This window comes from Trichomycterus rosablanca, chromosome 1, assembly GCF_030014385.1.
Source record: "Trichomycterus rosablanca isolate fTriRos1 chromosome 1, fTriRos1.hap1, whole genome shotgun sequence".
In the NCBI taxonomy this organism is placed as follows: domain Eukaryota; kingdom Metazoa; phylum Chordata; class Actinopteri; order Siluriformes; family Trichomycteridae; genus Trichomycterus; species Trichomycterus rosablanca.
In genome coordinates, this window is record NC_085988.1 from 10,700,101 (window position 1) to 10,772,189 (window position 72,089).

Consider the following 72,089-nt stretch of genomic DNA (forward strand, 5'->3'; position numbering starts at 1 on the left):
CCTATAGTTTATAATAATATACAGAGCTATTGAGATGTGCTACCTATAATTTATAATTATATATAGACCTATTGAGATGTGCTACCTATAGTTTATAATAAGATATAGATCTATTGAGATGTGCTACCTATAGTTTATAATAAGATATAGATCTATTGAGATGTGCTACCTATAGTTTATAATAAGATACAGACCTATTGAGATGTGCTACCTATAGTTTATAATAATATACAGAGCTATTGAGATGTGCTACCTATAGTTTATAATAATATATAGATCTATTGAGATGTGCTACCTATAGTTTATAATAAGATATAGATCTATTGAGATGTGCTACCTATAGTTTATAATAAGATACAGACCTATTGAGATGTGCTACCTATAGTTTATAATAAGATACAGACCTATTGAGATGTGCTACCTATAGTTTATAATAATATACAGACCTATTGAGATGTGCTACCTATAGTTTGTAATAAGATACAGACCCATTGAGATGTGCTACCTATAGTTTATAATAAGATACAGACCTACCGAGATGTGCTACCTATAGTTTATAATAAGATACAGACCTACCGAGATGTGCTACCTATAGTTTATAATAAGATACAGACCCATTGAGATGTGCTACCTATAGTTTATAATAAGATACAGACCTATTGAGATGTGCTACCTATAGTTTATAATAAGATACAGACCTATTGAGATGTGCTACCTATAGTTTATAATAAGATACAGACCTATTGAGATGTGCTACCTATAGTTTATAATAAGATACAGACCTATTGAGATGTGCTACCTATAGTTTATAATAAGATACAGACCCATTGAGATGTGCTACCTATAGTTTATAATAAGATACAGACCTACCGAGATGTGCTACCTATAGTTTATAATAATATATAGACCTATTGAGATGTGCTACCTATAGTTTATAATAATATACAGACCTATTGAGATGTGCTACCTATAGTTTATAATAGGATACAGACCTATTGAGATGTGCTACCTATAGTTTATAATAAGATATAGACCTATTGAGATGTGCTACCTATAGTTTATAATAAGATACAGACCTATTGAGATGTGCTACCTATAGTTTATAATAAGATATAGATCTATTGAGATGTGCTACCTATAGTTTATAATAAGATATAGATCTATTGAGATGTGCTACCTATAGTTTATAATAATATACAGACCTATTGAGATGTGCTACCTATAGTTTATAATAAGATATAGCCCTATTGAGATGTGCTACCACTAATTATAATAATATATAGACATAATTTTAATAAGAATATATCGACAAAACTTAAATATTTACTACAAGAATACATTTCGATAGGGTAGGACAAATCGACAGCGCATTAAGGACGTATACCGAGGTACCGCTGTATTATTATTATTATTATTATTATTATTATTATTATTATTATTATTATTATTATTAACCACTTGGGGGTAGTGTTGGTTAAGGAGTGTCATTTCAACCCAAGTATGTATCCCTGCATACCCGCCATTAACCTAAAACAAGAAGAAGACGAAGTTAGAGGCGGACGCCATTTTAGGGTAAGTGAAACTTAAAATTTTGTAGTTTGGCTTTTTATAAATGAATCATTATATTATGTTGTACCATTTACCCATGACATTCATATTTTAACCAATAGTAAGTGAAAAATTAGGTAGCTAGGTAGCCAGATCGCTAACTGCAGTGAACTGCATGTAGGAGGAACCGCAGTCTGTGAAACAGGGAACTATAAATACAATAGTTCAGACTCACTTCTGCTTCGTCATGTAGTGTTTACACCCAAATATTCTGACGCTCTTACCAGGAAAATACACTCAAAATGCAGTACAAGTGTGTTTGGTCTGGAGAGGAAATCATCATATTGTACTTCTGGATATTAAACAGTTGCATTGTTTTCATGATCACTTATCTCTCACATCAAGCGATCTAATCTACATAAATAAATCTACCAACAGTACTTTTACTGCACCAGCAAAACCTTAAAACATTAAAAATAAATAACTTATGACAAAATGTCTATAGGACAGCGTAACTAATAACAAAGTTAAAACATTGTGGATGCTTACATTTTGAATGCTACTTAAACTCAAATATTTCTAGCTGATGTGGTTTTGCTGCAATAAACAATAAAACGTTTGAAAACAAAGAGCCAGTACACTGTCTTAATATTTCACACCATGCAGAGTATCAACAACGTCTTGTGTTCATGTCGTTGCAGTGTTTGTTGCAGATTTTTCTGAGAGATTCATTTTAAGGCAGTGGTTCCCAAACTTTTTCTGTCACGCCTCCCTCTGGAAGATGAAAATCTGTCATGCCCCCCAACAAAATGCTGACAAAAATAGGCCAAGTTTAACTTTGTTGATATTAAAACCTTAATATCAGTCATTTCTGTTGTACTTGACTTTATCAAATCACTTTTTGACATCACTGAACTGCTCCCTCAGTTAGTCTGCTATTCCAAAAATAAAAGTTCAGTCTGTGCCAGTTTGTGAGGGTTCAGGTCTTATCAGTGTATTAGTGGCTGTTTTTCTTTTTTTTATCCCTGTCAAATACCTCTCCATTCTGTACATCTAGACCAGGTGTTTACACACTTTCATGGTTTGAGATCTACTGCTTCAGTCTACAGGTCATCACCATCTACAGGGGTTGGACAATGAAACTGAAACACATGTCATTTTAGTGTGGGAGGTTTCATGGCTAAATTGGACCAGTCTGGTGGCCAATCTTCATTAATTGCACATTGCACCAGTAAGAGCAGAGTGTGAAGGTTCAATTAGCAGGGTAAGAGCACAGTTTTGCTCAAAATATTGCAATGCACACAACATTATGGGTGACATACCAGAGTTCAAAAGAGGACAAATTGTTGGTGCACGTCTTGCTGGCGCATCTGTGACCAAGACAGCAAGTCTTTGTGATGTATCAAGAGCCATGGTATCCAGGGTAATGTCAGCATACCACCAAGAAGGACAAACCACATCCAACAGGATTAACTGTGGACGCAAGAGGAAGCTGTCTGAAAGGGATGTTCGGGTGCTAACCCGGATTGTATCCAAAAAACATAAAACCACGGCTGCCCAAATCACGGCAGAATTAAATGTGCACCTCAACTCTCCTGTTTCCACCAGAACTGTCCGTCGGGAGCTCCACAGGGTCAATATACACGGCCGGGCTGCTATAGCCAAACCTTTGGTCACTCGTGCCGATGCCAAACGTCGGTTTCAATGGTGCAAGGAGCGCAAATCTTGGGCTGTGGACAATGTGAAACATGTATTGTTCTCTGATGAGTCCACCTTTACTGTTTTCCCCACATCCGGGAGAGTTACGGTGTGGAGAAGCCCCAAAGAAGCGTACCACCCAGACTGTTGCATGCCCAGAGTGAAGCATGGGGGTGGATCAGTGATGGTTTGGGCTGCCATATCATGGCATTCCCTTGGCCCAATACTTGTGCTAGATGGGCGCGTCACTGCCAAGGACTACCGAACCATTCTGGAGGACCATGTGCATCCAATGGTGGTGCCGTGTATCAGGGTGACAATGCACCAATACACACAGCAAGACTGGTGAAAGATTGGTTTGATGAACATGAAAGTGAAGTTGAACATCTCCCATGGCCTGCACAGTCACCAGATCTAAATATTATTGAGCCACTTTGGGGTGTTTTGGAGAAGCAAGTCAGGAAACGTTTTCCTCCACCAGCATCACGTAGTGACCTGGCCACTATCCTGCAAGAAGAATGGCTTAAAATCCCTCTGACCACTGTGCAGGACTTGTATATGTCATTTCCAAGACGAATTGACGCTGTATTGGCCGCAAAAGGAGGCCCTACACCATACTAATAAATTATTGTGGTCTAAAACCAGGTGTTTCAGTTTCATTGTCCAACCCCTGTACTTTTTAACGTCCCCTCATCATTTTTCAAAAGAGCTTTGAAGCTTTTTTAAATGCGCTTCAGTTCCTGTATTGATATTCAGATTTACGGGGCAAGTGACTGATAAATCACACTGACTTTATTCTGATGATTTGCTCTAAATGGTATCAGTCAGGTTTATCTGGACAGGAGCTGCTGATGCTCAATCAGTTTTTCAGGTGTTTATCAGTAAGGATGGACCCATATTTACACTTCATTATTTTCATGTGGGAAAAGAAAGTTCCAGCAGAGGCCCTCGACTTCATATAAATGTCAGATTGTAGGTTACAATTTCTCCCTCAGAAAACTTTATAAATTAGCGCTGCTTTATGCGGGATGAGGCGTAGTTATGGTAACAAACCGTAAATTAAACACACAGTGGCCACATTTCATGTCAGTCATGCTGATCTGTTTGAATGAGGAACGATGTACCAGCGTGTACTGTATGATAGATGTATTGGGCTCCCCTGTGTGTGTGTGTGTTTGTGTGCGCGTGTGTGTGTGTGTGTGTGTGCGCCTTTAATTAAGAGAGACGCTTTGTTCAGAACACCTGCTTGCAGAAATGCTTCCGCAAAAAAAGTTGCCGGCTAGGCGGTGGTGGGGGTGGCGGTGGGGGGATGTAGGTAGCGTAATGCAGAGCGGTAGAGAGGACAGAGGGGCGACACTCCCATAGGGAACCGTTGTAACGGGGCGGGACATTTTTCTGCGCAGCTTCTGGGTTGTGGAGCTCTGAATAGTTCCAAACATCCCATAGAGCCCCATTCATTTTCACTACTTATCAAGCATTTTTAGCTTTATGTTGCTTTGTTTTAAAAAAATTATGAATTTAATGTCATTAATATACGTAATACTGTTATTGTTTAGTATTTGCTCAGCACTAAATGTTACATGTTTATCTTAATTAATAGGTATAACTGAATTTAGCTTAGTCAGTTTAGCTTAATTAATGACACACGAGTCTTTTCACCTAAAATGAGTTTATTAATCAAGAGTCTTGTTACAGAAATGATCATAAAACATTAGAACCACAATAAATCATTATACTTTTACTTTCATACTTAAGTACATTTGAAGGTAAATACTTTAGTTAATAAGAACGACCTATTAAGTCATTATAAACATCAATCTTCCACTTTATATACCAAACTGACATTAAAGCAGATGCAGTAAATGTAAACGCAGGTGAAAATACCCAGAAATTGTACAAATGTTTATTATTTAGTGTTTAATATTTCATTCACTGCTGCCGGTCCCATATGAGAACATGACGGCGCCGGGTTTGTTTGGAACTATTGGAGGGTTACATGAACCACGTGACCGCGAGATCAAGGAGTGTCACAACTCACTCTCTCTCTCTCTCTCTCTTTCTTTCTCTCTCTCTCTACGGCTCTGGCATAGTGTAATCAGAGCGGTAACGCTGAGCACTGGCTTCGTGCCTGTGGCGTACGTCATCACGCACTGACGTCATGTATATCGATCGAAATTGTTCCAAAATCATATCACCGTTATTAAAACATTTTCTATCGCAACATATATTGATATTGAATTATTGTCCAGCACTACATGTAGTAATACAAAATAAAATCATCTCACAATATTGATGTAGTCATAAACCACACACTATACAGCCAAGAGTGTTTAAACAACCTTAAGCTTGTGTAACATTTCATACCAACTATAGAACTATTAATCTGGAGTTAAAATGTCCATTGATACGTATTTGTCTGTAGGACTTTTACCCATTTCAACAAAACAAAAAAACAATGTGCCATCAAGCTTCAAACTATAAATCTTTTCACCTGTTAAAATTTTCCACACACAATTAGCTTAAATAACCACAAGATGAGCCACGAAATGAAATAGTACGATAATAAACTATAAGATTTAAATATAAATAACTTATCTCTAATGTATTTTATAATGAACACGACTTGAAGCTTGTAGGAAAAAATGTTCAGATGTTCAGAAAGTCAAGGTCCATAACTGCGGTCAGTACACTGACTGGTAAAGAGATAAATGGATCGTCCATAATTGTCAAAGATCGGGCGGTGGTCATACACAGCAAGAAATCAAACACTGATCTCATAAAACAAACAGGACGGGACAATACCACAGAAACACAAAAACATTAACAATAAGTGAACACAAAAGGGAATGCTGGGAAAGGAGGGACAAACAAAAGACTCAGGATTCTATACATTACTGTTTAACACTAAACCAACAGCCCTAGCATTCACGACCCTAAGTAAAAAAAAGGAAAAGAGGGAAATCTCAGAACCAGTCAGGACTGGCAACACACAAGTGTCACTTCAACCACATATGTGGATTTACATGCAGGGTCCTTTCTACCAGGGCAGATCCTTCATGAGGTCCAAAACACTGTGACAACGTGGGAGCTCTCAGTAATAGCTAGATGTTCCGGCAACACACTCCAGTGAAAAAGCGGAGTGGAACAAACTGCTCTGTAAGAGGAACTGGTCATTGACCACAGTGTATTAGCAGAATCAGCAGATCAGCCAATTATGACTGAAGCTGAGAAGTTATAATAGTCCTAGAGGGTTACGATCGTCCTGATTGTTTTAAACATTTAGAACCTGTTGTGATTTAAAGCTACAGCTGATAAAAGCAGGGAGCAGAACTGGATAAATACATTTATTAATGAGCAAAATAAAAACAGGGTGAAGTGATGATACACAATATCTTCTGGTACTGGTGTGGAAAATGATGGCACAGTCATTTGTTTTACAAACAGGTGGTTTGCTATTGCTTCAGTGCCGGGTGTGGCCTGCTGCTCCATGTTAGAGGAGGTTGTTAGTAATATGTTTATATTATGGGACAGAAAGTCGAATCATGGCAGGGCCTCACACACTCATTATTTTATTTATACTGAGCAGTAATGTAGATCGGACAATCTACCTATCAGCATGTTTTTAAAGAGGATAAAAAAGATGTTTTGTTAAACACACCATGTGCTACACTAGTGTTCAATAATATAAATGCAGTTTTCTTCCCCTCACATCTAAATGCCAACAAGTGAGCAGTATTTGGTAGCTACTGCAGTTAGGGGTGGGTTTATAAAATCGATTTTTCGATTCGAATCGATCTTTATTTGAACGATCCGATATCGATTCATATAAACGCGAGATCGATCTTTTAAATACGCCCCGTTTTACGGTGCACATTGTAAATCTGTTACCCCCTTTAATTTCGTGTGACCAGCCAGTGTTTTTTCATACAACGAGATCTGACCTGCACATCAGTTCAGCATGGCAGAAGCTCAAGTTATGACCACTACACAACTTTTTGCAATGATTTTCGCTAGGCGACGGGTCGGTGCTGTATCCGGGAGGAACTCGGTGTTCGCTCTGCGATCAAAACTCGGCTCTCAATCAATGTGTGAAACAGTGAGGGGAAACACAGGGGAGAGGTTATAAACAGGTAATGGAGCGCAATATAGTTTCTATCAGAATACATCAGCACACACAAGTTTTACAGTATTTCTGACCTGATCGTTCTCTACAAAACAAAATATTTATTAACCTCCAACTCACTATAGAACAAGCCATGCTGCTCGTGTTGCCAAATCCACTCAGATTCATTTATTTCATCAGCGCACAAACTTTGATCGCTCGCTACTTGTTGATGTGCACGTTTGGACGTGGTATCATTAAACCTTTCATCACTTCTCACGTGTGTTTTCGTGACAAAACGTAGTTTTGGAGACCAGAGAAGCTCGCCTGTGATTCCCCCTGGTGATAGATGGTGTAGTGTAAAACCCCCCATCACCTGTGAGTCGTGCAGTGTGAACTGTACAGCAACCCGGCAAATCAGAAAGTCATGTAGTGTAAACTTGGCATAAGCTGTTCAACAGCCAGGTGTATGTTTACATAAAAAATGAATGTTACTGTTTTCTGTTTTGGATTAATTATTTATGTAAACAAAATACACAAATATTTTTAATAATGAGTGTTCTTTGTACAATTATCACATTCGTTCTCTGAACATCTGTACATATTTAAACAAAACCTGTTAATGTAACTCAAATATGCCTAAATGTGTTGAATCGGAATTGAATCGAAGATCGAATCGAATCGGGACCTTGTGAATTGGAATCGAATCGATCCAGGAAATTAGTGGCGATACCCAGCCCTAACTGCAGTGCATGTTGTTTTTGAATAATTTTAAATAATTTTACACACAGTGGAACAATTCTAGTACATTGTTCTTATTTACACAGTTCTGTCAGTCATTTTATAAGCAGCAGATAAACGCTTGATTAGCTTAAGATCTGGACTCAAACTGGGCTACTCATGGATATTAATTCTCTTCATCTTAAACAAATTTAAGGTTATTTATTTATTTATTTATTTAGTTAAGTTAGATAGTTAGGGGGTATCAGATGTAAGAAAGTTTAAACTTTCTGGCACAGTGAAGGTACAGCTGAACAGTGTTTTTTCTTCCATAAATGAAATTTTCATTACAAAAATTAGTAAAGTCTTTACTTGAGTCTTGATATTAAAATTTGTTTGATGATCTGAAATATATGTGTGTTAAATATCCAAATATTGAGAGACATTTTTCACAGCACTGTAGCTGAATTTAAGCAGTTCTGTTCGGCGCTCTGTACTAGCCACAATGTTCCTCCACACCAACCTCATAAACTCGTTTCTGTCACATGGGAAGAAAGGACGCAAATGCAGAAGTAAAATAATAACAAAATATTTTATTTATTTATTAAAGATAACAGAAAAATAAACAGCTAACAAAAAACAGAACACAAAAACCCGATCGGAAACTCCGACGGAGCTGCTGACGCAACTAAATGAAAAATTGCCAGAGGAAAACAAAAAATGAAGAAAGCGAGACGCGAACCCGGGTCAGCCGTGTGACAGCCGGGAGCGATACCACCACGCTGTAGTGGTGCTGGGAAGCGGGAGCGCGAGAGCCCCTAAGGTGCTGAAGAGCGAGGGGTGAGGAGGGGAACTCCGAGGAGCGCTAGTCCCAGCACCGCGATTAACTGAAGCAGTAAATGGTCGGCGCGCTCTGGGTCGCGGAGCTGAGAAACACCGATCTGAAAAAAAGAGAGAAACAAATAGGCACAGTTAGGCAGACGTAGACTGCGGATTCGAACCGGGGATTTTCGGCACGACAACCGCTTGCTCAACGGAGTCGCCACCCATCGGTTGGAGAATCCAATGTTCAGATTAACTAAAGGCACTGGGGCCAGAATTACCATCAGCGCTGAAGCAGCGCTGAGTGAAACCGCTAATGCTAAATGCTAGCGCAAATATGAACAGCAGTTCGAGGACTTGCGCGGCGTTGCACCACACTATATCTAAGAGACCGAAAGAAAATCCCGATTACCTCAAACCTTGCGGTTTTACATACCCGAATGGCATACGCCACCAGGGCTACCAGCTAAGGCTACAAACGTGTGGAAGAGCTGCCACAAAGGACCAAAAACAAACAAAGGTGCGACACCCGCTGCTGTGTGGAGCTGGCTTAAATAGTCAGCCCCACAGCTGCGGGTGATCAGCACTAATTGGGAGGCCTGGAATAAGAGGCCTTTGTTTTCTGAGCTCTGTAATGTCTGCTTCGCTGGGAACCCGGGGCACGTTCACCAGCTACCACAGACCTCGTTATAGAACCCCCTCCTCTAGGGACAGCTCCTGAGGTCCCAAGACCCGCAGCACGGTTCCGTCGGAACTCGCGGATCAGTTCAGGGTCCAGGATCTGACGAGCCGGTACCCATGAACGTTCCTCAGGGCCGTAACCTTCCCAATCCACCAAGTATTGGGTGCTACCCTGAACCTTCCTGCTGTCAAGCAACCGGCGGACGGTGAAGGCAGGGGCACCCTGGATGATACGAGGGGCGGGAGGTTGGGGAGGGGGTAAAACTCCCCCGCACATAAATGGTCGGAGATGGGAGACATGAAAGGTTGGATGCACTTTCATACGGGGAGGAAGCTCCAACCTATATGTCACCGGATTAATCCGCTTTACCACCTTGAACGGACCAATGTACTTGGGTGCCAACTTATGTGGGGCACCTCGAACGGGGAGATCCCTCGTTGAAACAAGTACTCGTTGGCCTGGCCGGAAGGTAAGAGCCGGCTGCCGCCTGCGGTCAGCTTTGCGCTTCACAGAGCGCTGGGTGGCCACAAGTGCCTGCCTAGCTTTGCGCCAGGCGGTGCGGCAGCGGCGGACATGAAGCTGTACAGACGGGACCGCTACCTGCTGCTCCTGCTCAGGAAAGAGCGGCGGAGGGTACCCGAACTGAGCTTCAAACGGTGACATTCCAATCACCGAATAATGCAGGGTGTTGTGAGCAAACTCTGCCCATATCAACTTATCCGACCACGTGGTCGGATTCCCTGCCGTCAGGCACCTGAGCATCTTGCTCAGATCCTGGATCAACCTCTCCGACTGCCCATTTGACTCCGGGTGGTAGCCGGAGGATAAGCTGGCCTTGGCGCCAATAAGTTGGCAAAAGGCCCGCCAGCACTGGCTCACAAACTGTGGGCCCCGATCAGACACAATGTCTGATGGGACCCCATGTGCTCTCACCACATGATTCAGAATGATCTGTGCAGTACCCATGGCGGATGGTAGCTTGGGCAGTGGGATAAAGAGGCAAGATTTGGTAAACCGGTCGACAATTACCAATACCGCCGTGAACCCTCTGGACTTTGGCAAGCCTGTCACAAAGTCCAGAGAAATGTGGGACCACGGCCTAGCAGGTATTGGCAACGGATGAAGAAGGCCCCTCGGGCGCTCTCTGGGGGTCTTGTTCAGAGCACACACCGAGCAGGCACGGACAAAGTCACGTACCTGGTTCTCCATCCCCGGCCACCAAAATCTTCGGCGCAGCAAGACCAGGGACTTAGTCACACCTGGGTGCGCCGCAAATTGGGAAGCATGGGCCCACTCAAAAACCTGACGCCGTACGGATGAAGGTACGTACAGTCTGTCAGGAGGTCCCCCACCGGGGTCGGGTTCAGCCCGTTGGGCATCCCGAATGACCTTCGATATGCCCCATGTGACTGGGGCCGCTATCTGGGTCGAGGGGATCACAGGATCAGGTCCGGTCTCCGGCCTGGTCGGTTCCCACTGTCTAGACAGAGCGTCCGGTTTGACGTTTTTGGACCCCGGTCTATAAGACAGTGTAAAATTGAACCTTCCAAAAAATAAGGACCACCGGGCCTGACGGGAGTTCATCCTCTTGACTTGCTGGATGAATGACAGATTTTTGTGATCCGTCCAGACAAGAAAAGGATGTTTTGCCCCCTCGAGCCAGTGTCGCCACTCCTCTAACGCCAACTTAATGGCCAAGAGTTCCCTGTCTCCAACCGGGTAGTTCCGCTCGGCTGGAGTCAGGCGGTGCGAGAAGAAGGCACATGGATGTAGCTTCTTCCCCGGCCCCACTCTTTGGGACAAAACTGCCCCAGCCCCGACCTCGGAGGCATCCACTTCGACAACGAAGGGTTCCTCTGGGTCGGGCAACTGCAAAACGGGAGCAGTTGTCAAGAGTGTTTTTAGCTTGTCAAAAGCTTGTTGGGCCTGCACCGTCCATCGGAACGGACCTTTTCCTGTGAGGTCCGTTAACGGAGAGGCGACTGAGCTAAAGTTCTTAATGAAGCGCCGAAAAAAGTTTGCAAAGCCCAAAAACCTTTGCAGTTGGCGTAAAGAACTTGGAGTTGGCCACTTCTCCACAGCAGATACCTTAGCCAAGTCCATGCGCAGGGTGCCCTCGGAAACTACAAACCCCAGGAACGAAACCGTGGGGGAGTGAAAGACTGACTTCTCCAGCTTGACAAACAGATGGTTGTCGAGCAAAAGCTGGAGAACTCGTCGGACATGCCCTATATGCTCGTCGATGGACCGACTAAAGATAAGAATATCGTCTAAGTAAACATAGACGAATTTACCAAGAGTCTCCCGCAAGACCTCATTGATAAATCTCTGGAAGACTGCGGGGGCATTCATTAACCCAAATGGCATCACCAGATACTCATAGTGGCCAGTGGGCGTAATGAACGCAGTCTTCCACTCATCCCCCTGCCTGATCCGGATCAAATTGTAAGCGCTGCGAAGATCGAGCTTGGAAAAAACAGAAGCTCGCTGAAGGGCTTCGAAAGCCATGGCCATCAGCGGCAGCGGGTACCGATCCTTGATCGTAACGGCATTCAGACCGCGATAATCGATACAGGGGCGCAGGGTGCCGTCCTTCTTGTTCACAAAAAAGAACCCTGCCCCAGCTGGGGAGGAGGAAGGACGGATGAACCCCTGTTTAAGCGCCTCACGCACATACTCCTCCATAGCAACCTTTTCTGGACCGGAGAGCGAAAAAAGGCGCCCCCTAGGAGGAGTAGTGCCGGGCAAAAGATTGATGGCGCAATCGAACGGTCTGTGGGGTGGCAAGTCCTGCGCCCGGGACTTGCTAAAAACCTCCCGTAAGTCATGGTACACAGGGGGAACAGCTGCCAAATCCGGGACCTCCATCTTGGGTTCCGTCGGAGCAGAACCCGTGCCAGCTTGCAGCAAGCACGAGTCGCGACACCGCGTTCCCCAGATGAAGATTGATCCGGTGGCCCAGTCGATCTGAGGATTGTGTCTTTGCAGCCACGAATACCCCAAAACCACCTGGAGGTGAGGAACGTGAGTTACAAGAAAGGTAATCCGTTCCTCGTGGTTTTGCAGACGCAACGTGAGAGGTTTTGTCTGTTGGGTTATCGGGCTGCCCGCTACAGGTCGGCCATCCACCGCATGAACCGACACTGGAGATGCTAGCGGTTGGACCTCAATCCCCAGCCTGTGTACCAGATCGCTGTCAATAAAATTCTCCACCGCACCTGAATCGACACAAACCTGAAGGTTTGTGTTCCCGAAGCCCCAGGACAACCGGGCCCGCAAAAGCAGACCTTGGGCAGGGATGGTAGGTTGGCTCGCTCCCGAGTCCCTGGCTCGAGAGCGGCCTAGATGTTTTCCGGCCGCCGGGGTCGGGAGAACGAGCCCGATGCCGAAGGGGCGTTGGCGCGCGCTGAGCCCAACTGCATGGGTTCGGGATCCAGGGCCGGTGGAGGAGACTTAGGGGGCGCCAGCGAGCGAGTAAACGGAGGACAGGTACCCCGCTCCCGGAATCGCTGGCGAAGACGGGTATCAATAGAAGTGGCCATCGTATAGAAGGCCTTAAGGGTCGTTGGGCGGTCCCTAGTGGCCAGCTCATCCTTTATCCTCTCAGATAAGCCACGATGAAAGATGGCGGTAAGAGACCCCTCGTCCCACCCACACTCCGCCGCTAGCGTCCTAAATTCAATTACATAATCTACGACTGACCGATTGCCTTGTGTTAGCTCAAGTAAGCGTGGGCCTGCCTCACGACCCCCCGAGGGGTGGAAGAAGGTCTCCTTTAAGGCCTCCTTAAAGGCGCTTTCGGAAGAGCATTCCGGGGCGTTTTGGTCCCAGAGGGCGGTAGCCCATTCCAAGGCTCGGCCAGTCAAGAGAGATACGATATAAGCAACCTTCGACCGCTCAGTGGGGTAGCGGGAGGGCTGCAACTCGAAGGCTAGGGCGCACTGGAGGAGGAAGCCACGGCACCTCTTGGCTTCTCCCGAATACCTTTCAGGAGGAGGGATGGGGGTGTCGCGACCTCCACACCCTCCGGAGTGGGTAGGAGAGTGGGCTGGGGAGTGTGAGCCGGCTCCTGAAGTTGGCGGCTGCTGGGTAAGCGCAGCTACCCGCTGCGCCAATTCATTAATGGCCACCTCGTGCCTGCCTAACGCCACACCCTGGTGACGTAGTACGTCAGTCAGGGGTGGCCCTTCTGCTGCATCCATGGTTGGTCGCACCTTTCTGTCACGTGGGAAGAAAGGACGCAAATGCAGAAGTAAAATAATAACAAAATATTTTATTTATTTATTAAAGATAACAGAAAAATAAACAGCTAACAAAAAACAGAACACAAAAACCCGATCGGAAACTCCGACGGAGCTGCTGACGCAACTAAATGAAAAATTGCCAGAGGAAAAAAAAAAATGAAGAAAGCGGGACGCGAACCCGGGTCAGCCGTGTGACAGCCGGGAGCGATACCACCGCGCTGTAGTGGTGCTGGGAAGCGGGAGCGCGAGAGCCCCTAAGGTGCTGAAGAGCGAGGGGTGAGGAGGGGAACTCCGAGGAGCGCTAGTCCCAGCACCGCGATTAACTGAAGCAGTAAACGGTCGGCGCGCTCTGGGTCGCGGAGCTGAGAAACACCGATCTGAAAAAAAGAGAGAAACAAATAGGCACAGTTAGGCAGACGTAGACTGCGGATTCGAACCGGGGATTTTTGGCACGACAACCGCTTGCTCAACGGAGTCGCCACCCATCGGTTGGAGAATCCAATGTTCAGATTAACTAAAGGCACTGGGGCCAGAATTACCATCAGCGCTGAAGCAGCGCTGAGTGAAACCGCTAATGCTAAATGCTAGCGCAAATATGAACAGCAGTTCGAGGACTTGCGCGGCGTTGCACCACACTATATCTAAGAGACCGAAAGAAAATCCCGATTACCTCAAACCTTGCGGTTTTACATACCCGAATGGCATACGCCACCAGGGCTACCAGCTAAGGCTACAAACGTGTGGACGAGCTGCCACAAAGGACCAAAAACAAACAAAGGTGCGACACCCGCTGCTGTGTGGAGCTGGCTTAAATAGTCAGCCCCACAGCTGCGGGTGATCAGCACTAATTGGGAGGCCTGGAATAAGAGGCCTTTGTTTTCTGAGCTCTGTAATGTCTGCTTCGCTGGGAACCCGGGGCACGTTCACCAGCTACCACAGACCTCGTTATAGTTTCTTTATTAACCTCACATTGTTCACAGAGGCACAGTCATGGACGAAAGGGCCTTCACCAAACTGATGTGCTGGAAGCATATTATTTGTTATATATACCTGTTAGTAATAGACATGACTAAAAAACCTAGTGTCAATAATTAGGACCAGGGGGTTCACATACTTTCAGCCATTTAGTCTGTGAGTGTGTATCGTGTGTGTACAGTCAGACTTATGTAACGTTTATAAAAAGTTTTATGTAAATAAGTGAAGATTGTCCTCTACAGGGAACAAACGTCTGCACATTTTAATACCCAGTTACTGTTTATTTACTAAATTTAACATTTTTACAGAATTTTAAATGTAGTAAATATTAAGCACTGAGCAAAAGTTTGTACCCCATACAGGAAGTGCTCAGTTATTTACAATATAAAATATCTTTGAACAGGGTGTATAAACTTTTGCAAAATATAAAATATTATCATCACTTTTATTAAAGCCTTTTATTGTTTCAGAAATCATCTGCTCTTCCTCCTCCCGACAGTTATAGACATCCAGATGTTTCTCCTGTACATCTTCATTGTGCAGTTTGTTAGCTGTGATGGTGAGTGAGCAGCTTCTATAAAATACATCAACCAGAATTCTTCTGATATGAGTTTTATTTAATATCATCTAGATTTTTTTATTTTCTTTCAGACATCTCAAAAGATCATCCAATAACCGTATCTGCCAGAGTGGGTTACACAACACTCCTGCCCTGTAACTTTACCACTGAACCTGGTAAAACTCCACGTGTTCAGTGGAAGAATAAAACTAAGACAGTGTTTGAGCGATGGGGTGGTAAGTCAGATCCTGGTGAGGGATATAAGGATCGTGTGGACGTTCCTGCGGACGAGCTGAATAAAGGAAACTGTTCTCTGGTGCTGAAGAATGTCAGTGTTAATGATGCTGGTGAATATAGATGCTACCAGCTGGTGAAACCTACAGAGAACTCTGCTCCTGATCAATATTTGATCAAGACTGTTCATCTCTCAGTTGTTGGTAAGTATTTTAAACTCTGTAGAATGAGAAACAAAATAATCAGTCATTAGAAACACTGATCACTGTTTTCTATCCAATAAATATTTACACTTCATTATAAAGATGTGATGAATAAAACATGATTATTTATGCAGTGCATATGCTCACTTCCCAATTCCCTCTATTATTTGTAAGAAACACCAAGTTGCCACTGCAGAGCCCCTGAGCAAACCTTGCTGTATTCAGTCACAATTTTAAGTCGCTTTGGATAAAAGCATCTGCTAAATGTCACAAATTTAAATGTAAACATAACATGCAGTTTTTTATTAAAAGAAATGTTATCCAACACCATTTGGCTTTGTGTGAATAAGTAATTGCCCCCTTAGTTACTCAGACAACCAGATAATTGAATGTAATTAATAAATGGACTTGACTGGATACACCAAGAATCTAAATGCTCTTGAACTCCAGTAAACCACAGTAAGAGCCACTGGTTTTAAAACAGAAAACCTGAAACAGTAGCAGATCATTTCAGTGGCCAAACTACCAAAATAAAAGTTTCAGTGAGTCCCAGATACATACAGACAAACACGTAAGAAAATGCAGACCTAAATTTTAATATTTAAAGTGAAGTTCATTTATTTTGTAACATGACCTCCTGATCAATTATTAAGGATTAATTTACCACAGCCAATGACTTCTCTGTGCCCAAATAAATAGAGCTTGCTTTACTGCACACAATAAAAAGGACACGAAAGGTTGTGAAGAAAACCTAAACTGCAAAAATCATGCTGAGAGGAAACTTTTCAAATGTTAAATAAAATAAAGAATAAAAAAACAGGTCTGTTCTGATTTAGAAGCTACTGAAAGATAAATGTAGCTCTTAACAGTCAAGCAAGCTTTACATTACCATGAGCTTAGTGTAAGAATGAATGTGTCCACATACTTTTTTCACATAATTTAGCATGGTTGAGTAATATTACTTACCATGTGATTTTCTACATGAAGCAGTTTGTATGATGCTGAACTGGAGGCCAGAACCCTCTCTTACTAATAAGCAGCATTAGCCTCGTAGCTTCAGTGTGGAACTAACCTCAACCATCTTTCAAGTAATTTATGTATTTATATAGTATAGAGAGCTATGATGATGCTAAAACTATAAAATTAATACATATTTCTCTTATTTAGCCAAAGAAACGTCAACACCGAGTTCAGACTCTGACTCTACCAGAGGTGAGTGAATATTACAGTGATTTTTTTTTGCTACAAGTTAAATGTTCTATAATCACTAATTACATCTTTCATTAACACTTAAATGAAGAACAATAACTTTATTTATTCATATCAGAAGCTTTAACACAAAGTTCACAATGATTCATTTTCTGGTATTAATATAAAGCTAAATTATTATAAAAAATGTTAACTACAACCACAAATCAGAAAAAGTGTTCCTTACATTGACTTTGACTTTTATTTGATGTCAGACAGGATGAAGCTGTGATATTTCATGTTTTATCTGCTCATCTTCATTTCATGTATTAACAAACATCCATTCCTGCATTTCATGTCTGCTACACATTCCAAAACAAGGTGGGACAGTAAATCATTTAGCACTTTGTAATGTTGTCGTTCCTTTTCACCACTTAAAAGAGGTTTTGGCACCGAGGAGACCAAGTGATTTAGTGTTTTAGATTTTATTTTGTCTCGTTCTTCCTGCAAACACGTCTTAAGATGTGCAGCAGTACGGGGGGGTCGTCATTGTTTCATTTTTCCTTTAAAAATTCTGTATTGGGGACAGGTCAGGACTGCAGGCAGGTCAGTCCAGTACTCGTACCCTCTTCTTCCACAGCCACGCCTTTGTAATGTGTGCAGCAGGTGGTTTTTCATCGTCTTGTTGAAAAATGCTGGACGTCCCTGGAAAAGACGACGTCTTGAAGGCAGCAGATGTTGCTCTAAGATCTCAACGTACTTTTCTGTATTAATTCAGCTTCACAGAGTGTAAATGACCTTTACCAAGGGTACTGATACACCCCCATACCATGACACACCCTGGCACTGACACACCTCTATACCATGACAGACCCTGGTACTGACACACCCCCATACCATGACAGACCCTGGTACTGACACACCCACATACCATGACAGACCCTGGTACTGACACACCCTCATACCATGACAGACCCTGGTACTGACACACCCCCATACCATGACAGACCCTGGTACTGACACACCCACATACCATGACAGACCCTGGTACTGACACACCCACATACCATGACAGACCCTGGTACTGACACACCCCATACCATGACAGACCCTGGTACTGACACACCCCCATACCATGACAGACCCTGGTACTGACACACCCCATACCATGACAGACCCTGGTACTGACACACCCCCATACCATGACAGACCCTGCTACTGACACCCCCCATACCATGACAGACCCTGGTACTGACACACCCCCATACCATGACAGACCCTGGTACTGACACGCCCCCATACCATGACAGACTCTGGTACTGACACACCCCCATACCATGACACACCCTGGCACTGACACACCTCTATACCATGACAGACCCTGGTACTGACACACCCTCATACCATGACAGACCCTGGTACTGACACACCCCCATACCATGACAGACCCTGGTACTGACACACCCACATACCATGACAGACCCTGGTACTGACACACCCACATACCATGACAGACCCTGGTACTGACACACCCCATACCATGACAGACCCTGGTACTGACACACCCCCATACCATGACAGACCCTGGTACTGACACACCCCATACCATGACAGACCCTGGTACTGACACACCCCCATACCATGACAGACCCTGCTACTGACACCCCCCATACCATGACAGACCCTGCTACTGACACCCCCCATACCATGACAGACCCTGGTACTGACACACCCCCATACCATGACAGACCCTGGTACTGACACACCCCCATACCATGACAGACCCTGCTACTGACACCCCCCATACCATGACAGACCCTGGTACTGACACACCCCCATACCATGACAGACCCTGGTACTGACACACCCCCATACCATGACAGACCCTGCTACTGACACCCCCCATACCATGACAGACCCTGCTACTGACACCCCCCATACCATGACAGACCCTGGTACTGACACACCCCCATACCATGACAGACCCTGGTACTGACACACCCCCATACCATGACAGACCCTGGTACTGACACACCCCATACCATGACAGATCCTGGTACTGACACACCCCCATACCATGACAGACCCTGGTACTGACACACCCCATACCATGACAGACCCTGGTTCTGACACACCCCCATACCATGATAGACCCTGGTACTGACACACCCCCATACCATGACAGACCCTGGTACTGACACACCCCCATACCATGACAGACCCTGCTACTGACACCCCCCCATACCATGACAGACCCTGGTACTGACACACCCTCATACCATGACAGACCCTGGTACTGACACACCCCATACCATGACAGACCCTGGTTCTGACACACCCCCATACCATGATAGACCCTGGTACTGACACACCCCCATACCATGACAGACCCTGGTACTGACACACCCCATACCATGACAGACCCTGGTTCTGACACACCCCCATACCATGATAGACCCTGATACTTACACACCCCATACCATGACAGACCCTGGTACTGACACACCCCCATACCATGACAGACCCTGGTACTGACACACCCCCATACCATGACAGACCCTGCTACTGACACCCCCCATACCATGACAGACACTGGTTCTGACACACCCCCATACCATGATAGACCCTGGTACTGACACACCCCATACCATGATAGACCCTGGTACTGACACACCCCATACCATGATAGACCCTACAAATGAAAACATGGCAGACTCTTTTTAAATAGAGTGTATTTGGTGGTGCTGTGCTTGTGGAGGGCAGCACCATGGCGACCCTGATTGGATAAGCGATTAAGAAAGTGAATGAGTGTTCTTGTGGAAGAGAAACTCTGCTGTAGTTCACTTTGTAACCACTAGAACCAGACTTCTTTAAATTGAGGGAGAATCTGCTAAATTCTTAATAAACATACTGTGTGTTAAATACATGATTGTTATTCTGTTACAGTACAGATGTGGTTAGCTTTGTGCTAATATAGGCTAAAATTACATAAGCCACTGGTTTCACACCAAACTTATCAAATATCTTTATTGAGCTGCAGCAGGAAAGAGCCTTCCCCAAACTGTTGCTACAAAGTTGGCACCTTGGCCTTTATTTGATATAATTTGATATAATTTGATAATTTGATGTTAGCAAGGGGTTTGTGTAAAAAACCTTGTCTAAAATAAAAAGAACATAATTCCCAAAAGTATATGGACACCTCTTCTAATTGTGAATGATGATTAAAAAGGAAAACAAATGTTATTTAAATCTTTGTAACAATATAGAAGATATCAAATCATGCTGGAATGTTTAATAGATTATTTAGTAGATTTACTACACACTCAGATCATGTTCAGTGTAATTAGTTTTTAGCACTGGGGTCGTGCTGCACCCTGAACATAATTAATCTAAAATAATAGTTTATTCTGCAGAATTACACATTTTCCTCAGCACTGTTTCACTTCCTGATTTTATATTTCAGATCAACCAAATCATGATAATGCAGTTCCTCGTTCACACTGGATTACAGCTGTACCAGTACTGTGTGTTTGGTTGCTGTACCCGTGATCACCATCTACTGTAAGAAACGAGGTAAGAATCTCCTGCATCATTCACACAGTTTTATTTAATAATGAAGTAAAATAGAATTCTGTTTAATCAGATGTATTGATTTGTATGGTGTAATGAAAAAAAAATAGAAATAAATGTATTAAACCTTATTAAAATCTTAAGAAATAACAGCTTTTAACAAATCTACATGTACCACCCTTATCAGCTTCCCTACATTTATTACTTTAATACAAGAAAACTGCACTTAATCTTCTCCTACAAACATCTTATTAGGTGTGAGAATACAGAGCAGAGAATTTGAGACTACAGAATCTCTTCAGATCGACCAGGGTCCAGGTTCTCTCTTGCTCTCTATCTACTCTTTATCTCATATGTTTTGAATAACTGGTCCTGCTGGAAGATCCAGTATGTGAAGTAATCAATAGTGTTTGTAGTATTAATACTGTGTAATATTAATAGAGTTTGTAGTATTACTAGAGTGTGTAGTATTAATAGGGTGTGTAGTATTAACAGCATGTGTTATATTAATAGATTCAGTGTGTGAAATAATTAATAGCGTGTGTAGTATTAATAGTGTGTGTAATAGTAACAGTGTGTAGAATTAAGTGTGTGTGGTATTAATAGTGTGTGGTATTAATAGAGTGTATCATGTTAATAGTGTGTATGTTAATAGTGTGTAGTATTAAGGGTGTGTAGTATTATTAGTCTGTAGTATTTAGTGTGTAGTATTAATAGTGTGTAATATTAAGTGTTATTAATAGAGTGCATAGTATTAATAGTGTGTAGTATTATTAGTATGTAGTATTGAGTGTGTAGTATTAAGTGTGTAGTATTATTAGAGTTTGTAGTATTAATAGTGTTATTAATAGAGTGCATAGTATTAATAGTGTGTAGTATTAATAGATTGCTTAGTATAAATAGTGTGAATATTGTGTTATTAGTTTGTACTAGTAATAGTGTGTAGTAGTAATAGAGTGTATAGTAATAGTGTTGATGTGTAGTGTTAATAGTGTAGTGTTAATAGATTTTGTAGTAATAATGTGTGTAGTATTAAGTGTGTGGTATTAATAGTGTGTAGTATTAATAAGGTGTGTCGTATTCATATTGTGTAGTATTAAGTGTGTAGTATTAATGTGTGTTGTGTTAATAGATTGTGCAGTATTCATAGTGTGTATTATTAATAGAGTTTGTAGTATTAGTAGTTTGCAGTATTAATAGTGTGTAGTGTTAATAGTGTACTATTATCAGTGTGTGTATTATTAATAATGTGTGTAGTATTAATAGTGTGTAGTGTTAGTAGTGTGTAGTTTTGATAGTGTGTGTAGTATTAATAGTGTGTAAAGTATTAGTGTGTAGTAATAATACTGTAGTGTCAAGAGTGTGTAGTATTACTAGTATGTAGTTTTTAAAAAAGTGTATAATGTTAGTATGTGTAGTCTTAATAGTGTAAAGTATTAATAGTGTGTAGTATTAATAATATGTGTAGTATTAATAGTGTATAATATTAGTGTGTGTAGTATTAATAGTGTGTAAATTATTAATAGTGTGTAGTATTACTAGTTTGTAGTATTGTGTGTAGTATTAATTTTGTGTTTTATTAATATTGTGTAGTAATAATAGTGTAGTTTTAAGACTGTGTAGTATTATTAATGTGTAGTATTAATAGAATTTGTATTCTTGATAGAGTGTAGTATTAATAGTGTGTAGCATTAATAGTGTGTGTAGTTTTAATATAGTGTGTGGTATTATTAGAGTGTGTAGTTTTAATAGAGTTTGTAGTTTTAATATAGTGTGTGGTATTAATAGAGTGTGTAGTTTTAATAGAGTGTGTGGTATTAATAGTGTGTAGTATTAACAGTGTGTAGTTTTAAGTGTGTAGTATTAATAGTGTGTGTAGTATTATTAGTGTGTAGTATTAACAGAGTGTGGTTTTAAGAGTGTGTGTAGTTTTAATAGTGTGTGGTATTATTAGTGTGTAGTTTTAATAGTGTGTGTGGTATTAATAGTGTGTGTAGTAATACTAGTGTATAGTATTAAGAGTGTAGTATTAATAGTGTGTGTAGTTTTAAGTGTGGTATTGTTAGTGTGTAGTATTAATAGTGCGTGTAGTATTATTTAGTGTGTAGTATTAAGTGTGTGTAGAATTATCAGTGTGTAGTATTAACAGTGTGTAGTATTAAATGTGTGTAGTTTTAAGTGTGTGTAGTATTATTAGTGTGTAGTATTAACAGTGTGTGTAGTATTAACAGTGTGTAGTGTTAATAGTGTGTGTAGTATTAATGGAGTGTAGTATTAATAATATGTGTAGTAGTATTAGTGTGTAGTAATAACAAAGTGTAGTGTTAATAGTGTGTGGTTTTACGTGTGTAGTATTAATAGTGTGTGTAGTATTAGTGTGTAGTATTAATAGTGTGTGTAGTTTTAATAGTGTGTGTAGTATTAGTGTGTAGTATTAATAGTGTGTGTAGTATTAATAGTGTGTAGTATTAATGGAGTGTAGTATTAATAGTGTGTGTAGTATTATTAGTGTGTAGTAATAACAGGGTGTAGTGTTAATAGTGTGTGTAGTATTATTAGTGTGTATTATTAACCGAGTGTAGTTTTATTAGTGTGTGTAGTATTAATAGTGTGTGTAGCATTGTTAGTGTGTAGTGTTAAGTGTGTGCTTTTTATAGTGTAGTATTAGTAGTGTGTGTAGTATTATTAGTGTGTAGTATTAACAATGTAGTATCAATAGTGTGTGTAGTTTTAATAGTGTGTAGTATTATTAGTGTGTAGTATCAACAGAGTGTAGTGTTAAGTGTGTGTAGTATTTTTAGTGTGTAGTATTAATAGTGTGTGTAGTATTAACAAAGTGTAGTATTAATAGTGTGTGTAGTTTTAATAGTGTGTGGTATTAATAGTGTGTGTAGAATTAATAGTGTGTGGTATTAATAGTGTGTGTAGAATTAATAGTGTGTAGTATTATTAGTGTGTAGTATTAACAGTGTGAAGTATTAATAGTATGTAGTATTATTTAGTGTGTAGTATTAACAGTGTGGTATTAATTGTGTGTAGTATTAATAATGTGTAGTATTATTAGTGTGCAGTTGTTACGCCCTGCCTTATTATTTTTGCGCACATGCGGGTTTGTTTATTCTGTGTGTGTGTGTGTGTTCTGAGTGTTTAGATCCGATTGGAGCACCGCCCTGATTTCCGGTGTTTGAGGTCGGATGAACCTGGCTGACTTCTGTTGATTCTGCCCTCCTCGTCTGTAATTGGTGGACTGCTCTTCTAATTGAAAGTTCGGAACACCTGGAACTCTTACTTAAGAGAGGAAAAGAGAAGAGAAGATGGGCGGTACGCGTGGGCAGGCGATTGCTTTATTAGACTGGCGCCTCGTTTGTTAGTATGGGCTGTGCTTTGTTTTTATAAGCGAACACATTATTAAATGCCTTGGCTTTTTGGTCTGTGTTGTCTGTATAGTGGGTTTAGTAGGGAGTCGGTGCCCTTTTATTTGTACTTCGTTCTTTCTTGTTTTTTGGTTAGCCAGGGAGCGAGGGAAGGAATTGTGTTTAATTTTCTCTTTTATTTTGGATTTAGGCAAGACAGAGTTTCGGGGAGTGGGAAATAATTTAGACGTGGGTTTTGTTTATTATTTTGGCACGTAACCGATTCCTGAAGTTAAATGCCCCTTTCCTTTTCTTTGTTGTTGTATTTCTTGTGGTCATTAAACAAAGACCCTAATTGCAACCTTGAGTGCTAAGCCTTTCTTTTTTTTTCTTTTTACCTTACCCCTTTAAGCTACTATTTAATCACGTTGCGCCCTGACCTAGACCTGGGGCGTAACAGAGTGGGGGCTCGTCCGAGATATAGGATCCTTTTTGTTGTTGTAGCTTTGTTTTTTGTTTGAGCATGGCTACACGTTTTGATTTAGAGGCATTTACGGTAGATCCTTCAGTGGAACAGCTTAATACAGGCCGTAAGGATGATTTGCTACTTATTGCGGACTTCTATCACATAGATGTTCCACGCAGTGCTAGTAAACGTGACATTAAACGGTTGCTTTATGCAGAATTAGTAAAGCAGCGAATTCTCGTAAGTGTTGGTACTGAAGGCGCAGCACAGTTAGAGAGTTCTGCTGACACGGCTGAAATAGAGGGCCAGGCTGAGCATAAAGATGTGACACAAGTAGAATCTGTGGAGGACCCGGTTGCACTGAAATTAAAACGGTTAGAGCTTGAATTAAGTCGTCAGCAGTATCAGACTCAATTATTACATTTTCAGACACGTGAACTTGACGCGCGTAAGGAGATTAAATTGAAGGAGTTGGAGTTGGAGTTGGAGTTGGCACTAAGAGAAAAGCCAGTGGTTGAGTCTCCTGTGCCTAGTTCTCCGGTTCGTGTCTCGTCACCTGGCCCTGCCCCTACAGTTGAAGCACCTGTGGCGAGTGATGTGACGTCACCTGCGTTGGAATTAAGAAATCACGCCTCTCACGTAAGTTCTGTGGTTTTTGATATTAGTAAACATATTGCTTTGGTTCCCATGTTTAGAGAGAGTGAAGTTGATACTTATTTCTCTGTGTTTGAGAGGATTGCAGTGACCTTACACTGGCCGCGAAATGTATGGTCTTTGTTATTGCAATGTAAATTTGTCGGCAAGGCTCAAGAAGTATGTTCTGCGTTGACGTTAGAACAGAGTGTAGATTATGAGACTGTGAAATCAGCTGTGTTAAGGGCATATGAACTTGTTCCTGAGGCGTATAGACAGAAATTCCGAAAGCATGTTAAAACCCCCCCACAAACATTTGTTGAATTTGCCCGAGAGAAGACTGCATTATTTGATAAGTGGTGTGCTGCGACTAAAGTTAATACGTTTGATCAGTTACGAGAGTTGGTTTTAATGGAGGAATTTAAAAACTGTGTGCCGGACCGAATTGTGGTATATTTAAATGAACAGAAAGTGACATATCTTGCTGATGCCGCTGTATCGGCGGATGAGTTTGCACTTACACACAAGATTGTATTTTCGTCCCCACGCCGAGATAAAGTAGAGCGTGTTTTTGAACGTAGTCAGAATAAAGTTTTGTCCAGTACAAGTAAAGATATTGATGAGTCCCGAAAATGTTTTTATTGTCATGAGCTTGGTCATTTGATTGGGACTTGCCCTGTATTACAGCGTAAAAATCGCCGAAAAGTACAAAATAGCCCAAAAACAGTATCACTGGTACAGGTGTCATCGGATCAATCACTTTTCCGATCTCCTGCGATTACGGACTTTGATCCTTTTATTGTGGAAGGTTTTGTTTCTATTTCGGATGGGGATGTAGAACCTAAACCCATCCGGATACTACGAGATACTGGAGCCGCCCAGTCTTTTATGTTAGAAACTGTCTTGCCTTTGTCTCAAGAGACCAGTTGTGGAGTTGATGTTCTTGTTCAGGGTATTGAACTTGGCGTGGTAAAAACTCCATTACATTTAGTTTATCTCCGTTCGGAGATTGTGTCGGGTTTTGTGAAAGTCGCAGTTCGACCACAATTACCGGTAAACGGTGTTTCGTTCATTTTAGGTAATGATCTGGCTGGCGGTAAAGTTTTTCCCTGTCCGATTGTGCGGGATACTCCAGACTGGAGTGGACGGGATGAGCTGGCCGAGGAATTTCCTTCAGTTTTTAGTGCTTGCGTGACTACGGGCGCACAAGCTCAGAAAATAAAGGAGTCGGAAGATCTTTCCGACTCATTCATGTGCCAGGACCATCCTGTGTTTAAAACGTTAGAGGCGAGACCTAAATCTGTGAAAAACTTTTATTCTGATTTTATGGAGGATGATGTGTATGTTAAAGTTGGGCTGGGGCGTGAGAAGTTAGCAGCAGCTCAGAAAAGCGATGCTTCGCTTTCTTATTGTTTTGCTGCTGCCGTTGATAAGCAACAGCTATCTCAATTTCCTACTGCATTTTTTAATGATGATGGCATTTTGATGCGTAAATGGGTTTCTTCGGTTTCTGAAGAATGGAAGACTGTTTTTCAGTTGGTACTTCCAAAGGCATATCGGACTCAGGTATTGGGCATTGCGCATGATCATGTGCTTTCAGGACATTTGGGTGTGAAAAAGACCTATGAACGCCTTTTGAAACATTTCTTTTGGCCATCTATGAAATCGGATGTGACTAAGTATTGTCGTTCCTGCCACGAGTGTCAACTAGTAGGCAAACCAAATCAAATAATTCCTCCTGCTCCATTGCACCCCATTCCTGTGGTGGGCGAACCGTTCGAACGAATTTTGATAGATTGTGTTGGTCCTCTCCCTCGTACAAAGTCAGGTAATGTTTATCTTCTGACTTTAATGTGTACTGCTACAAGATATCCAGAGGCAATACCATTGCGTACAATTAAAACTCGTGTAATTGTTAAGTCATTTATTAAGTTTTTTACTACGTTTGGTTTGCCAAAATATGTCCAGTCTGACCAGGGGACAAACTTTATGTCGTCATTGTTTAAAACCGTTTGTAAGCAATTAAAAATTCAACACCAAGTTTCAAGTGCGTATCATCCCGAGTCGCAAGGAGCGTTAGAAAGGTTCCATCAGACTTTAAAGACAATGCTTCGAATTTATTGTCTAGCCCACGGAAAAGACTGGGATGAGGGTGTTCCTTTTGTATTGTTTGCAATCCGGAACTCAGTTCAAGAATCCATAGGATTCAGTCCAGCTGAATTAGTTTTTGGGCATTCTGTCCGTGGTCCTTTACAGGTATTGCAGGAAGAATTGTTATCTCCAAAAACTAAAAGTACAACAGTAGCAGATGTTCAAACCTTTGTTGATTCGTTACGTAACCGATTACATACTTCCTGGGAATTGGCTAAACGTCATCTATCTTTTGTGCAGGTGAAAATGAAGAAACGTTTTGATAAAAATTCAGTCAAGCGTGCCTTTCACCCTGGTGATGAGGTTCTGATTTTGCTACCACTTCAAGGTTCTACTATGAAGGCTGGGTTTTCCGGACCTTATATGATTAAAACAAAAATAAGTGAAACTGATTATGTTGTGGAAACATTGGATCGTAAAAAAAAGTCTTGTGTGTGTCATGTAAATATGCTTAAACCTTATGTTTCCCGATCTACTTGTGGTGTGTCTCCTCATACCATTTCTACCGGTCTCACAGTAGTGAATGTGCCACCATCAGAGTATTCGCCAGAGGTGGATGGTCTCAGCTTAGGTAGGGCTTGTGTTTCTTCTGATCACTTACAAAATTCTGAGATTTTAGCCAATATTCAGGCTAAAATGGCTCACCTATCAGCTCAAGCTGAGTTAATTGCTATTATTGAGCGATATCCACTGCTTTTTTCTGATATACCCTCATGTACCACAGTTCTCAAACATGATATTGATATTGGAGATGCTCTTCCGGTTAAGCAGCATCCTTATCGCCTTAATCCTACCAAGCGTAGTATTATGAAAAAGGAAACGGATTATTTGGTTTCAAATGGCCTTGCGATACCCAGTTGTAGTCCTTGGTGTTCACCATGTTTACTAGTTCCAAAACCTGACCATAGTTATCGGTTTTGTACTGATTTCCGTAAAGTTAATGCTTTAACTAAGCCAGATTCATTTCCTCTTCCAAGGTTGGAAGATTGTGTGGGTCGTGTAGGAAATGCTCTGTTTGTAACTAAATTAGACTTATTAAAAGGTTACTGGCAGGTACCACTTACCCCTCGTGCATCAGAAATCTCGGCATTTGCAACTCCGGATAGATTTCTACAATATACGGTCATGGCATTTGGCTTAAGAAACGCACCTGCGACTTTTCAGCGCTTAATGACTCATGTGTTAGGTGAGGTGGAAAATTGTGAAGTATATTTAGATGATGTGGTGATATTTTCTGATACTTGGGAGAACCATCTTGCAACGCTTGATCAAGTATTTGCACGCCTTGGTGCCGCTAATCTCACTTTAAACCTTGCGAAATGTGAATTTGGCCATGCTACCATAACGTATTTAGGTAAGCAAGTAGGTCAAGGGGTCGTTCGTCCTGTCCAAGCTAAGGTTGAGGCAATTGCTGTTTTTCCAGTACCAAAAAGTAGGAGAGAACTCCGGCGTTTTTTGGGTATGGTTGGGTACTATCGGAGTTTTTGCAAGAATTTTTCAGATCTTGCATTACCTCTTACAAACCTTCTGCGCAGTTCAGTTCCTTTTGTGTGGTCTGAAAACTGTCAAGCTGCGTTTGAAGCTGTTAAGTCATTATTATGCTGTGCACCAGTTTTGTCCATTCCAGATTTTCAGAAGCCGTTCAAGCTGGAAGTAGACGCAAGTGGCACTGGTGCGGGAGCGGTGTTGTTGCAAGAAGATGCACACGGCATTAATCACCCTATTCGTTTTTTTTCTCACAAGTTTAATCGCCATCAAGTGAATTATAGTGTTATTGAAAAAGAAACACTTGCCATGTTACTTGCCCTGCAGCACTTTGAAGTATACCTTGGTTCTTGTTCTGAACCCATTAAGGTATTTACTGATCACAATCCCTTAGTGTTTTTACACCGTATGTCAAATAGTAATCAACGACTTATGCGCTGGTCACTGATGGTGCAAGGATTTCACTTACATATCCAGCATAAGAAGGGATCTGAAAATGTGATTGCAGATACCTTATCCCGCAGCTATGAAAGTGTTGCTAGAGAATAAGATATTCTCTCTTAACGGTGGGGGTGTTACGCCCTGCCTTATTATTTTTGCGCACATGCGGGTTTGTTTATTCTGTGTGTGTGTGTGTGTTCTGAGTGTTTATATCCGATTGGAGCACCGCCCTGATTTCCGGTGTTTGAGGTCGGATGAACCTGGCTGACTTCTGTTGATTCTGCCCTCCTCGTCTGTAATTGGTGGACTGCTCTTCTAATTGAAAGTTCGGAACACCTGGAACTCTTACTTAAGAGAGGAAAAGAGAAGAGAAGACGGGCGGTATGCGTGGGCAGGCGATTGCTAGTGGGTTTAGTAGGGAGTCGGTGCCCTTTTATTTGTACATCGTTCTTTCTTGTTTTTTGGTTAGCCAGGGAGCGAGGGAAGGAATTGTGTTTAATTTTCTCTTTTATTTTGGATTTAGGCAAGACAGAGTTTCGGGGAGTGGGAAATAATTTAGACGTGGGTTTTGTTTATTATTTTGGCACGTAACCGATTCCTGAAGTTAAATGCCCCTTTCCTTTTCTTTGTTGTTGTATTTCTTGTGGTCATTAAACAAAGACCCTAATTGCAACCTTGAGTGCTAAGCCTTTCTTTTTTTTTCTTTTTACCTTACCCCTTTAAGCTACTATTTAATCACGTTGCGCCCTGACCTAGACCTGGGGCGTAACAGCAGTATTATTAATGTGTAGTATTAAGTGTGGTATTAACAGTGTGTAGTGTTAATAGTGTGTGTAGTTGTAATAGTGTGTACTATTAATAGTGTGTAATATTAATAGTGTGTAGTATTAATAGTGTGTGTAGTTTTAATAGTGTGTACTGTTAAGAGTGTGTAGTATTAATAGTGTGTGTAGTGTTAATAGTGTGTGGTTTTAATAGTGTAGTATTAATAGTGTGTGTAGTATTATTAGTGTGTAGTATTAACAGTGTAGTATTAAGTGTGTGTAGTTTTAATAGTGTGTAGTATTAATAGTGTGTAGTATTATTAGTGTGTAGTATTAACAGAGTGTAGTGTTAATAGTGTGTGCAATATTATTAGTGTGTAGTATTAAAGTGTAGTGTTAATAGTGTGTGGTTTTAATAGAGTGTAGTATTAATAGTGTAGTATTAATAGTGTGTAGTATTATTAGTGTGTAGTATTAACAGTGTAGTAATAATAGTGTGTGTAGTATTATTGGTGTGTAGGATTAACAAAGTGTAGTGTTAATAGTGTAGTGTTAATAGTGTGTGTAGTATTAATAGTGTATAGTATTAACAGAGTGTAGTGTTAATAGTATGTGTAGTATTAGTGTGTGTAGTATCATTAGTGTGTAGTATTAACAGTGTAGTAATAATAGTGTGTGTAGTATTATTGGTGTGTAGGATTAACAAAGTGTAGTGTTAATAGTGTGTGGTTTTAATAGTGTGTAGTATTAATACTGTGTGTAGTATTAACAGTGTGTAGTATTAACAAAGTGTAGTGTTAATAGTGTGTGAAGTGTTAATAGTGTGTGAAGTATTAATAGTGTGTGTAGTATTAACAAAGTGTAGTGTTAATAGTGTGTGTAGTATTATTAGTTTGTAGTATTAACAAAGTGTAGTGTTAATAGTGTGTGGTTTTAATAAAGTGTGTAGTATTAATACTGTGTGTAGTATTAACAAAGTGTAGTGTTAATAGTGTGTGTAGTATTAATAGTGTGTGTAGCATTAACAAAGTGTAGTGTTAATAGTTTGTGTAGTATTAGTGTGTGTAGTATTAACAGTGTAGTATTAACAGTGTGTGTAGTATTAGTGTGTGTAGTATTAACCGTGTAGTATTAATAGTGTGTGTAGTATTATTGGTGAAAGAGTCCCAGACAGGTGTCATTTTTCCACTTCCTGTATTCCTCACTCCAAAATAAAAGCCCTCTGCTTTTGTAATTGTGGTTTCATGTAATTATATAGATTCTGATGGAGCGGCGGCAATAATTAAGCAGCGGCGGGTCGCCACCGTGAAGTACATGCAGCGGAAACACTGGTTTCTGTGAAGACCTGGAAGTGTCTTAGATCATCGTTTCTGAAAGATCCAATCTCTGTCCTGGCGTTAATCCCACAGTGCAGGGTCCGCTCTTGTGCACAGTCGTTTGGCGTGGTCTAGGATGTCTTCTGGGGCTGCTTTGACAATCTTTATGTCTACATTGATACGGTCCAGCCACCGCATCTTTGGTTGCCCTTTTGGCGACCCCCTTGTGTGGCGTGCCCTTGAGGGTTCAGTTTCAGGGCTGTTCGGGCCACTGAATGTGCCTTGCTCCGCATGACGTGTCCATACCAGCACAGCCTCGCCTCTCTCATCTTTTCTTGGATAGGGGCGATGCTCAGACGTTGCCGGACATCCTCGTTGGTGATGTGGTCCCACCTCGTCAGCCCCAGACTCCACCTGACCATCCGCATCTCCATGACACGGAGGACTTGCTCGTGTTTTACAGATGCCGGCCAGCACTTGGTGCCATAGAGGGCCACTGGGCGGACGGCGGTCTTGTATATTTTGGCCTTGAGATGGTCAAGCATATGGCGGTCGCAAAGCACCTGTGAAGACCTGTGACTTGGCGCCACCTCAGCCTTGCCGCATTGACTCGGGCATTGGGAAGGGTGTTGCCATCGCTACTGATGATGGAGCCAAGGTATTTAAATTTCATGGTCTTCTCCAGGTCTTCCCCACTGATGCTGATGGTGCCATAGGTCTGGGGGCCACATTCCATGTATTCTGTCTTCTTGGTGTTGAGGCGCATGCTGTAATCATCCAGACGAGTCTTCCATTGCTGGATTTGACATTGCACATCCCCACGGGTCTCACTCGCAAGGAAGATGTCATCAGCATAGAGGAGTGACCATGGGTGGGGTGCTTGCAGATCGGCGGTGACCATGTCATACAAAGGATGAACAGGAGTGGAGAGAGGGCAGAGCCTTGGTGAACACCGACAGTGGTGGGGAAGGGCGGTGAGGTTCCAGCAGGACAGCATACAGAGCTGGTGGTATCGGTATAGAGGAGCTTGATCCAAACCACATAGGCCTTGCGTATACCATGTGACCGGAGGGCATGCCAAATGAGGTTGTGGGGCACCCTGTTAAAGGCCTTCTCCAGGTCAAGGAACGCCATGTGCACTGGCTTGTTCTTCTCACGGTGCTTCTCCAAGAGAAGACAGGTGGCGTGGATTGTGTCCATGGTGCCACAGCCTTGCACAAAGCCACACTGGTTCGGTGGCAGAGGAGGCGGCTTGGGCGGTAGTTGGAGCAGTCGGCCAGGTCGCCCTTACCCTTCCAGGTGGGCACAGTGGTGCTTGTTAGCCAAGTGCGTGGGACCTCAATGTCGCTGGTGATACGGTTAAAGAGGTCCGTATGGATGGTGATGCTTCTGCTGTCAAGCAGCTTCCATACCTCAACTGGGATTTTGTCGGGGCCAGTCGCCTTCCCGTTCTTCATCTCTTTGATGGCTGCAGCTACATCGTTGGTGGTGATGGGTGGGATTGGTCCTTGCACAAGTTCTGCGCTTTGGATCGGTGGTTGAGGAAATTCATGGTTGAAGATCCCTGAGAAGTATTCACTCCAACGCCTAAGGATGGCAGGCGGGTGTCACAGGACCTGGTGGTTGAAAGATCCAATAAAGATCTATTTTAGTTTCTTGGCAAGGATGGACAGATTTAAAATGTCCAGGACTCCATGATGCCATGTTACCCTATGAGTATTTCAGGGCCATTTGAGGGAAAACAGCTCCATAACTTCCCAGACCCGCCACCATACTTCGCAGAGGGTTTTTTCATCCTGTTTACACCAAACCCACCTCAGACAGTGTGGTTGCAGTCAAGAAGTCCAAGAAGCATTTTGCAAACTCCAGGTTCTCACATTTGTATTAGATGACAGAACAGGCTTTTTACCAGCAAGCTTTCTGAATACAGTGCTCTGAAAAAGTAACACAAGACGGGTTAGAACAAGACAAGACAAACAACTAATTAACTAATCTAAACACACAAACAATGCGAACGCTAAACTCTAATACTAAACATGAACCCTAACAGTGGTACAGTGGTAGCCTAGTGGGTAGAGTGGGTAACCTACAGGGTAACCTACAGCCTAGTGGGTAACCTACAGGGACTGTACACCTGTATATGTATATATGACAAATAAAGTATATCTTCTTCTAAGCTAATCTAATCACATGGGACAAGACAGAATAACTAAAAAAACATAAATTAAACTTAAGACAGCGAAACGGGTTAACCAAGCTAAACAGAGCTACATGGGCTAAACTTACTATCAGACAGACAGGATCAGACAGACAGGAGCAGACAGACAGGAGCAAAGGCAAATGCAAAATCCAAAGTAAATCAAATCATAATTTACATTTTCAGCAGACACTTTTAAGTGACTTACACGATGAGCAATTGAGGGTTAAGGGCCTTGCTCAGGGACCCAACAGTGGCAACTTGGTTGTGGTGGGGCTTGAACCGGCAACCTTCTGTTTACTAGTCCAGTACCTTAACCACTGAGCTATCACTGGCCCGTGATCATAATCTAATAATCAAAATCCAAACCAACATGACAAAGTACAAGACAAAAGTAGATAAAAAGGCAAACCACACTGACCAAAACAAAAGAATCAAATCAAAATAGTCTCCACCAACTGTTCCCCAGCTCCCCTCTTAAATACCCTCAGATGAGGGGCAGCTGGGGCTAGTAAGGAGAGGGGACCAATCGTAATGAAGGGCATCAGCTTCAGACTGAGAGCTCTCCCGGAGAGAAGGGCGTGGCACATAAACAAACTCCACATGCTCTGGGAGCTCAGGGGCTTTAGGAGCACAGAGACGCGCTGGAATTGTGACAATATTTTGTAGAACAAATTCCATTTCTAGAAAAGTTGGGATGTTTTTTCTCTTCTTTTTAAGCTATTGAAAGTAAAAAGAAAAGATTTCCAATGTTTTCAGTGATCAGCTTCATTGTAGTTTGAAAATATGAACACATTTTGAGTTTAAGGCCTGCAACCCAGAGAGGCAAAATAAGAGTAAAAAGTTAATAAAATATTCAACTTAAAGCCTTCCACAATGAGCGGGTGAGTTGATAACATGTGAGGGAATAATGATTGGATATAAAAGGAGGATCTATTAGAGGAGTAGTCTTGAATTGTCATTCATTAAAAAAAGAACACTTCTCAATAATTACGCAAATCATTCACCATCTACCATACATAATGTTGTGAACGGGAAATCCAGAGAAATCTCAGTCTGTGGCACAGAGTGTGTGTGCTTGATTGATCTGATCTTTCTCCTATTGAAAATGTCTGGTGCATCATGAAGAGGCGAATCAGATGACGGCGAGCACGAAAAGTCGAGCAGCTTGAGTCTCGTATCGAGCAGAAACAGAGAAAAAATTCCACTTGCAAAACTGCAACAATTAGTGTCCTCAGTTCCCCACACATTAAAAAGTCTCATTAATAAAAACACTGAAGGAACACAGGCGGAAAGGAACACAGGCATTCAGTTCTAAATGTGTTTGTATTTACAAAATACTGTGAAGCTGGTTAGTGGAAACATTGGAAATCTATCTTTATACTGCATTTTACTAAAAAACGTACACTGGGTTTGTATTAATTGTGTGTGTAGTATTAATAATGACTCTGTATAGTGTATGTGTGTGATATTAATGGTGTGAGAAGAATTAATAATAATTGTGTATAGTGTTTCTGAAATGTAATTCTGTTTTTTTTTTCAGTATGAAACCTCCATCATGCAGCGGCTGCAGAACCAGAACAGATACAGAAACACCTGCAGTATAATTATAAACACATGATTGTAAAACTATGAAAATAAAAAATACACCCAGGATGCCCTAACCTCGGGACACATCAGCCTTTTCTTCAGTGAGAACAAAGATTAGCAGGGTCTGTACAAAATAACCCTTAAGGATTGACATGCCCTGCCGCTCATGGACTTCTCATCAGAGGCATTGCAGCAGGCTGGATTTGCGCAAAGCGTATAACCTAATATGAATTTGACAAGCACTCATCTACGCCTCTTCCAGTGATTGATTAACGGGGTACTTTTGGAGGTTTTGGGGCACTGCATGTTCATCTACTGCATGTTCATGTTAATGTCAGATCTGCTGCCGACAATTCACCGCCGCGTCTCCAGAGGTCGCTGTCCTCCGACTTTTAGTATTTTGGTGGAGTATAAAAACCCTGTGTACAAGCTGTATTTTGTGAAGTCTTGTATGATATATTCTACAATTCTAAGCGTTGTTATTTCTTGTTTTGGTCAGTTTGGTTTTTGTATGTGGTCACTTTTTGTATTAGACTACGATAACTGGATTTGTGTTTTGGCTTTGTTCGCTGCAGTATTTTTGGATGTATTTTTCTACAATGTTGTAAGACATTGTTTGTATTTGACTTAAGTTTTTGTTACAATAAACTTCCACTTGACTTAAGATACCTTTGCTCATAGACTAACATCATCTGAGAGAAACTACAAAGTTGGGAACAGAGAGCTGCTAGCCATTAAGCTGCCTTTGGAGGGCAAACGGCTTTCAAATATTTACTGAAAATGAACTGGACGCATACAATTATTTTGCATTATTAATTTGTACTAACAAAGAATCAGACACAAACATGAATAAGTATTAAAGCATACATTATTATTATTATTATTATTATTATTAATTATATACAGTAGGGGAGAACATTATTGGCACTCCTGAATAATGAGTACACTGTATCTCATAAATATCTCCTGAAACAAAGAATATAATAAAAATAACAAAATAAAAACTTTTAAAAAATAATATGACAAAATAAAAAAAAATGATGCCAGGACACAATTAATATCATAAACTTTACTCTAAAACTATTAGTTCTGCCCTGCATTGTGCACATGCACATTCCTCTCACATCTCTGTCAGACTGTGGTGTTAAAAGTAAGGTTCGTATTTAACATATTTTCATGAATTAGCATGATCATTGTATAATTTCATCTCATGTTGACCATATACTTATTTTGTACTTTGTATTGTGTATTTTTATTAACATTTTATGTAAATAGGTTGAATAGAACAAAATCGGATTTAAGTTTAAATGTGGCACTAGACCATCATGCTTGTGTTTGAAAAACATTTGAATTGTTCACTAAACTATGCAAAGTACAGAGAGGGTTTTTTATGCTTATTTTTTTAGACATGATTAATTTTACAATATAAATACTGAACCTGTGTAGGACAATATTTTTTAGGTAAAGCTAAACCTTTCTGAATAAGTAATGGCTAATTATTCATATAGACTAATTAATATATATAATTATTAAATAGGTTAATAAAACTAGAGTATTGAAATGTTTACTATGGAAGCACTTCTGTAAGTCGCTCTGGATAAGAGCATCTGCTAAATGCCAAAAATGTAAATGTAAAATGAAAAGGTCAATTTGTGTACAAATCTGTAAATCTAGTAATGCCAGTCCTGTGCAAACTGGGTGCATTTTAGCAGATATAAATAATTAATTACTTATAATTAAAAACTACTGGGGCTGGAAGGTAAGACGAGGTGCAGGAATGATCTTTTACAGTGCACCAGTTTAACTTTATCAGTTTATAGAATATCACTACCTATTGTACAGTACATTGACTGCCCAGTAACAGTAAAAACGGTTAGGAAATACCAGCTTCTCTGTTCCCTGTCACTACAGAAGGTTCTGGATTCATATAACTCTTCATATAACTGACATTAGGACAACTAAGTGGAAATAGGCTTTTATTTGAAAGAAACAAAAACATACACTTCCCTGTAAATAGAAAAAAAATACTTAGTAACAAAAAATAACATTTAATAATAAATAATATTTTAAACATTTATGATTTATGGTACATATAAAAGCAAATCATTAACATAATATCCACATATATACATTTCTCCATTTGCCATAGAGACTGGTTGTTGATTAGTTAACACAGATTTAATAGCCAACATAAACAGTCAGACTAAGAGAATACCCTTGTTTAGTACAGTCAGTACTGTCCACCCTATCAGATACCTTTTCTGTGTCTAGCAATAAAATGGCCTCAGCCTAATCAGGGGATGATGGTGAGTATATAACACTGAGTAGCTTAAAGTATAATTTTATCTCTTATTGCTTCTTTTAAGAGTTTTTTTTTTTTATACTGAATGAGAGATTTTATTTTACAAACTAAAGGTATCCACATCTTTATTATTTAAGAACACAAAGCACCATGATACAATAACTAATATTAGACTTGTAACAGTATTGTTGGATTACATATCATTGAAGGAAATGATTTTTTAAGAAGTGAATGTGATACTGTGTTTTAATGTGCAGCAGCTCTGGACACTCTCATGTGATGAACGTTGATATAAGTAAGCTCATTTTCCTGCAGACACAAAACCACATTTTAATTAAACAATTTTATTACTGCATAGCAGTAACGTGTTTTTCAGTTTGCGGTTGTGAGTTACAAATTACTGGAGCTGCTGCTGCTAAATATTGCAAAATTGTTTACACAATAATTTTGTTTTGAAAAAGCATTAGAAATCATCACTAGACAAAACTACAGTTATCTGATCAAAGTCATTTGACGTTAAAGCAATGCTTTTGTCTCGTCAGGTGTCTGCGCGCATGGATACACGTTACAGGTAAAATGAGCTCAGACATCTTTATTTAGGAGGAATTTGGATGGAAACCACATGAACTGAACACGTTGTGGGAACATTACCAACAATGTTGTTAAATGGATCACAATAGACCCGTTAACATCATTAACATGACGGGCCTACATGCCGTTATACGTGTTGCATCTGGAAATGGTTCGTTATAGAACCCTGTGAGCACCTGTTATCTGTGACAGGGTTTATAGTCGACAGGAAAAGATCCTCACTTTTACCAGATCATGTGAACAGACTTATCAGCAGTGTTGGGGGTAACGCGGTACAAAGTAATGCATTTTAGTAATGTGATTACTTTTTTCTGTAACACATTACAGTTAAATATTTTGTAATCACATTACAGTTACTAACTTTAAAAAAAAAACTACATAACTTGTGTTACTCACATTTTTATATAAAAAATATTTTTAAAACCCAAAGCATAATACAAAGCTGTTTTCAGCGTAATTTTTCTTAAACATACTTGAAATGTATTTCTGCTCACCGTTAGGTTCTGTAGAATTACCTCTACTGGTTAGTTAGTGGTTACTAGCTGGCAAAATAAATATTTCTCTTTAACACACGCTTATGTGCTACATCTTCTTAAATAAACTTATTTTTGATCTACATTGACTTATATACAAGATTTATATTTTAATTTATGAAGAGTCTTTTGTTTTGTTTGTTAATTCAGTTCATATATTTGCCCACATGCTTGAAATGTAGGTTTAGTTTTGTTGGACTACTGAAGATTTTATTGGACTTCCCATCCTCATTTTATTGGACCTTAGTTCTGCTTTTGATACTGTTGACCATGACATACTTATTGGTCACCTGGAAAGTGGGTGGGGTTACAGGGAGAGGCCCTGAATTGGTTCATATCTTATTTTAAGAATAGAACCTTTTCAGTGAATATTAGCAGCTATTTCTCTTCTTCTGCTGATGTCTCTTGTGGTGTTCTACAAGGGTCCATACAAGGGCCCCTCCTTTTTTCTCTCTCTATATGCTGCCATTAGGTCAAATGATTAGGAAGCACAATGTCAGCTTTCACCTGTATGCTGATGACATACAGCTTTATCTTCCCATTAGACCGAATGACAATGGCTCGTTAACATCTCTTAGCAGTTGTCTTGAGGACATAGAGAGGTGGATGGCTGACAATTCCCTTCAACTGAATGAAAGCAAGTCAGAGGTTATCGTTTTTAGGGGTCCTCATCACATCAATAGTGTCTCCAATAACCTCGGTCACTTGTCTACATGTGTCAAAACATCTGTGAGAAATCTTGGTGTTATCTTTGACTCTGGCCTTTGTGGTAAGGAATAGCTTCTTCCAGCTCAGAAATATTGTGAAGATTAAGCCTTTTCTCTGCTATTCTGACCTGGAAAAAGTTATTCATGCATTCATTTCTGCAAGAATTGACTACTGTAATTCTCTGTATATTGGGATTAATCAGTCTCTGTTGCAGCGCTTGCAGGTAGTCCAGAATGCAGCAGCAAGGTTACTGACTAATACCAAGAAAAGAAACCATATTACACCAGTCCTTGCCTCACTACATTGGCTGCCTGTTCAGCACAGGATTCAGTTTAAAGTGCTTTTATTTGTTTTTAAAGCGCTTAATGATCGAGCCCCGGCTTATCTCAGTGGTATGCTTTCTCCCGCAACCGCACAGCGATCTTTAAGATCAGCCATTCAGAACTTGTTGACTGTTCCTAGGGCTCGTTTGAAGCTAAAAGGTGAACATGCATTTGCGGTTCATGCTCCGAGGCTATGGAACGCTCTACCTCCTACTATTCCACAAGCACCTTCGGCCGCTGTTTTTCAATCACTCCTGAAAACACACCTTTATAAGCTGGCATTTGAACAGTGAGGAGCCGTGGTAATTATAATTGTTTAGTCTATTTGTATCTGTTTTATTTTGTCTCTTACTCTGTATTTTTATTTGGTTCTTACTTTTTTTTTTTTTATTAGAAATACGCAAAAATAAGAACCCAGACCTAGATAAGACACAACAAATCACAACAAACCAAACAGATTTCCTTTATTGACTTACTGACCAAAATAACTTTTTAATGAAATGAAATGGGGTTAAAAACTGAATGGGATTAATACAACACACTGTTTTCTCTGTCCATCAGAGGGCGGTAATGTCCAATTGTTCAGGAGGCTTCATGAAGTGAACCTTTTTTCGGGACGATTGGATGGAAAGCTTCAGTGCTTCAGAAAGCTTCGGATTCCCATCACTAGAAAATATGCTACGTATATATTTATTTATCTTCATGTTAAGAGTTGTAGAAGGGCGGCACGGTGGCTTAGTGGGTAGCACTTTCGCCTCACAACAAGAAGGTCCTGGGTTCGATCCCCAGGTGGGGCGGTCCGGGTCCTTTCTGTGCGGAGTTTGCATGTTCTCCCCGTGTCTGCGTGGGTTTCCCCCGGGTACTCCGGTTTCCTCCCACAGTCCAAAAACATGCCACCAGGTTAATTGGAAACACTGAATTGTCCTATAGATACCTAGCCGCTAGATGCACTAGTGCATTGTAGTGCCGGTCCCAAGCCCGGATAAATTAGGGAGGGTCGTGTCAGGAAGGGCATCCGACGTAAAAACTGTGCCAAATCAATGAGCGATCATGAGGATGACTCGCTGTGGCGACCCCTGAAAAAGGGAAAAAGCCGAAAGAAGAAGAAGAAGAAGTTAAGAGTTGTAGAACTCAGTTTCCCAGAGTCCTTTTCTGTTTTGGCGCCATTTACCGGTTGGTTTCCTGTTCCTCTTTACAGATTTTGACCATTCAGGTGATTGCCGCAAACGTTAGCCAATCAGCATTGAGGATGGGCGGGCTGAAAGAAAAAGCGGGTGAATTCGGAGACAGTTAGAGAGGCGTGAGTTGCGAGCCGTTTTTCGCTCTCGTAATATTTTCTTTTCTTGGAGTTAATAGTGTTTTGGTGACTGGATATATGAATTATTGACTTTTGGTTTGGTTTTCGGTCACGGGACAGTGCATGAGTAAAGGTGCACATGAGTTTAGTACTGTTACCGAGGAAACCGACTCGAGCTTCGGGAATCGTTTGAACACGTGACTCGCTAACTGCGGATGGTAAAGCGAGTTACTAACTGTTTTGGACGAGCAGCTCCGAGTGAACTGAGTGCTTGTGCAACGTGTGAATGATCAGTGAGAACTCCTCATCTGCTGCTGTGGATGGTCATCTGTTTTCCGTGTGAGCTTCGTGGAGCTGTAAGTATCGATTCATTTGAATCATTCTGATTCACCTACACCAGCGAAATGGGTCCCACCGTTTTCTAAATCACAAGCGCTTGTAACTCTGATACTAGCACAACCCTAACACAATCTAAAGGCTTATTTTGGGTTATTTGGATAAACGTTCTTTAAAAAGGACATTTGTGTATCTGCTTAAACTGTTTTGTTTAATAACTTTGTTTTCATCCTCTATTGTCTGCTTTTAAAAGAGAAGTATTGAGAATTATTTTATTGGCGTTTATGCCTATGTTTATTTCTTTATGTGTACAAAATAAACAGCTTCAGTAATAATAATGCATTTATTTTCTGTTTAATAAAGTATTTGGATACATTTTTGGAGGCACCGCGCTATATTGTTTGCATTGTTTAGTCCATTTAGGAAGTGACAATATTTAATTTGCAGTAGTGGTGTGCGATACTGCAAAATTTGGTATCGATCCGATACCAAGTAAATACAGGGCCAGTATCGCCGATATCGATCCGATACCGATACTTTTTACTTATAAAGCGGTTTATTTACTTTCATGTAGGGAACAACAGTGTCATGATTTATGAGGTGAATGCATCATCAATATGCTTTGACTAATAAATGATTTTGTGTTCATTAGTTAATCGTGAATAAAAAGTAATTTTATTAATGTAATAAACTTTAATAAAAGTCTGGGATTTTTGTTCAGAAACAATTATATAATAAGAAAACATAATCCCTACTCTCACTGCACTCTCTGGCTTCTTGTAAAATAAAGTACCGAAAATAGTAAATAAACAATAATATAATAAAACTAAATTAATTACTTTCAATGCACTTCTTATCTGGCTTAAAACAAAGTACAGTACAACATTATAACTTAGGAAAAAAATCTTTTAAAACTTACAATTATTTTTAATTTACTGATGAAGTACCCACTGTTTCTCTCTGTATGTATTTTCTCAGTGGCGCTTAGTCACGTGACCACACGACAGTAAAACAGGAGGAGGAGCAAAGAGTACACACACACACACACACACACACACACACGTCTACTTTTGGATAAAACGGGAGGAACATACTGAATGTAGCGGAGAAAAAACTTCAACTAAACAGCAAGTCGGTTTGAGCGGCCTGAGGCTAACTGTGTTAGCTTAGTAAGCTAAAACTGCGGTGACGTAATCAATGTCTAAGTAGTGCGTCTAAATAATCTGACCTATGAGCTGCTTGTCACATTAGAATCCTCTCTACAATCTGCAGCCGCTTCTTATCACCTCTCAGTGTTGGGTTCCCACACAGAGTATTGAGTACAGAGAGCCACACCAAGTACCCACACCCCCACCAAACCAAGTGTCCATTGATACGTATTTGTCTGTGGGAATTTTACACATTTTATCAAAAAAAAAAAAAAAGCTCAACCAAGCTTTAAACATTTTACCTGTTTATATTTTTCCCCCACACACAATTAGCTTAAATAACCACAAGATGAGCCACAAAAATAAATAGTATGATATTAAACTATGAGATTTAAATATAAATAACTTACTTCTGATGTATTTTATAATAAACATGACTTAAAACTTGTAGGAAAAAAATGAGATGAATCAAGATGCAGTGATGTGTGAATGTTCAGAGAGATTTTTATTGGGACAAATCCAAGAGTCCAAGAAGTAGTCAAGGTCCATAACTGGGGTCAGTGATGGATCATCCATAACTGTCAAAGATCAGACGATGGTCATACACAGCAAGAAATCAAACACTGATCTCAGAACACAAACACAACTTGGAAAAACATGGAAATAAGAGTGCTGTGTCACACACACACACACACACACACAGGCATAAACAACAGGTGAACACATTAGGGAATGCACCAATGAGTGGACAGACCTTAGTTTAGTTTGAATATTTATTTGAATGCTGGTGGCTAGTATTATCATACTCGTCAGCTTCCTCTTACCACGTCCCTTCATGACATTTCTGTTCCAATTGAACTGCTATAAGCTCCACAAGCCCATGTTTAAAAGATGAACAAAAATAATGCTTCATTTACCCTAAATATTTGGTGTAAACTCACAGGCATCAGTATGTACAGGGGTTGGACAAAATAACTGAAACACCTGTCATTTTAGTGTGGTAGGTTTCATGGCTAAATTGGACCAGTCTGGTGGCCAATCTTCATTAATTGCACATTGCACCAGTAAGAGCAGAGTGTGAAGGTTCAATTAGCAGGGTAAGAGCACAGTTTTGCTCAAAATATTGCAATGCACACAACATTATGGGTGGCATACCAGAGTTCAAAAGAGGACAAATTGTTGGTGCACGTCTTGCTGGCGCATCTGTGACCAAGACAGCAAGTCTTTGTGATGTATCAAGAGCCACGGTATCCAGGGTAATGTCAGCATACCACCAAGAAGGACAAACCACATCCAACAGGATTAACTGTGGACGCAAGAGGAAGCTGTCTGAAAGGGATGTTCGGGTGCTAACCCGGATTGTATCCAAAAAACATAAAACCACGGCTGCCCAAATCACGGCAGAATTAAATGTGCACCTCAACTCTCCTGTTTCCACCAGAACTGTCCGTCGGGAGCTCCACAGGGTCAATATACACGGCCGGGCTGCTATAGCCAAACCTTTGGTCACTCGTGCCAATGCCAAACGTCGGTTTCAATGGTGCAAGGAGCGCAAATCTTGGGCTGTGGACAATGTGAAACATGTATTGTTCTCTGATGAGTCCACCTTTACTGTTTTCCCCACATCCGGGAGAGTTACGGTGTGGAGAAGCCCCAAAGAAGCGTACCACCCAGACTGTTGCATGCCCAGAGTGAAGCATGGGGGTGGATCAGTGATGGTTTGGGCTGCCATATCATGGCATTCCCTTGGCCCAATACTTGTGCTAGATGGGCGCGTCACTGCCAAGGACTACCCAACCATTCTGGAGGACCATGTGCATCCAATGGCGGTGCCGTGTATCAGGATGACAATGCACCAATACACACAGCAAGACTGGTGAAAGATTGGTTTGATGAACATGAAAGTGAAGTTGAACATCTCCCATGGCCTGCACAGTCACCAGATCTAAATATTATTGAGCCACTTTGGGGTGTTTTGGAGAAGCGAGTCAGGAAACGTTTTCCTCCACCAGCATCACGTAGTGACCTGGCCACTATCCTGCAAGAAGAATGGCTTAAAATCACTCTGACCACTGTGCAGGACTTGTATATGTCATTTCCAAGACGAATTGACGCTGTATTGGCCGCAAAAGGAGGCCCTACACCATACTAATAAATTATTGTGGTCTAAAAGCAGGTGTTTCAGTTATTTTGTCCAACCCCTGTAGGTTCCTTTACTGCGATACAAGACTTCACTTTGCTACAAAGCATTTTACATTTTACAGTTCATATTATAAGACAGAAAGCAGAAATGTAGATCAGACAGTCTACCTATCAGCATGTTTTTAAAGAGTATAAAGAAGATAAACTATGTTTTGTTAAACACCCCATGTGCTACATTAGTGTTCAATAATATAGCAAATGTCGTTTTCTTCCTCTCACATTTAAATGCCAACGAGTGAGCAGTACTTAGTAGCTACTGCAGTGCATGTTGTTTTTGAATAGTTTTAAATACTTTTACACACCGTGGAGCAATTCTAGTACATTGTTCTTATTTACACAGTTATTTTAGAAGCAGCAGATAAACTCTTGATTAGCTTAAGATCTGGACTCAAACTGGGCTCATGGATGTTAATTCTCTTCATCTTAAACAACTTTAAGGTTATTTATTTATTTATTTATTTATTTATTTAGTTAAGTTAGATAGTTAGGGGGTGTCATGTAAGAAAGCTTAAACAGTATTTTTTCTTCCATAAATGAAATTTTCATTAAAAAAATGTTTTACTTGGGTCTTAATATTAATATTAGTTTGATGATCTGAAATAAATATATATATATGTGTGACAAATATACAAAAATTGAGCTTTTTTTCACAGCACCGTGGCTGAATTAAAGCAGTTCTGTTCAGCGCTCTGTACTAGCCACAATATTTCTACACACCCAACTTATAAACTCGTCTCTTTAAGGACCTCACATTGTTCATTGTTTCTCTTTTATGCTGGAAGATAAAAAGGACCTTCCCCAAACTGATGCGCTAGAAGCATATAATTTATTATATATACCTATTAGTAATAGAAATGACTAAAACACCTAGGCTTAATATTTAGGACAGGGGGTTCACAAACTTTCAGCCATATAGTCTGTATCATGTGTACAGTCAGACTTATGTAACGTTTATAGAATTTGTGTGTAAATAAGTGAAGATTTTCCTCTACAGGGAATAAACGTCTGCACATTTTAATACCCCGTTACTGTTTATTTACTAAATTTAACATTTTATCACTTTATTTTAAATGTAGCAAAAGTGTTGAATTATTTACTATATAAAATATCTTTGAACAGGGTGTACAAACTTTTGCATATGTGTGACCAAATATAAAATATTATCATCACATTTGATAAAGTCTTTTATTTATTGTTTGTTTATTTCTTCTGACAGTCATAAACATCCAGATGTTTCTCCTGTACATCTGTACAGCTATCCTGTTTGTTAGCTGTGATGGTGAGTGAGCAGCTTCTATAAAATACATCCACCAGAATTCTTCTAATATAATAGTTTTATTTCATATCAGCTCCAATTCATCCAGATTTTATTTATTTTTACTCTAGAATTTTCCACTGAAGATCCTCTGATTAATCTAACTGCCACAGTGGGTTCCACAGCTCTCCTCCCCTGTAAATGTACCACTGAACCTGGTAAAACACCACGTGTTCTGTGGATAATTGATACTGAGACAGTGTTTGAGCGAGAGGGTAAACAGTGGATTGATGGTGAGGAATATGAGGGTCGTGTGGACGTTCCTGAGGACGAGCTGAATAAAGGAGACTGTTCTCTGGTGTTGAAGAATGTCAGTGTTACTGATGATGAAGATGAATATAGATGTTACCAGGTGGTGACGCTCACAGGGAGCTTTGGTTCTAAACATCATTTGATCCAGAAGGTTCATCTCTCAGTTGTTGGTAAGTGTTTAATTTTCAGTAGAACAGAAACTGATCAGAAACAAAATAATCAGTCATTAAAAACACTGATCACTAGGGTTGGGCGGTATGACGATATTACCGTATACCGCGGTATTCAAAAATGGTGACGGTATTCAAAAATGGTGACTGTATTTAAAAATGGTGACGGTATTTTTTAAATGTGAAGCACAAAAATTTCTGCTTCAGGTTTACCTTGAAAACGGAGACTTTAGGACATGCGCGCATCCACAGTGAGGGAGGGGTAGGAGGGGTAGGCGGTTGGAGCTCGCTGATTGGCTGTAAGGTGTGTAAGCTGATAACACAGAGAGACGAGTGAAGAGCCACACTGGCTAGCGTTAGCTGTGAGCTAACAAGCAGAAACTGAATAACGGCTCGTCTTTTAATTTTTCAAAAGCAACATTTTTTATCAGTTCAACCGGAAAATAACACAAGCGCGTGCATGCGCGGACATGTACTTATTTACTAAATATATCTTCAGTGTAAATCGAGCACAAGTGTGGAGAAAAAGGAGCAAACAGTAATAATGTTACGCCCGATCCGGTGTTGTGACTCTTGTCTGCCATAGATTTTCCTGCCTATGTAAGAACTATTTTTTCCTAAATAAAAGCGCTATATTAAGAAAAAAGAACGTCTGAACTGTCGTGTAATGTGAATTATAAAATATATTGTCTGGTGTGTAGGGAAGAGATCAGATTTGTACCGTTTCTGTGCTCGTGTTTTGCACTGAGCTTGTGTGACATTTAAAGTAGCGTTCTCGTTTAACCACTCAAATGTTTGGACTTTGAATTATTTTAACATTATTTTACATCACCGTCATCGCAACATGAACATTTACATTCATATTTTTTGTTACAGTATAGAACTTAATTCTGGATTACAGGCAGAACTAATCGTACACGTTCATACACTTAAGAAATATCTGTAACTATAAAGTAAGCAGTTAACTTTTGAAATATACTGAAGTGTTTAGCTGCTATTATTCTGTTTTGTGTGGGCAGAGAGAGATTACAATGCCAAAATGTTGTGTTAATGTTTGTGTTAAAGTGTAATTGATACACATGCATTTATACTTATGCGTATTTATTATAGATCAGACAAGATAAGCAATGTTTGACGTTCAGATTGTTAAATCTTTTTATAATAAATCATTGAAATATTGTAATAACACTCAAGTGTGTACACTGTAAAGTTTATCCGCGACACCCCCCCCCCCCCCCCCCCGCGGTAATACCGTATACCGCGGTATTTCCTGAAGACGGTATGACGATATGAAAATTGGCAATATCGCCCAACCCTACTGATCACTGTCCTCATCAATAAACATTTACATTTTATTATAAAGCTGTTATAATGAATCAGATCTATGACCTTACATACAGTGTTTGCCCCCTTCCTGATTCTCTCTATTGCTGCATAATTGTAACATTTATTTGTTAAAGATGAGCAGAATAACACAATTGTGTAGTTTTACATTTAACATTTTCTTTTTTAAAGGAAACACATTATTTAATTCTAACCACCCCTGTGTGAGAAAGTAATTAACCCCTTAGTTACTTAAACAAACAGTTAACCAAATATAATTGATAACTGGACTTGACTGGGTTCACCAAGCTTAATTACTGCAGGAGAATCTAAATGTTCCGGGACTCCAGCAAACCACAGTAAGAGCCACTGTCTCCAAAACAGAGAAAACCTGTAACAGTAGTAAATCATCCTACTGACCAACCTGGTAGGAACTCTAATTAAGAGAGGTGCAGTCATGCTATTTTTCTTTAATTGATTTGATCTGTTAGCAATAGATTGTTAGTGTCCACATACTTTTGGTCATTTAGTATTGTTGATTAATATTACTTAACAAGTGTGTAATGAATTTCTACATGAAGCAGTTTGTATGATGCTAAACTGGAGGCTAGAACATAATCTTACTAATAAGTAGCATTAGCCTCGTAGCTCTAGTGCTACACTAACCTCAAACACCAAGCATCATTACAAAATAATTATCGGGTTTATTTTCACTCCTAGACCCTTATAAAGTAGATTTATTTAGGATTATTACTGAGAGGAGAACTATGATGACACTAAAACTATAAAATTAATACACATTTTCTTATTTAACCAAAGAAACGATGACACCGAGTTCAGACTCAGACTCTTACAGAGGAGACTGATTATTAAAGTGAATTTTTCTTTGTTACAAGTTAAATGTTCTATAATCACTAATTACATCTTTCATTAACACTTAAATAAAGAACAATAACTTTATTTATTCATATCAGAAGTTAAATGTTCTGATATTGTTATTAATTTACAGGAATCAGTTTTTATTAATTTACTTATTTAGGTCCAGTGCAGGGAATTACTTTCAACGTCCCTGTATTTATATATACTGTGATTTTTTTATTTACTTTGTTTAATTAATTTATCAATTTATTTGACATCTGTACACAGAATATTAAAATGTCTCTGGTCCACATTAAAAACAATGAAATAAGAGACGCTGGAGCTGAGCAGCTTTTCTCTGGTTCTGTTTTATTCAGGTTTTTCTTGGCTGATTTTAAATTAGGAGGTTTAAATCGACAGGGTGAAAAATCTCAGTTTACTTTAATACTGAGAATTAAAACTAATTTATTACATAACAAAAATGTTTTCATTGTTATAAAATGATCAAATCTTTCTTCACTTTTTGGGTTGGCAGAATATGAACACATTTTGTATCATTGTGTGTTCATCATGTGTTAAAGATGCTCCAGTGAAATCTTTCACTGTTCTTATTACAAACAAGGTAAAAATATCAGGAGGAACTGCTCATGCTAGTCGTGTTACTCACAAATAAAAACATGGCAGACTCTATCCCTAAATAGTGTTTATTAAGTGGCACTGTGGCTGAGGAAGAGAAACTCTGTAACCATTAGAACCAAATTCCTACCAAATCAATCTTTAAATTAAGGGGGAACCTGCTAAATTCCCCAACATGATTGTTATTCTCTTACAGTACAGATGTTAACAGGACTTAAATAACATACCGATTTGCCAAAAGTATGTGGACACCCCATCTTATTGTGAACATTATTTATTAACATTATTTATTATCACAGTTAAAGAACAATGAATTTTATTGAAATCTTTGTAACAATACACAAACATTAAATCATTCTGGAATATTTTAATTTAATGTTTTACTGTGAATTGTTTCAAATTAAATATATTGTTTAGTAGATTTACTACAGACTTTTCTGTACTCACTTTTATCACATCAGCAGTACAGCAGTGAGGAGTTAGCACGGTCATAGACTAGTGGGTAAAGTTTTGGGCTATCAACTGAAATGTTGAGAATTTGAATCCCAGCTCTTCCATGCAGCCACTGTTGGGCCCTTGAGCAAGGCCCTTTACCCTGTCTGCTCCAGGGGCGCCATACGACGGCTAACCCTGCGCTCTGACCCCAGTTTCCAAACAAGCCGGGATATGCGAAGAAAGAATTTTGTAGTACATTTACATTTAAATTTTTAGCATTTAGGAGACACTTTTATCCAAAGTGACTTACAGTACTGTGACAGTATACTGTCTAAGCAATTGAGGGTTAAGGGCCTTGCTCAAGGGCCCAACAGTGGCAACCTGGCAGTGGTAAGTCTTGAACCAGTGACCTTTTGATTACTATTCCAGTAACTTAATGACTAGGCTACAACTGCCACGTACACATGTAGTACTGTACATCTGAATACGTATGTATGACAAATAAAGGCTTCTATTCTATTCTAGTTTATTCTACAGAACCACTAATTTTCCTCAGCACTGTTTCATTCTGTTTCACCTCCTGATTTTATATTTCAGATACATCTACAAACAAGGCTAAACTTCATGATCCTGAGCATCCTGATACCAATTATTCTCCAGGTCTCGCTTTACACTGGAGTATAATTATACCAGTATTTGTTTGGTTGCTGCAGCAGTGGTGATGATCATCATCTACTGTAAGATACGAGGTAAGAACCTCCTGCAGGCAAAATATGAGTAAATAGTACCACAATAATGTGAGGGAATCGTGATCGGGTTTAAAAGGAGGATCCATCAGAGGATCAGTCTGTCTGAATTGTCATTCATTTAAAAAAGAACATTTCTCAATGTACGATTGCAAATAATTAAGACTTTCACCATCTACTATACATAATATTGTGAAAAGGAAATCCAGAGAAATCTCAGTCTGTGACACCGAGTGCGTGTGCTGGATTGGTCTGATCTTTCTTTTATTGAAAATGTACAGTGCATCATAAAGAGGAGAATTAGACAACGGCAAGCCCGAAAAGTCTCATATCGAGCAAAAACGGAGAAAAATTTCCACTCGCAAAACTTTTTGAAGTGTGTTGCAGGCATTAAATTCTAAATGTGTTTGTATTTACAAATTACAGTAAAGCTGATTAGTGGAAACATTGGAAATCTATCTTTCTACTGCATTTATACTGGGTTTGTATTAATTGTGTGTGTAGTATTAATAATGATTGTGTATAGTGTTCAGTAAGAAACACTACCCATCATTCCGCGGCTGCATAACCAGAACAGATACAAACACCTGCAGTATAATTATAAACACATGATTGTAAAAGTATGAAAATAAAAAAAATCTGGGGTAAAAATATGTCTTCAGCTTCCTCATGCTGTTTGGGCGAGGGAAACAAATGAGGCACCTTTTTTTTGCCATGAGGTGCAAGACAATATGAGATCCTGGTGTCTGAGGGGAGTGGTGGCTGCGGCTACCATGTTCCCAACAAAGCACTTTGGCCTCGACTTTGGCCAATAGACGGGAGGTTGGATTTACTCAGGCTTTTGATTAGTCTTTTTAAACTAAACAGCAAACTGAGTGATGCTGTAATAATTAGGGGTGTCAGAGTCCAAAGCTACTCTCTGTAAAACTGACATTTTACTCTTAATGATTCACATTGTAACTACATCTTCTATTCTTTTACCCCGAGGTAGTTCTGATGGAAACCTGGTTACCCTGTCGAGGTTAAAGACTGCAAGTCGAGACTGCAGTGCCAACAATACTGCTCCTACTAGACTGGACTGAACAATGAAGAACTTGTGCAAATCCTATTTAAAGTATTCTCAAGGCCACCCAAAGAGGATGGAGGTCCCTGTTAAGTCTGGTTCCTCTCAAGGTTTCTTCCTGTAATTTTAAGGGGGGTATTCCTGTCACTGTAACCCTCGGCTTGCTCAACAGGGGTTTTTGGTCTGTTGGTCCTGGATTCTGTAAGTCTATTGTAAAAAGCGCTATATAAATAAAGTTGACTTGAGACAATGGGTGTGTTCGAAAACCTAGTGAGCTGCCTTGCTGTCTTACTGCCTACATAGGCAGCTGCCTCAGTAGAGAGGATTCTAATAAGTCAGTGACATAAGTCAGGTTATTCGAACGCACTACTTGGACAGCGATTCCATCGGGTTTAGCATTTAGCATCTTGCCATTAAAACCAATGAATTGAGGTAGCACAGCACGCTAATGTCAATATAACATCTCCCTTCAGGTACCGATAACGGTTACATTTCCTGACAAGCCCGAACTTGCAAATATCAGTACAAGTTTATACAAGTTAAAAATCAGTAATATTTTATTTACGTTTGATAATAACTCCATTCGTTTCTCCGCCCCGTCAGCCATGTTTATTTTTCTGTGAGAGAAGAGCACCCGACCCGCAATGAATTCTGGGATTGCCTTGATCACTAAGGCAGTGTCGGACGCTCACTCGTTCTTAAGCCAAAATAACATTGAATTAAGATGCCTCAGTAGTGAGGATTTTAAAGCATCTAGGATTTCGAACAGACTCCTTCTCGGGAGCGCCGCACAGGATGACGTAAAATGCATCTATGTAGAGAGCGCACTAGCTTTTCGAACACAATGTCTATTGTAAAAAGCGCTGTATAAATTGACTTGTTGGAGAGGCCTGCTCTAATCAATCATCTGGTCAGGATGTGCCTTGAGATTCTTAAAAGGAGCTGGCTCATGGTCAATCGAGCAACAGTAGACCATTCCTATACACTCCAATACACTTACCAAACTCTCACCTTTCATCATTTAGAAAGGCATTAGGAAAATAGCTGGGACAGTAAAAGATGTAAAAAAAGGTTACAGTAGTAAAGTCAACAAAGTCAATAGCTAGCCAAACTGACCAAACCTGGCTACATAAAGATAAACCACAGCAGACTACTTACCAGAAAAACAAGTCCCAACAAATCAAAGAACATCTGTACAGCACTGATAACTCAAACCCAGTCAAACAAAAAAACAAAACCTCAACAAACAACAACAAACTAACAGCAAGACAAAAAATACTATATAAATATTTCTACAAGAAAGACCAAGAAATCCACCCAAGCAAACCAGAGTATGTAAAAGACATAGAAATGAAAGACACAATCCATTCACACAATCAGAGCACATCACCTAAAAACTGAAGCAAGTTTTCCTCTTCCCTAACCTAATGGAAAAGAACCATTACCCTAGTGAAGAAAGTATACTCAAGTATACTAATCTTTAATGTCACAGTGCACTATACTGTATTGTTGTCACACTAATGATGAGTTTTTAAATACTGTGTCCACTCACTGTCCACTCTATTAGACACTCCTACCTAGTTGAATTACCTTGGAGATGTAAAGACGATTGCTCATCTATTGCTGCTGTTTGAGTTGATCATCTTCTAGACCTTCATCAGTGGTCACAGGACGCTGCCAACGGGGCGCTGTTGGCCGGATATTTTTGGTTTGTGGACTATTCTCAGTCCAGCAGTGACAGTGAGGTGTTTAAAAACTCCAGCAGCGCTGCTGTGTCTGATCCACTCATACCAGCACCATGTCAGTGTCACTACAGTGCTGAGAATGATCCACCACCTAAATAATACCTGCTCTGTGGTGGTCCTCTGGGGGTCCTGACCATTGAAGAACAGCATGAAAAGGGGGTAACAAAGCATGCAGAGAAACTGATAGACTACAGTCAGTAATTGTAGAACTACAAAGTGCTTCTATATGGTAAGTGGAGCAGATAACATGGACAGAGTGTAGAAACAAGGAGGTGGTTTTAATGTTATGGTTGATCTGTGTATATGTGTTTTAATATCATGATCTGAGTACATTCGAAATATTTTAAAACAGACATCAAATATATTTACTTTAGAGTAAAAAGTATACTTCTAGTTCCTGTCTTTCTAGTCAAGCACTGATTTCCATTCTTTATTGTCTGTGTGCATTGCCATCGATTAACCAGCAGGCATCATAATTGCATCAGTTATGAGGATGTTATGAGCCAGTAGCAGAGGTGAGCTCTAGGAGTTTTCAGATCGTTTCCTGTCTAAAGCCCATGCTTCATTTACATTTACATTTTCAGCATTTAGCAGACACTTTTATCCAAAGTGACTTACACGATGAGCTGAACACGATGAGCAATTGAGGGTTAAGGGCCTTGCTCAGAGACCCAACAGTGGCAACTTGGTGGTGGCTGGGTTTGAACCGTCAACCTCCTGTTTACTAGTCCAGTACCTTAACCACTGAGCTATCACTGCTTCCAATCAAATGAACAATCACTCAAGAATAATCACTGAAACTAGCTCTATAATGTGGTTTAGATTGAAATCCAGTATACTCTACAGCAGGGGTCGGCAACTTTGTTTGTACTCGGTGCCGATTAAAAAAAATTAATTTAAGATGAAGTACTAAGTGTGGAATACAACAGTCAAATAACACAAACTATTGCTATGTATGGACCTGCTCAAAGCGTATAACCTAATTTGAATTTGACAAGTGGGTGAGTGAAAGACAGCCCTCATCTACACCAGTACGAGTCCTGAGTGATGCCATTTGGGCTCATGTATGTCCCTGCTCTCTTTCATTGATTCATTAACGAGGTAACTTTGGAGCTCCTGGGGCACTGTGTGTTCATCTACTTGGATGACATGTTATTATATACTAGATGTCTGGATGAACTCATATCTCCACCTGAAACATCTCTACATTAATCTGGAAAAGTAAAAAATCCACTCTCCCTCTAAAAAATCCTAACTTTCCTGGGCTCCGTACTATCCAGTGTTTGGCTGCAGATGAATCCAGCAAAAGATTCTTCAGCTCTGGCAGGAGATCAACTTAACCCAGAAATGCTGGGTGATGTGTGCTGTCCCACGGCTGAGCTCCTGTCAGTGCCAGAGACTTTTCCCCTTTATATAGCAATTTAGGCGCGGTTACCTAGAACCTTCGCATAAGAACGGGGGGTGAGGTGGCCAGTCTCTCCCCCTTTCTGAGCATTGCACCAAGTTTCATCAAGGTTCATTTGGGCATTTCAGCTTTCCAGTTTTAAAATAACTGTCCCTCTTATCCCGTAAAAGGAATGCATCTGCAAGTGAGTTAGGGCCACAACCAAGGCCAAAACACATTGTATCAAGTTTGATCCATTCCAGATATCGATAAGGCTGCATTCTTTACGTAGTAAAAAATCCACTCTCCCTCTAAAAAATCCTAACTTTCCTGGGCTTCGTACTATCCAGTGTTTGGCTGCAGATGAATCCAGCAAAAGATTCTTCAGCTCTGGCAGGAGATCAACTTAACCCAGAAATGCTGGGTGATGTGTGCTGTCCCACGGCTGAGCTCCTGTCAGTGCCAGAGACTTTTCCCCTTTATATAGCAATTTAGGCGCGGTTACCTAGAACCTTCGCATAAGAACGGGGGGTGAGGTGGCCAGTCTCTCCCCCTTTCTGAGCATTGCGCCAAGTTTCATCAAGGTTCATTTGGGCATTTCAGCTTTCCAGTTTTAAAATAACTGTCCCTCTTATCCCGTAAAAGGAATGCATCTGCAAGTGAGTTAGGGCCACAACCAAGACCAAAACACATTGTATCAAGTTTGATCCATTCCAGATATCGATAAGGCTGCATTCTTTATGTACCGCCCAGCATCCAGGGCCGTAGGGGCCTCATGCCTTTGTACTGTAAGACTTACATCATCAAATATCATAAATATCTCCTGAAACAAAAAGGATAATAAAATTAAAGTCTAAAACACACAAAGAACATACACAATTTAAAAATGGTGCCAGGCAATTAATAGTGCCTGTTGTTCAGTTTGAAACAAAGGGCAAAATGCGAATAACCTGTGATTAAACCCTTTATGGATTCTGTCTATCCACTTTATTACAATTAATAATTAAATTCTTACTATGTTTGGCACTTATTAGACACACATAGTAGAATTATGCATAGGCAGTAGAATATTTCCCCAAGTATTTTGAATGAGTTTTAAGGTATTGGTAGAAAGATGCTGTTGTTGATTGAAACTTAGCTAAAAGATCAGTAAAAATCAATCTGTGTACAAATCAGTCCATCTTAGCATGGATAAGTAACTGATTACTTTAGTTGATCTATACTGAACAAAAATATAAACGCAACACTTTTGTTTTTGCTCCCATTTTTCATTAGCTGAACTCAAAGATCTAAGACTTTGTCTATGTACACAAAAAGCCTTATTCTATCAAATTTGTCTAAATCTGTGTTAGTGAGCACTTCTCTTTTGCCGAGATAATCCATTCACCTCACAGGTGTGCAATATCAAGATGCTGATTACACAGCATGATTATTGCACAGGTGTGACTTAGGCTGGCCACAATAAAAGGCCACTCTAAAATGTGCATTTTTACTGTATTGGGGGGTCAGAAAACCTGTCAGTATCTGGTGTTACCACCATTTGCCTCACGCAGTGCAGCACATCTCCTTCACATAGAGCTGATCAGGTTGTTGATTGTGGCCTGTGGAATGTTGGTCCACTCCTCTTCAATGGCTGTGTGAAGTTGCTGGATATTGGCAGGAACTGGAACACGCTGTCGTATACGCCGATTCAGAGCATCCCAAACATGCTCAATGGATGACATGTCCGGTAAATATGCTGGCCATGCAAGAACTGGGATGTTTTCAGCTTCCAGGAAGTGTGTACAGATCCTTGCAACATGGGGCCGTGCATTATCATGCTGCAACATGAGGTGATGGTCGTGGATGAATGGCACAACAATGGGCCTCAGGATCTTGTCATGGTATCTCTGTGTATTCAAAATACTATCAATAAAATGTACCTGTGTTCGTTGTCCATAACATACGCCTGCCCATACCATAACCCCACCGCCACCATGGGCCACTCGATTCACAACGTTGACATCAGCAAACCGTTCACCCACACATCGCCATACACGAAGTCTGCCATCTGCCCTGTACAGTGAAAACTGGGATTCATCTGTGAACAGAACACCTCTGCGACATGCCAGATGCCATAGAATGTGAGCATTTGCCCACTCGAGTCGGTTACGACAACGAACTGCAGTCAGATGGAGACCCCGATAAGGACGACAAGCATGCAAATGAGCTTCCCTGAGAAGGTTTCTGACAGTTTGTGCAGAAATTCTTTGGTTATGCAAACCGATTGTTGCAGCAGCTGTCCGGGTGGCTGGTCTCAGACCATCTTGGAGGTGAAGATGCTGGATGTGGAGGTCCTGGCTGGTGTGGTTACACGTGGTCTGCGGTTGTGAGGCCGGTTGGATGTACTGCCAAATTCTCTGAAACGCCTTTGGAGACGGCTCATGGTAGAGAAATTAACGTTCAATTCACGGGCAACAGCTCTGGTGGACATTCCTGCAGTCAGCATGCCAATTGCACGCTCCTTCAAAACTTGAGACATCTGTGGCATTGTGCTGTGTGATAAAACTGCACGTTTTAGAGCGGCCTTTTATTGTGGCCACAATAAAAGTCTTCATATAACTGAGTCTTCATATAACTGACATTAGGACAACTGAGTCTTCATATAACTGACATTAGGACAACTGAGTGGAAAAAAAGGCCTTTATTCAAAAGAAAAAACATACACTTTCCTATAAAAAGAAAACATTTTATGATTTGTGATACATATAAAAGCAAATCATGAACATAATATCCACATATATACATTTGCCATAGAGGTTGGTTGTTGATTAGTTAACACAGATTTGATAGCCAACATAAACATAGTCAGATTATAAGGATACCCTTGTCTAGTAGCGCTAGAGAAGGAAAAGTAATTGATAGTTTGATAGTTAATAGTTACATAAACTTAAGAGAGTATAAAGCAGTCTGATCTATGAAATAAATTTCAATTTCAGTCCAAACTGTCTCAGTACTGTCCACCCTATCAGATACCTTTTCTGTGTCTAGCAATAAAATGGCCTCAGCCAAATCAGAGAATGATGGTGAGTATATAACACTGAGTAACTTAAAGTATAATTTTATCTTATTGCTTATTTTTTTAAATACTGAATGATTGTTTTAAATATATTTTCCAAACTAAAGGTATCCAAATATTATTATTATTATTTAGTAACACAAAGCACCATGATACATTCAAATAACATTCATCATAACTTCAAATAAATAAAAGTGAATTCTAATATTAGACTTGTAACAGGTATTGCTGTGGTACATATCACTGAAAGATTTTTTTAAAAAGTGAATGTGATACTGTGTTTTAATGCGCAGCAGCTCTGGACACTCTCAAGCGATGAACGTTGATATAAGTAAGCTCATTTTCCTGCAAAGACACAAAACCACATTTATATACAGTATTTATACATTTATTTATATATAAATGAAGTGAATATTTTATCCACATAATATTTTATGTCCGATCCAACAGACGAGCTACTGTAGCTCAAATTGCTGTAGAAGTTCATGCTGGTTCTGATAGAAAGGTGGCAGAATACACGCAGCATCACAGTTTGTTGCACCAGGGTGCCCATGCTGACTCCTGTCCACCACCAAAAGCGCCAACAATGGGCATGTGAGGATCGGAACTGGACTATGGAACAAACAACCAGTTTGAGTTGTCGACTTGGCCTCCAAATTCCCCAGATCTCAATCCAATCGAGCATCTGTGGGACGTGTTGAACAAACAAGTCCAATTCATGAAGGCCCCACCTCACAACTTACAGGAGTTAAAAGATCTGCTGCTGACATCTTGGTGCCAGATACCACAGCACACCTTCAGGGGTCTAGTGGAGTCCATGCCTCAATGGGTCAGGGCTGTTTTGGCAGCAAAAGAGGAACCAAAACAATATTAGGAAGGTGGTCATAATGTTATGCATTATCGGTGTGTGTATATAGGAATCAGGAAAGTTCATGTAGGGACAGGAAATTACTGTTAAGTTAAATGTGTGTGACATTCAAGCCTTCAGACTGCACAGCATTAGAAACAGTCATAATACTGTGATAAATACAGCCACACAGGCTTGGGAGTACCCAAAAACCATCATTACTTAACAGCACTGCATCCTGAAATACAAGCTGAAACTATTACACAAAGAGAAAGCCATACATCGGTTCTACGCTGAAATGCAATTCTGTAATCTGGGCATCATCTCATTTCAGATGGACTGAAAGACAGTGGATATGTGAGCTCTGGTCAGAATAAAAATCTGTCATGCCATGAGTGTGCATTAGTGCCCATGGCATGGGTGACTTGCATGTGTGAAGGTACTATTGACGTTGGGATTTTAGAGAGACACATGCTGCTTGGGAAGTCTTGATTATTTCAGCAAGATGATTTCAGTAAGGCCTCATTCTGAAGGTGAATGTGTGCTTGACAATTAGTATTCTCAGTTTTCAAACTTTTAAGTACCATTAACAGTTATTAATAATACAGGTGTAACACAGGGGTATTCCATTTTTGGGAGTGTTGCAGGCATCAAATTGTAATTGTGTTTATGTTTACAAACTACAATTAAACTGATCAGTGAAAAAATTGTTTTTAATTTTATCAGTTTTATCAGTTTAAAAGAATGAACAAAACTCACATTCTTCTTGTTGTATTTTACAAAATGTACAAATGTCATGAATCCAGCCTCTCTGTTCTCCTATGTTCCACACCCCTCTCAGTCTCCAAACAACACACAACACCCATTTTATGATTGGTTCCCTCTGTTAATTAGCCCCAGCTGCCCCTCATCTGAGGACATTTAGGAGGGAAGCTGGGGAACAGTCAGTGGAGACTATTTTGAACTTGATTTGATCTGGTTTGACTCCATTTGCTTGTCATGTTGGTTTGCTCCTTGGGGTGTGTACGGGATAATTTTTAACTATTACTGCTTTCTGTTTAAAATGTAAGTTAATCAAGTACAGTTTAGCAGGTAGGTACTGTATGTGTGTAAGTAAATGTTAATGTAAAAACTGTACTATTCAAAGTGACATAACACAGTCGGTGTTTCTGTACCTGTAAATCTGTGCTGTGGCTGCAGCAGCGTTGTGATGAATTTTTCTTTTCTGGAAAAGAACAGATACTCAACACACCACATGCACACAGTGAAAGGACTGCCACACCATAACCTTTAAAGAGCTTAACACATTCCGATTGTGTAAGCTTATGCAGAAACCACTAAAATTATGATGGTCTCTCTCTCTCTCTCTCTCTCTCTCTCCCTCCCTCCCTCCCTCCCTCTCTCTCTCTCCCTCCCTCCCTCCCTCTCTCTCTCTCTCTCTCTATATATATATATATATATATATATATATATATATATATATATACAGTTAAGGTCAAAATTATTAGCCCCCTAGGAACTTTTGAATATTTCCCTAAAATACAGCCCAATGTTTGCAATATTCATAAAATTTCATATAGTAAATCATTCATCAATGATATGGCCCGATTTTGGTGCACTTTAGAATGTATATTCTATGAATAAATATTCAGGATTTCTTTAGAAAAAATCTGGTGAAAACTGAGATGGTCAAAATTATTAGCCCCCATGTGATTTTGTGCTTTCAAAACAAAACACCAAAGCCCGACTGAACTTTGCCAGAGACAATCTAAAACATAAGGGTGAGTTTTGGAAGTCTGTCCTTTGGTCTGATGAAACCAAACTTGAGCTGTTTGGGCATATGGATGCTGCTTTTGTTTGGCGTAGGAAGGGCGAGGCCTTCAACCCTAAAAATACTGTCCTCACAGTGAAGCATGCTGGTGGAAGCATAATGCTGTGGAACTGTTTTGCTGCTTCAGGGACAGGAAACCTTGTTCGGGTGCATGGGACCATGAAAAAAGAGGATTATGTGGATATTTTGAAGAATAACATCAAGACATCTGCTGCCAGTCTAGGGTTAGGTCGTCGCTGGGTCTTCCAACAAGACAATGACCCGAAGCATACATCAAAGTTAGTCAAAAACTTTTTGAAAGACACCAAAATCAAGGTTCTGGAGTGGCCCTCTCAGAGCCCTGATCTCAATCCTATCGAGAATCTGTGGAGGGAGCTCAAGGTTCGGGTCCATGCTCGGAGACCAAGCAATTTGCATGATCTTGAACAATTTGCCAAGGAAGAATGGGCTAAAATCCCTCAGGTGACATGTGCCAACTTAGTTAGAAACTACCAGAAGAGATTGTTGTCAGTTTTGGATCAGAAAGGCTACACTATTGACTATTAGTTTTCAGAGGGCTAATAATTTCGACCATTGCATTTTTTGCTTTTTTCTTGTTTCAGTTTAGCAAACCAATAAATATGTTCATTTGACCTCATGCAGATGTTGTCTTTGTTCTTGTGGACACACACAAACTATAAACACTTAAGGTTATGGCCCATGTCATTGAAATAATAAGGGTTTTATTTGATTTCATAAGGGGGGCTAATAATTTTGACCTTAACTGTATATATATATATATATATATATATATATATATATATATATATATATATATATATATATATATATCTCACTGTTTATACAGAACATTTACACCATACAGTTCAGTACAATATCATCACTGTTACTATCATACTAACATTTTTACTCTATACAGAACTGAACTGTTTTAACAGAATTCTCTTTTTAATAGAAATTGTAAATTTAAATATAGTTTCTTTCTACTTTGGTTTGCTAGCTGGAGATGAAAGGAATAAATAATTTCTTACCTTGTACCTCGCAGCAGAACACACGTGCACAGATCATGTGAATCAGTATCGAAACCAAACAAACACATGATAGAATTATAATTATAATCCAGAAGTAATTAAGACCAGCAGGAAGCTCAGGCTTCAGTTTCTGATGATCTGAAATATAAAATCCAGAAGTGAAACAGTGAAACAATAAAACTGATTAGAACAACAGATTATTGTTTCTTTCTTACTGGTGATGTGTTCTGAGTACAGCCCAACCCCAGTGATAAAAACTGAACTTACTGAACATTTTATGTTTTTATTTTTCTCCTTATTAACCCTATTGACTTTTATAAATATATCCTAATTCCAAAGGGTGTCACAGTGTGTATGGGCCAAGTACTTTATTTCTGATGAAACTTGTAGTTTATGTTGATTCATTAGTAATTTAGGTTTTTGGCTATTGGTTTAATATGTTCAGATTTTGATTAATATACAGTGGTGCTTGAAAGTTTGTGAACCCTTTAGAATTTTCTATATTTCTGCATAAATATGACCTAAAACTTCATCAGATTTTCATCAGAAGTCCTAAAAGTAGATAAAGAGAACCCAGTTAAACAAATAAGACAAAAATATTGTACTTGGTCATTTATTTATTGAGGAAAATGATCCAATATTACATATTTGTGAGTGGCAAAAGTATGTGAACCTCTAGGATTAGCAGTTAATTTGAAGGTGAAATTAGAGTCAGGTGACATTTGAATCAATGGGATGACAATCAGGTGTGAGTGGGCACCCTGTTTTATTTAAAGAACAGGGATCTATCAAAGTCTGCTCTTCACAACACGTTTGTGGTAGTGTATCATGGCACGAACAAAGGAGATTTCTGAGGACCTCAGAAAAAGAGTTGTTGATGCTCATCAGGCTGGAAAAGGTTACAAAACCATCTCTAAAGAGTTTGGACTCAACCAATCCACAGTCAGACAGATTGTGTACAAATGGAGGAAATTCTAGACCATTATACCTTGTGGTCAATCAACAAAGATCACTCCAAGAGCAAGGCGTGTAACAGTCGACAAGGTCACAAAGGACCCCAGGGTAACTTCTAAGTAACTGAAGGCCTCTCTCACATTGGCTAATGTTAATGTTCATGAGTCCACCATCAGGAGAACACTGAACAACAATGGTGTGCATGGCAGGGTTGCAAGGAGAAAGCCACTGCTCTCCAAAAAGAACATTGCTGCTCGTCTGCAGTTTGCTACAGATCACGTGGACGAGCCAGAAGGCTATTGGAAGAATGTTTTGTGGAGGGGTGAGACCAAAATAGAACTTTTTGGTTTAAATGAAACGTGTTATGTTTGGAGAAAGGAAAACACTGCATTCCAGCATAAGAACCTTATCCCATCTGTGAAACATGGTGGAGGTAGTATCATGGTTTGGGCCTGAGAATTCCTTTAGAATTCTAAAGGAAAATGTCAGGACATCTGTCCATGAACTGAATCTCAAGAGATGGTGGGTCATGCAGCAAGACAACGACCCTAAGCACACAAGTCGTTCTACAAAGAATGGTTAAAGAAGAATAAAGTTCATGTTTTGGAATGGCCAAGTCAAAGTCCTGACCTTAATCCAATGGAAATGTTGTGGAAGGACCTGAAGCGAGCAGTTAATGTGAGGAAACCCACCAACATCCCAGAGCTACCACTGTAGCTTACAGTTTGTGTAGCAATGAAGTAAATTCTAGATAAATGTGTTCTGTCTATGTGCTTGTCCATAGTTGTAAATTGCTATCTCAGTATAAATGGGTTTCTTTAAGAAATGTGCTATTCTATGAGAGGGGATGGGGGGAGGAGGAGGGGGAAGGGAAAGGAAGATGTAGGAGCACACGGTTCTCTTACCGTGGCCATCGTTTATTTGATAATTGTAACTGTGGAAACAATGTGGAATTAAAGTTTGGTTTCTCTTAAAAGTCCCAAGTGTGTTACAAGTGGATGATTGTCAAAATGAACAACATGGCACGAGTAAACCATCACCTCACCTGAACAGCAGGTTTTTGCCCCTACACAGTGTTTTGGGGTGTAATGTTGTTTGTCATTAAACCAGTCCGTGGTGATACAGTTTGAAATACTTTTGATCCAAGCAAACTCACACAAATTAGTGCATTCTTGAGAAGATTCTATGGAAGAAATCCACCCCTGTACCACACTGCTTAAAAGCATAAATGTAAAAAAAAACTCAAATTCACAAGCCAGAAGCCAGTTTGAATGTAAAGCCATTATGTCTGTAGATTGCACGATAAATTGGCTTTGCACAACATTCAACAGCATTTCAATGGCTCTCACATTCATGTTCAGATTCAGTTTATAACGCTGCATTTGGCCTGTTATTACTCCCAAGCACCTTAACCACTAAGCTCCCACTACCATAAATACTGACACCCCTGAACTGTAATTACATAAAGACAGCTCAATGTGTCTTCAATTGTCTGCAAGTAAATGTCAACTTCCTGCCCAACAGGAAGCAGTGTGTTAGGGTGGGTGAATACATCTCAGAGTCACTATCTCACCGCTGATGCAGCACAAGATAGCATACTTTCTGCTTTGCTCTACTCATCATGCACCAACGACTGCACTTGCAAACATGAGCGACTTACAGAAGTGCTTCCAAAGTGAACATTACCTTACTCTAGTTTATGTATACACCAGTACAAGAACACAAACCTGCTGAAACCCTGTTAGAACCGAGTTGTTTTTTGTTTTGCAAGAAATGAATAAGAGCATTAGTAAGTAAGTAAGTACAAGTCAGCTTAAGTGCTTAATAAAAAGGTGATGAAGGTTTTAAATTGTTTTTAAAAGACAGCGAGAGACTCAGATGTTCGGACAGACAGAGGAAGTTCGTTCCACCACTTGGTTGCTGTTACAGAGAAGAGCCTTGATCCTCGTCTTCCTCAAGTCCAGGGTGGAGGATCAAGTTGAGAGAGACTAGTGGCTCGGAGGTTGCGTGGTACAGAGCGGGGTTTTGATTAGACCACGAAGGTAGCTTGGGGCTGGTCCATTTTTGGCTTTGTAGGTGAGCATCAATGTTTTAAACTGAATGCGTGCAGCTACAGGAAGCCGGTGAAGAGAACGCAGCAGTGGGGTGATGATGTGGCAGCAGTGGGGTGATGTGAGGACGTGGCAGCAGTGGGGTGATGATGTGGCAGCAGTGGGGTGATGATGTGGCAGCAGTGGGGTGATGATGTGGCAGCAGTGGGGTGATGTGGCAGTATTTATGTTGGTTAAAAACCAGAAGGGCTGCTGCATTTTAAATGAGCTGCAAGGGTTTAATAGTGGACATAGGAGCACCTGCCAGAATTGCAGCAGTCCAATTGTAAGAGTACAAGTGATTGCACAAGAATCTGAGTAGCTTCCATGGAGAGAAATGGACGAATCTTTCTGATGTTATAGAGGAGGAACCGGCACAATTTTGTCATGTTGGCTATATAAGGAGAGAAGGTCAGCTGGTTTTCCAGGATGACACCAAGGCTTCTAACATTATCAGATGGTCTGATCTGGGAGTCATCAAGAGAGACGAGTAGGTCCTGGGTTGGAGATTGATTTCCAGGAATGGATAACATCTCTGTCTTTCTGGGATTGAGTTTTAGATGATGAGCCGACATCCATTGTGAGATATCTCGCAGACATGCTGAGATGTGAGCTGAGACTTGTGTGTCTGAAGGAGGAAATGACAGAATGAACTGAGTATCATCTGCATATGAGTGGTAAGAGAAGCCATGGGAGGCTATGACCTTACCCAGAGATAGAGAAAAGAAGTGCGCCAAGTACAGAGCCCTGAGGAACACCCTGAGGAACATCACTCAAGCTCATCAAGTTTGCTGATGACACCTTTACAAATGATGATACAAGAAAGAGGTATGTCTGGTGGCATAGTGTGATGCCAACAACTAAGCTGAACACAAAAGGGCACTCAGGTGGCACAACGTTAAATAAAACTAGCCCACTACTGCTGAGATGTGGGTTTGATTCACAGCTGGGCATGTCAGCCTAGGTCCCAAGCCCAGAAAAAATGAGGAGGGTTGCATCAGGAAGGGCATTCAGCTTAAAACTGTACGTATGTACACACATACACACACAACAGCATTAATAAAGAATCAGCACTCACCTGTAAAGCTCAGTCTGATGGCTTTCTCAAACTGAAGCTGTGCTGTCTTGTTTCTACCACCACAGTAATAAAGACCCAAATCTGTCTCTCCAACCCCAATAATCACCAAACTGACTGAACCACTGACTTCAGTTACAGCAAAGTGACTCTTGTTCACATTTTGAACAAGGATAAATTGTTTTTTTAGTTTAGTTTGTTCAGCAGAAATCAGCAGTTTCAGCTCCTCAGATCTCTGTAGGTACCAGGATATAAAATCAGCAGTGATGCTGCAGTGCAGGGTGATGTTTTCTCCAGGATCAACAGATCTCACATCAGTTGAGGTGACCTGAAACAATCCCAGTGGAAATAAACCTGAAAGAATAAAAGAACATGAAGAAAACAAATGATCATCACTGTAACCAACCAGATTCAATTCATTTATATATTCAAACTCCCTTATCTACAGAGAGGTGTTCAAAAAAATAGCAGTGATTTTAAAAAAGTGAATGAAGCTTAAAATCATTATAATAACTTTTATTTCCATAAATGCAAATGCACTGAAAATACACTTTCAATTCTAAATCAAAACATTAACAAAATTGTTTGTATTAATCCTTTACAGAAAATTAAGAAAAAATAATATTAGGCTGTACAAAAAAATAACAGTGCAGCATTTTTCTATAAAAACTCAAAAAATGTATCTATAAACTGAAAATGTTTAAGGTTTCACTTTACTTTAAATTACTGAACTAATATTTAGTGGCATAACAATTGTTTCCGAGATCTGTGTTGTATGGAGTCCACCAAATTCTGGCTCCTCTGAACAGGTATCCAGTCCAGGATGATCAGGCTACATTCCACAGTTCTTCTGCACTTTTGGGTTTTGCCTAAAAAAACATGTTTCAGGCGTCAGCCCACAAGTTCTCTATGGGATTGAAGTCAGGGGATTGGGCTAGTCACTCTATTACCTCAATCTTGTTTGTCTGTAACCAAAATGTTTTGGGTCATTGTCATGTTAAAACACCCATTTTAAGGACATTTCTTCTTCGACATAGGGCAACATGATCTCCTCAAGTATTCTGATATATTTAAATGGATCCATGATCCCTCGTATGTGATAAATAGATGTGCTTCACAGTGAACTCTGGCTTGGATTCAGTGCTCGGGGGTCGTCTCACATTCTGTCTATGTCCACAAAATGTTGAGCCATTTCTCTTTGGACCAGTCAATGTGTTCCTTGGTAAATGTTAACCCATTCAGGTCGTGTCTTTTTCTTAACGGGACTTTACAAGGAGATCTTGCTGGTAAATCAGCTTCACTTAATCATCTTCTGTACTCACTGGTAACTTCAGATGTTTCTTGATCTTTCTGGAGGTGATCAGTGGCTGAACCTTTGTCATTTTGGCTATTCTTTGATCCTATCGAACAGTAATTCCACGCTTCCTTCTGCATCTTTCAGGTTTTGGTTTTCACTTCAATGCATTTGAGATCATTTTAGCTGAGCAGCCAATAATATGCTGCACTTCTCTGTATGTTTTTTCCTCTCTACGATCAACTTTTTAATCAAAGTACGCTGTAGCAATGTCTGGAACAACCCATTTTACCCAGTATTTCAGAAGGAAATGTGCTATGACCAACATGTGCAACATTTGCCCCCCTCCTACATTAAATAAGGACCAAAATTGACACCCGTTCTTCTGCAGAATGAACGACTTCACCAGTTTAACTCCTCACTGCTATTATTTTGAACAACCCCCTTTCAATCAATGCTTCGATTACTCAGAATGAGCGGCATGCATGTGTTAATGGTTGGGTTTGTTTAGTTTTCATTACTCTGCTACACTTACTCAAGTAAATTATTTGCTATGTAGAAATAGCATTTCTACTAAAAACAGTGATTTATCAGGTTAATGGTGTTGGACTGCTATATATATATATATATATATATATATATATATATATATATATATATAATGTTATGACGTATTATACATACAATTAAGTACATTTCTGTTTATTTGACGATTTAGGACATTAAACAAAATGAATACAATGTTCTTCCTTATAAATCATCAGTATAACAGTTTGAGTGACTAAATTTAATATGCTAAACTATATGTTTTAATTTATTTTATAGTTGTAAACTTACCAAGAGACAGGTACAATATAAATGTGGACATGAGTTGGTCCATTTCCAACAGAGATCCTCCAGTGATGCTGTACAAAGTGATGCACTGCACATTTAAACTGCAATAACCACAACTTGTAACTTCCTGTTATATAACCAGAGGGCATAACAGAAAGGATTAGAAATAAAAAAATTCACTATCACATGAATACTGGGTTACATAAAGTTTATAATTCTAACATTTCTTAACATTACAAAAATTATTAAACTAACACACATTCAGATTAAAACAATCATCCATCAGAGAAAAGAAACTCTAATCTAAAACACACAGTACAGTAGTTGTTGCTTTGCTGCTGAGGCATGTCTTAAGAGATCAAGCAACAAAACCACAAAAGAAAAAAAAACCAATTTGTTCAAAGAGTGAAGACGTCAGCACTTTTTCAGAGAACATGTTGTTTAAGATCTCTGCTTTCATTAGTTATTGTTAACAAATTAAATAAAAGCTTAGTTTTACTATTTATCATATGACATTATATATATATATATATATTCACTATGATATACAGTATATAGTGCCATCAGAAAGTATTCACACTCCTTCTCTTTTTCCACATTGTTACGTTACAGACATATTCGAAATCTGATTTGAGTTTATTTTTCTTTTTAAAAATCTACATGAAATAGCCCATAATAACAAAGTGAAAACATGTTTTCAGACATTTTTGTAAACATTTAAAAAATGTAAACATTTAAACATAATAGGTACATACAGTGGGGGAAATAAGTATTTGATCCCCTGCTGATTTTGTAAGTTTACCCCCTTACAAAGACTTGAACAGTCTATAATTTTTATGGAAGGTTTATTTTAACAGAGAGAGACAGAATATCAACAAAAAATCCAGAAAAATAACATTAAATAAAAGTTATAAATTAATTTGTATTTAATTAAGGGAAATAAGTATTTGATCCCCTACCAACCAGCAAGAATTCTGACCCCCACAGACCAGTTATGTGCACAAAAGGCCCACAAATTAGTCCTGTCCCTGTATAAAAGACACCTGTAACAGAATCAGTTTCTTCCGTTCAAATCTCTCGACCACCATGGGCAAGACCAAAGAGCTATCAAAGGACGTCAGGGACAAGATTGTAGACCTGCACAAGGCTGGAATGGGCTACAAGACCATCAGCAAGAAGCTTGGTGAGAAAGAGACCACTGTTGGTGCGATTATTCGAAAATGGAAGAAATACAAGATCACAGTCAATCGCCCTCGCTCTGGAGCTCCATGCAAGATCTCACCTGGTGGGGTAAGAATGATTCTGAGAAAGGTGAGGTCAGTCCAGAATTACACGGGAGGAGCTTGTCAATGATCTCTAGGGAGCTGGGAGCACAGTCACCAAGAAAACCATAAGTAACACACTTCGCCGTAATGGATTGAGATCCTGCAGTGCCCGCAAAGTGCCTCTGCTCAAGAAGGCTCATGTACAGGCCCGTCTGAAGTTTGCCAATGAACACCTGAATGATTCAGAGAAAGCTTGGGAGAATGTGATATGGTCAGATGAGACCAAAATTGAGCTCTTTGGCATCAACTCCACTCGCCGTGTTTGGAGGCAGAGAAATGCCCAGTGGGGATGGTGTTCTTGGGGTCATATCCAGCATTTCTCTGCTCCCAGCTCCCTTGAGATCATTGACAAGCTCCTCCCGTGTAATTCTGGACTGACCTCACCTTTCTCAGAATCATTCTTACCCCACCAGGTGAGATCTTGCATGGAGCTCCAGAGTGAGGGTGATTGACTGTGATCTTGTATTTCTTCCATTTTCGAATAATCGCACCAACAGTGGTCTCTTTCTCACCAAGCTTCTTGCTGATGGTCTTGTAGCCCATTCCAGCCTTGTGCAGGTCTACAATCTTGTCCCTGACGTCCTTTGATAGCTCTTTGGTCTTGCCCATGGTGGTCGAGAGATTTGAACGGAAGAAACTGATTCTGTTACAGGTGTCTTTTATACAGGGACAGGACTAATTTGTGGGCCTTTTGTGCACATAACCGGTCTGTGGGGGTCAGAATTCTTGCTGGTTGGTAGGGGATCAAATACTTATTTCCCCTAATTAAATACAAATTAATTTATAACTTTTATTTAATGTTTTTTTTCTGGATTTTTTGTTGATATTCTGTCTCTCTCTGTTAAAATAAACCTTCCATAAAAATTATAGACTGTTCAAGTCTTTGTAAGGGGGTAAACTTACAAAATCAGCAGGGGATCAAATACTTATTTCCCCCACTGTAAGTATTCACACCCCTTGCTATGACTCTCAAAATTGAGCTCAGGTGCATCCAGTTTACACTGATCATCCTTGAGATGCTTCTACAACTTGACTGGAAACCAGAAAGGAACCTGTGGTAGATTCAGTTATCCTGCTGAAAAACATCATCAGAGTTGAGGAACATCGTCAGAGCAGAAGGAAGCAAGTTTTCATCCAGCACAGTTTTGTATGTGGCTTGATTCATGTGTCCTTCACAAAGATAAATCTGTGTTGCTGATTTCCGTGTTGCTGAAACACCCCCAGATCATCACCGATCCTGCACCAAATTCTACAGTGGGTGCGAGACACTCTGGCTTGTACGCCTCTCCAGGTCTCCGTCTAACCATTACATGACCCGGTGTTGGACAAAGCTGAAAATTGCACTCATCAGAGAAAATGACCTTACTCCAGTCCTTGACTGTCCAATCCTTATGGTCTTTTGCAAATGTCAGTCTGGCTCTTCTTTGCTTTTTATTGATTTTTCTAGCATTTTCTAGCATTGCACAACTTCAACCCAGCCTTCAGGAGCCTGTTTCGAACCCTCCTCACTTTATTTCACCATTATTTTTGTAGGTCACTTGATGTCTTCTTACGGTTGTTGAGTGACATAATGAGGTGGCGGTCATCACGGTCAGTAGAGAGTTGTTTTCGCCCTCTGCCAGTCTGTAGCTTTGTTGTCCCATGTATGTGCTGCTTGCCTTTGTTCTTATTAACCACTTTTTTTTCGAAATTCTCAGGATGGAAGCAACCTAATGCTCACTGTATCCTTCTGCCAGTAAAGCTAGAATTGACCTCTACTTTTTCTGACTAAGAACCTTTCTTTTCAACTCTTGGAATGGTCTGTAGTTGTATTTTGACTATACTTAAGTTTTGGGTGATACTAGCACTGCTTTTGCCATCCAGCTGGTGTTATAACAAGAGAATAGGGATGATTAAACCCTCAGAGAGGACTCATCGTGCAGTTTCTGGGTGGATTACCACCGAACCATCTTACCGTGTTGACCCACAAAAATTCATATCCCATTACTCACACTGATAAGGCTTTGGACTGGCTGTCAAGATCCACCTGGTTCAGGTCATTGGACTTTAGATGGATACTGGCAGGTGCCACTATCTCCCAAAACTACACCAAAAAACACATTTTCATTAAGAAAAGTTCTGTGAGAATTCACTGTTCTCCCATTTGGCTTAGTCCAGCAACATTTGATTGATGGCTAGAACAGATAACTTTTCCTTTTACTTTGGCAGATACCCTTTTATCACAAATCACTCCTGTCTCTTCACCAATCACTCCACCCTGCCTGCACTCACTTCACCACTCTAATACACTCACCATTACTTTGTTTGTTCAACCCCAAGTATTTAAACTCGTCCACTTGTGTCAACTCCTTGCAACTTATCATATTATTCACATATACACTGATCAGCCATAACATTAAAGCCACCTCCTTGTTTTCACCCTGTTCTTCGATGGTAAGGACCCCACAGGACCACCACAGAGCAGGTATTATTTAGGTGGTGGATGATTCTCAGCACTGCAGTGACACTGACATGGTGGTGGTGTGTTAGTGTGTATTGTGCTGGTATGAGTGGATCAGACACAGCAGTGCTGCTGGAGTTTTTAAATACTGTCTCCACTCACTGTCCACTCTATTAGACACTCCTACCTAGTTGTTCCACCTTGTAGATGTAAAGTCAGAGACGATCACTCATCTATTGCTGCTGTTCTATACGTCTGGTGTTTGCTGCTGTAAATCTATAAATATATAGCTGTAAGGACACACGGTTGCATCCTGATGACAGTACTTACTGTTCCCAGGCTACATCTGTCTGGCAAGAATACTGATTTGTAATTTATCTGTAGGATTTTTAAAAAAGAACTCTGCAGTTGGCATTCAGATGAATTGTTCTTCTAGATTTATTTTGAAAAAACAGATTTTGATCTAAATAAACAACACCCATGTTTCTGTGGTGCATGTCCTTTGTAAAAGCTTTGAGTATGTCTTCATTATTGCTAGGTGAATCAATCAAATCATCAATTATCAGTACTTTGTTTTGTTAATCGGAAATAAATCATCATCACAGAGAATAAAAATGATGTTTATTTTCTTTAACAGTTCATACAGCAACTGCTAACACATATAACACCAAACAGTGTTTACAGGTACTTTTACCATAGTTTCTACAGAATTTTCCAATAAAGTTTTAATAACCCTAGTGAAAAAAAAATGCATTTATGTGTCTTTAAAATATACTGGAGATTTGTTTAAGTATACTGTAAATAAACTAGCAAATGTCTCAACTTATTAACATTAGTTGATAACACGTTAACATTAACATTAATAACGTGTTAAAAATATATTAATGTTATACTTTAAGGGGGAACTTTTATTATACTTTTCAAAAATTACAAAAAGTATACTTTTAGCGCATCCAATTTGTCTTCCACTACTGACAGACTCCAGCTTTGCATCCAAGGAGA

At 40.0% G+C, this 72,089-nt stretch overlaps 1 long non-coding RNA gene across 1 annotated transcript; it reads left to right on the plus strand.

Annotated features, from left to right (window-relative positions):
- The first annotated feature begins 45,793 nt into the window (after nucleotides 1-45,793).
- Nucleotides 45,794-51,422, plus strand: LOC134318800 (uncharacterized). The gene is made up of 3 exons (XR_010013430.1): nucleotides 45,794-46,118; nucleotides 49,968-50,119; nucleotides 51,108-51,422. It is a non-coding gene; the product is annotated as an uncharacterized LOC134318800 (long non-coding RNA).
- Nucleotides 51,423-72,089: the final 20,667 nt, after the last annotated feature.